General features: G+C 36.4%; 1 long non-coding RNA gene and 1 pseudogene across 1 annotated transcript; both read right to left on the minus strand.

Moving 5' to 3' along the window:
* Nucleotides 1-7,990: 7,990 nt before the first annotated feature.
* LOC141573075 (uncharacterized) lies at nt 7,991-10,674 on the minus strand. Its single transcript, XR_012498643.1, has 3 exons — nt 10,571-10,674; nt 9,550-9,617; nt 7,991-8,176 (listed from the first exon to the last, which is right to left on the minus strand). It is a non-coding gene; the product is annotated as an uncharacterized LOC141573075 (long non-coding RNA).
* A 15,922-nt stretch (nt 10,675-26,596) lies between these two features.
* Nucleotides 26,597-27,376, minus strand: LOC109452313 (ATP synthase peripheral stalk subunit b, mitochondrial; annotated as a pseudogene).
* Between the last annotated feature and the right edge of the window lie 44,713 nt (nt 27,377-72,089).

Genomic DNA, 72,089 nt, shown 5'->3' on the forward strand with positions numbered 1-72,089 from the left:
TTCTGAGAGCTGAAACACATTTCCTGTCTGTATGTGAAAAATAAACAGACAAAGCAAAAAATTATTTAGCTGTTTGTTTCATACAGTACTTGTCCCCAGGAAGATAAACCAATTGAAAGAGATTACTTATCAAAGTAACAGCTTGCACTTCAAGACTATTCCAATACACAGTTTTCAACATCAAGATTTACTTTATGATCCTCTGCTTGCTCTGCTCTCCAGTCCACAGCTATTATATCTGCCCAATCCCAGGTAGCTGCTGCATGAAAATCACCCAGCCCAACTCTAAACCCTGTTTATACCCTTCTCCAACTTTCCCTTTTTGAGACTTTGTCAAGGAGATGTCCTTCCTTGCTGCAATAAATTTAATAAACTCAGCTCTGTTTTATGAGCAGGATTTTTTGGAGATCTTTGGGTAGAAACACAGAATTTCAATATCCCTTTGACTCATGTTAAGGCAGCTGTGTTCTGACTGGTTACCTATTCCTTCCTCAGCCCCTCTTAATCTGGTAAACATTCAGCATCTCACAGCTGAAGGCTTTCAGTCATTTAGGCAACCCTATTTATTGCCTAGAACCTAGGACAATCAATCACACCTGGGCTTTTCTTAGGTGTCGATCACCTTTAATCTATAAGAAACACTTTTTTGTTTTGTTTTGATTGGACAAACCCACAGTGTGCAAAGCAATCTTTAGTATTTGGATGCTTTAGGGGAAAATCCACTATATTTTCCAAAACAATACTGGAGAAGTGTGAAACTCTCTAATCTCCTTAAAGTCCATTTCACGAGGCTTGGGGTCAGTAGCTAGCCCAGAAATACGTATCTTTCCTCTTAGAATTTCACAACTCAGATGTCTTACAATAAATAGTCCTCACAATGTTCAGATGTCTTAAAAGAAATAGTCTTCACAAATCCTTCTTTAATTACTAACACATAAACTCCTATACCTTCAATATGAGTGAGAACTTCAGGAGGCCGCTAAAGAGCTTTGGCTATCTGCAATATGTATATTTTACAGGTCAGCTTGTTTCACAACTCATGGATCATAGATAACAAAGTTATCTATAACTTCAGGGTGTCATGCGGGATGTCATGCAGGGTCTCAGATCCTACTCCCCAGGTTATGAATGCAGGTTATGGTGAGGCCAAAAAGGAACACCCATAGAGCCATAGGTAGGGGAGTCATACCACTATAGTTTCACTGGCGGCTGGTTTGGAGACACAGGAGGCAGGAGCCACACGACCCGCAACCCACTGTCCACTTCTCTGCCAACCAACTTCACTTGCTAGCTGCAATCCACCTCTCTGCAACTCATAATCCATACTCCGCCATGCCAGACACTTTGCTAGCTTAGCCATGGCAGTTATATCAGTGGATAATGGCTAACCAGCAACAGCTGATGGCCAACTAGTCATAGCCGATGACCATCTACTACCTGAGCCAGCACCTTTCTATGTGAGGCCGAGAGCCTGGAAACTGCTCTCTGGGGCTCTGTCCCCACATAGGGTCTTAGCCAAAGTACTCATTTTAATATAAATGCTATGAAAAGTCTGATTTCCCCTGATGGCATACCTCGCCTTCTTCCACGGTAACATAGTTTAGTCATTCATCCTGTAGATTCAGCTAGAGACTGAATTTCCTATCCTCCCTTGTAGCTGGTTGTGACCATATATCTAGGTTCTAACCAATATAATTTGAGCAGAATAATGCGTACAACTTTCTCTTTTCCTCTAAAGAAGACATTGCTTGCTCACTACTATTTTTTTTCCTTCTTTACCAGAACTAGAACATGGACATGGCACAACCCAGTTTAACCCGTACTTTAGCAAATGGAAGAACAATAAGATGAAAGGAAATTTGGTCACTGAAAAATCAGGTCAAACATAACTTCTCAACTCTATATCACTAACCTGTGTGAGGAAAATAAAATATTCAGATAGATAGATAGATAGATAGATAGATAGATAGATAGATAGATAGATAGATATAGGTATAGGTATAGATATAATATAGATATAGATATAGATTTTGTCTAAGTGTTACAACATCCCAACCTGCATGCAAACCAATAAACCTATTATACATATAACAACAGAGTTAATATCTAAGGACAGGGATATCAAAATGAGGGTAATAAATGTAAGGAGAGCACTTAGAAGTGTTCAACATTAGCTAAGCACTTAACAGACATTTATTTAAAATAAAAGTATTTGTTACACAGCTCGTGGAAGAGAGAAAACTGGATTCTGACTTAGGGGATAGAACCACTTTCTGACCCTTATTTTCATAATCTATTACATGAGAAGATTTCAATAATTTATAAAGTTGTTCTAATCCAAAAATCTAGAACTTAATTCCCAATATGATATATGTGTTGGGAATGGCAGCGTGTCAACATCCGTCTTATGCCCTTCAACATAAACCTACCTACTAGGCTACAGGTTGCCTGTAGTTTTATGGGTCGTTTTCCCTGGTTTATTTTATTCAATATTAATTATTAAACAAGACCAAGACCAGAGGATCCGCAGTGTGATTTGTCCTATTTCTAACTCACCTCTATGGCATTGTCAAATAAAAGATGTGGAAATGATTTCCAATTAATCACATGCTAGCAAAGAAAAATAAGAAAAGAAACCCCTCTGACATTAATGTGGCTTTCAATTCTGTGAAATGTAAGCTCTCAAGTTGAACATAAACTCAGATTCAGACATAGCTCATAATATCTGATGAAACAGAGGATGTAGATGTCCAAAGCATCAATTTGCTTGGGAACTTTTTGCTGAAGGAAAAAGAGAAAATGGGATTGATTGGGGAGTCTCTGGTAAGGAGTAAAAGGGAAGGGTGCAGAAGAGTGAAGTGGGTGTTGTGATGTCTGTTCAAGATACTGATTGTCCTGGCTCAAATCGACATTTGAAGTATGACCTTTAAACTCTTTAGTGAAAGTGTGCAGGAGGAGCAGCTTCCTACAGGATGAAAAATCTGGAGGAGCTGCTTTCACAGAGAAGTCATAAAACTTTGGAGCACAGGCAATCTGTTTGAGTGACCAGATGGCAATACACAGAGGAGAAAAACAAAGTCAAATAGCATCAAGGACAGTCAGGAATACAATGCCGTTTTGTCATCTCAAAGACTTCTAAAGATTTGGAATTGTTGAAAACCTAAATTTATCAAGCATTTTTTAAGAATCCCATATGGAAAGTGTATCTAATTTAGCATATGGAAGCAGGAATGTTGGTTTAGACTGTGTGTATGCTAAAGTTCCACAAAGTGGTTGGCATGTTAATTATGATCATGGAATTCAAATATTATTATAATATTAGCTACACTATCAGAAGTACATGGTGAGGACAGTGGAAATGTCAGTCAACGCCACTGCAGCAGATTGAAGTTGGATTAAAAGCACCATCAATTTCTGAACTTGAATGCTGAGCTGCCTAAAGTTACAATCATTATTTGTGTAATTTTCAAATATGTACTTACATGCCAGAATGCCTTGTCGTTTAGCTGTTGGTTTTCCCCTTTGGTTTTGGCATAGGAAAGATATTGATGAATGCTACAGAGCATACCTTCGCCAACAAATGTGAAATAAAACAATGAATTTGAATGGAGCTGGGGACAACGTAGAAAATATATTTCAGAGGCAATGATTGTCAGTTTGCTCCTGAAAAGTTGACAGACAAACAGGCCTTAGATAATAAAAAGATCCCAAGTCCTCCTTGATATCAGTCACACAGCATCAACAAAAAAAGTTCAGGTAGCTTTCTGCTTCCGTTTATGCTTTCTATTTGGTGTAAACATTAAAATGTGTCATCTCACTTTTAGTTTCTAAGGTTATATAGCTAGATCACGTATCTTTAAAGTTACATTTTCTATAACTTCAGTTCAGTTGAATCCACAGCTTTGACATTAATAAACTCAAACTGTGAAATCTGCCTCTTGAACCTATACCTCCAAATTATATTTTTCAGGTAGCTAGATTGCATCAGTATAAATAACACTAAAATGTCATAATTTTATAAATTATTAGTCTTTCTTTTTAACATTACTTTCTCATAATTATTCATTTTCAATACAGGTTTCAGTCACTACCCAAAAGTGAAGAGTTTCTTTGAACTTTTCCTAAGCCTAAATGGTGTAAAGCTAAGAGTATCACCCAATTTCCAAAAGTTTGCCCAACACCACTTCGCTTTTACAAAAGATCTACTTTAATACTGTAAAAGCTTTTTTCATAAACTGAAATATTTGGATTTCTCTCGGTTAGTGAAAACAGGTACTAATGTTTTCGTTTTTTAAAAAGAGTAATGGCCTAACGTGAACTTTCAGAAAGAGGGAGATGCCTGTATTCATTCTAGAAAATTACGGTGAAAAGATAGCCTCTTCAATAAATGGTGCTGGGAGAATTGGAAAGCCATGTGCAAAAGAATGAAACGGGACTGCTATCTGTCATCATGTACCAAAATTAATTCAAAATGGATCAAAGACCTAAGCATAAGACCTGAAACAATAAACTGCATAGAAGAAAACAAAGGTACTAAACTTATGGACCTTGGGTTCAAAGAGCATTTTATGAATTTGACTCCAAAAGCAAGGAAAATAAAAGCTAAAATAAATGAATGGGACTATATCAAACTTGAAAGCTTTTGGACAGCAAAAGAAACCATTGACAAAATAAAGAGGCAACCAACTGAATGGGAGAAGACTTTTTCAAACAGAGCCTCCAATAAGGGGCTAATATCCAAAATATACAAGGAACTCATACAACTCAACAACAAAAAAGCAAACAACCCAATTGAAAAATGGGCAGAAGACCTGAAGAGACATTTCTTTAAAGAGGACATACCAATGGCAAATAGACCTATGAAAAAATGCTCAACAGAGAAATGCAAATAAAAACCACTATGAGATATCACCTCACCCCAGTTAGAGTGGCTATCATCAACAAGACAAATAGTAACAAGTGTTGGAGAGGCTGTGGAGAAAAAGGAACCCTCATGCACTTTTGGTGGGAATGCAGATTGGTGCAGCCGCTATGGAAGGCAAATTTTTGTGGAGGGTCCTCAAAAAATTAAGAATAGAATTACCATATGACCCAGCAACCCCTCTCCTGGGTATCTACCCAAAAAATCTGCAAACATTTATCCATTAAGACACGTGTGCTCCAATGTTCATTGCAGCTTTATTTACGGTGGCCGAGACATGGAAACTACCAAAATGTCCTTTGATAGATGAATAGATAACTAAGTTGTGGTATATATACACAATGGAATACTATTCTGTGGTAAGAAAAGATGAAATAGTACCATTTGTGACAACATGGATGGATCTTGAGATTATCACGCTAAGCGAAGTAAGTCAGATAGAAAAAGTAGAGAACCATATGATTTCACTAATATGTGATATATAGAACTGAAAACAACAAAAGAACAAGACAAACAAATGAAGGAACAAAAACTCATAAACATAGACAATAATTGAGGCATCATGCTTCTAAATGACAAAAAGAAAATAACTTTCTCGTTATCTATACAGAAAAAAAAAAACTAAAGCCTTGAGTAAACACAATGGCTATGAGAAAGCATTTGATTTATTCAATTACGAAACATTTAGAGTGAGTCCTAAAATGGCTAGTGGTTTGTGTGCTACCTTTCTGTTATACGGATACATTCAAATTTCTTTCCCTGTAATTTCAGAATGAACAATTCTGGAACAAATAATAATAAAGGATGAAATTGACATTTATTGCCTCAGGTGATCAGTGATAAGAAAAGTTATCATGGTGGGCATCCCAGGGCCAGCTCAAACAAATCGTATCTAACAATTCCCCTCCTGTTTTAGAAGAGGTCTATTCTATTGGTCACATATATGGCAACTCATTTCAGGTGCATCTGAAAAGCAGCACAGAGCTCCTAACAGCTTCTAAATAAGAGAAAGATCATGGATTATATTTTAGTTATATTTTGGGTCAAATTGCCCTAAACCTTAGTGGTTTAAAACAACAAAGATCTTTTTTTTTTTTTCTTTTCTTTTTTTTTTAAATCTCTCATGGGTTCTGTGAGCCAGGAATTCAGCTGGGAGGTTCTGGCCAATGTGTCTCATGAAATTGAAATCAAATTGGTACTGGCTACAGTTATCTGAGGTAGTCATCTGAGGTAGTGAAACTACAGAATTTGCTTCCTACGTAGGTGGCTCACTCACACAGGCAGCAAGCTGATGCTGGTTGTTGGCCTGGGACCTCAGTTTCTATCCTCTTGGGCTCTTTCACACGGTTGTTTGACAGTCTTGATAGTACGTGATTAGGCACGAAAGGGTTAATAAAAGTGTGCCCGAAGAGGACTGCCCAGACCTGCATCCCCTCCCCAGGAAGTGCCCAGGCTCATCCCCGAGAAATAAATCAAGACGTCCAAACACTCTTAAAAAGGGGACATAAGACACTAACCGGAGTAATCTGGTTTTGACACCTGCGCAAACTGATGCAACCTGTCCATTATTTGAACTCTAGTCTCATTATCATACAATTAAAATAAAATTAACATTAAGGCTTTGCCCCACCCACTGTGGGGTTTTTTATATGCATTCTGGGTAAAAGCATGCACAAAAGAAACTAGTTATAGAACCAACATATGTCAATCAAGTGACCTCAGTCTATACGTCACATCTCCTGCTGTGAGGAAATTTACCTACCCTTTCCTACATAAGAAAAAGTTAGGTGCAGTTGTCTATTCCAAGACTCTGTCCCAGCAACCTCTGTGCCAGTGTTTCTCTCCTTCCTACCCGGGGCACCTGTCTCCCCGAGACACTGCCATTAGCTTCCTACCTCCTGACTTTAATAAAAATTTCTCGTTGTTCTCCTCATTTCAGGCTGTCTATGAATCCCTTCCCCTTTTGGGAACGACCCGGGATTAATTCCAACGACCCAACAGTATGGTTACTGGCTTTTCTCAGAACGTAAGAACAAGAGAACAAGGCAGAAGCTATAATGCCTTTTGTGATCTTGCCTCAGAAGGTACACAGTATAACATTCACTGTGTTCTATTGGTCACACTGGCCACCTCTGGTTCAATATGGGAGAGGACTACACAAGGGTGTACATATCAGCAAGCGAGCTCTTTAGGGACCATAATGGAGGCTGGCTAAAACAGATTAAAGTTTGTTGCACTTTATAATTTTTAACTTTTAGCCACAAAGATGTGGAACTGTCCATAAGCTAAAAATTTCTACCACATGAATTCTCCATAATTAGAAGAAACATTTCTTCTAACGTATAGCCTTTCTATCTTTTGATTGACTAGAGAGAGAAAACAAAAAGAGAGAGAGAGTGAGGAATTGATTTATTTCCCCCCGAAAGGATCACACAATTCAGTGCTCTGCAACAAGCACGTAAATTTTATTTAGAAAGACAATATAACAGTATTATCGAAAGTTTAGTAAATCTAAAGAAAGTCACTAATCAATGCTATGAAATGCAATTCTTCATTTTATGTAGTCTCGGTATTTGTTTATATACATCAATATATATTTTACACAGTCACAGTCATAATGTGAATATAATTTATATCCTGCCCTTATTTACTTAACATGTACTTAATATGGTCATGTTCCACAATTATTTTTATATTAGTTACATGAATTTTAGATAGTACTGGAAATGTCTGGTATAGTCATATACAGTAAGGAGATACTTGCATTGATTTCAATTAATGAATTATGTGACCACCAAACAATCTCACTAGCTTCTCCTCTAATAATAGAATTTCTAATGCACAATTATACAGAAATATTTTTACTGCATTTAAATATGTAATCTAATAGATAATAATAGCCTGACCATGTTGTAATATAATTTTGTAAAATTGCTGCTGTTTAATAAGCTTCCTATTTCCGATTGTTGAAATATTCATTAAATATGGCAATGTTGCTTAATAGTATTCACACATACTTTTATGCAAATTAGCATTTTAAATCCAAGATTTTTTTTTTAATTTGCTGAATGATAAACATAAGGGATTTTCAATTTAATTGGGAAGACAAACAGCACATGCTATAGACAAGTGACAGAGACAAGAGACAATGCCAGCAGGGAAGAAGTAGTGTAATGAGGAAGAAACTTCCAACTTGATGTAATTTAGAGCCCAGAAGAGCTTTAGGAATGTCTGAGAATTAATTTTTCTGTTTATCTGGAGTGAAAGGAGACAAAAAAGAAGTTAAGAAAATGTAAATGAGCAGACATTTATTTTTTCCCAAGCAATTTTCTACCCAGTTTCTTAATAACCGAAGCTGTATAAAGCCAAATTTAGCATTGGAACATTTTATACTTCTTTCTTATGGAAAGAAGAAAGTGATTTGGGACTGCATTTTAAACTTCATATTATAAAATGATGTTTAAATTAAAATACAACTAGATAATCATAAAAAAGTTAGATATTGAAAATGACATGATGTATTATAATTATTGGTTTATATGCCTTTTTTTCTCTATTAACCTTGAAATTCCATTATTGGAAGATTTAGCTTGCATTTTTGTCACCAAAAATGTTGTCTAGCATGCAGACACTGAAGAAATACTTGCTAAATCGATATTTTTTATTGTTTCCTAATTTGAATGGAAGTAGGGAGTCTCAGCTAACTGAATATAAAACTTGACTCTTTTCTAAACTACTACTTTATTTTGTTAATTTTAACATCTTGAATGTTCTGACTTTGGTAATTGACATGTTTAGTTTTCTCTTGTAATTGATGGAAGATGGTTTTTCTAGTATTATTTACCATAATTACTTGAAAAGTATATCACGTATAACATTCAAGAAAACACATGCATGCGTGTGCACACACATACACACACACACACACACACACACACACACACTCACTCACACAGATATACACACACAGCCATGGTCATATTAAGAGCTTAAATAGTACAACAGGACCAAAACTACCCTTTCTCTGACATCTTCAACTTCACTCTAAAATAAATCTCTTAAACATTTATATTTTCAGTTCTTGTAGATGGCTGCCTCCTCTTCTCTAAATAATACATTTTTATTATGTTTTCCAGATTTGTTAACTTGAGACCATATTTATTAATTTTCAGTTATGAAAGACTGGGATTTATTACATTTGATTTCATCCTCCCACTGTTTGAGAGTTACATTATGAATTTTGGTGATTCTATTGTTCCCATTTGGAATTTTAACTGATAGGGTTATACTTTTATTTTCTGTTTTTCTGTTTTGTTTTTTAACTTCAGTTAGTGTCTTGATTCCCTGTTGTGAGAGAGTCTTCCTACATTTCATCCTACATTTCTGTTTGTTCTGCCGAGAAGGCAAGGCCCTGACTGCTCTTTACCAGAGCAACCTTGAGGGATGAGTTAATGTCTCCCTTTGGAGCAAAGAGCAGTTTTGCTTTATGCCTCCTATAAAATATATGGATTCACCAAGCTCAGTGTCCCTCGCCTGTGATGCAAACCCACTGTGTGCCCAGCATCCTGTTAGATCCATCTATGTGGTACTAGGGAGGAAAGGAAAATCGACCCAAACGTCCCACTCACTGCTTGCTGTACTGGGAGTAAAACGTTCTTTGTCTCTGATCCAGGAGTCTTGGGTTTTCTGCCAGCATCTGTGAAATAGTAAGAGGCTAACTTATTTTATAATTAGGGTAAAAATGACTGCAAACTTGACACTCCCATCTGTATAAGATCATGTAAAATGTGATTATTCTTCCTGTCCTTCCTTTAGACTCTTTCAGCTCATATCCAACAGCAGACATGCATCCCACCTTAGTCAGCTATGCTCTAATTTTTACATTATTGAGGTTTTTAACATTTACTTCCCATTCTGAAACTTTAATCAAACTTTCTGTGCTTAGTTTTAAATTGACTGTGCAATCTAAACTCGGATAAACAGTCTACATTATTAATAGCTACTAAACATTCAGTGTACTAGGATTTTATGTCTCTATGAATCCAATGTCCCACTCCCTGAACCACCCTGAAGAGACTTTTTAGAGTATCAAGAGGCCCTTCAAAGTGAATAATGTGCCTTTCTATGAAGAAAATCTTCTGTTATTTTCCTGATTTTTTTTCCATTTTATCTGTTCTCTCTTTCTCTACTCCTTTTAATTATTGTTACAGTGGCTGTTCACCTATTTACCTGTTTTTGGCCTCTTGTTTGTTTCTCTACATCCTTAAACATTTGCTGAACTTGTTTCGTAATTTTTAACTGGATTTTTATATACATTTTCACATTACTTTTTAATATATAACAACTTTTTCTTGTTTTAATGTAGCTTTTACAGCTATCCGATACTAGCTTTATTGATATAATGGTCTTTTGCATCTCTTAGACAATGTTAGAGTTTGGCTTTTTACTCCTTCTATTTCACAAATTCTTTTTCTTCTTCTTCTTCTTCTTCTTCTTCTTCTTCTTCTTCTTCTTCTTCTTCTTCTTCTTCTCCTCCTCCTCCTCCTCCTCCTCCTCCTCTTCCTCCTCCTCGTCCTCCTCCTCCTTCTTCTTCTTAATGCCAGGTTAGTAGTTTTCATTTTATTTAATTTTTTTCTCTTTCATACTGACCTTTTCTCTCACATCTGTGATTTTGGAGTATGCTATGGTGTGCCATTCAGATATCCCTGTCAAGATTGAAGGGTTTATTCTTCCAGCTGCTGGAATGGCTGTCCGCTGACCACTCTCAGCTGACGGTCACTGCTTGACCTGCCTTTGCTGGGTGTTATTCTTAGCCAAAGGTCATGTGCTTTTCCTGGGACAGCTCACATGCAACATCTAATGAACAGTGGAACATAGAGACACGGAGTCCTTGATCCAGAACCTTGGAAGGATTATCCAAGCTTCAAAATTCCCTGCAGGGTCAGCTGTGTCCTTGTTTTAACTGTGTCACAGCCACAGTTCTCCCTTTATCCAATCCTGCTACCTTTTTCTGCCCTACAGATGTTGATCCCAAGAGCACTCCACATGAACTTCTTCATGATACTCTATCTCAGGATCGGCTTCATGGAAAAACCATATTGCAACGTGTTATTGTTGGTTCCCCAATATTTAAGAATAAAAACTGAGAACGTAAGCATCCTCTGCTACTAGGTGAAATGATAGGTGCCCTTCTTATCCTTTATTCTGCATGGTAAACATTTCTGGAAGGTTTGTCTGACATCTCACCAGCAGGCTTCCATTTATCAGATGTGTGGACCTTCAGATGGCAGCACTACTCTGGGTATAATAACCATTCCGTAAGTTTAAGTCTTACCCAAATTATATTTAGATAAAGTGTCATTGTTTGTTGGTGGGATGCCTGGTAAATCCCTGGAATATAGAGGAACCAATATTTCTATATAAAGAACTTCAATTAATTCCTTTATTTTCAACTCATTTTAAAAAAATCTTTCTCTACTACAACCATTTCCTAAAGCTTGCTCCATGCTTCTTCTAACAGCAGGTCAGTCTCATTGCTACTATAGCTTTCCCTAAAATATTCTGGCTGTGATATTCTCTGCTGTGTTTTCTCCATCAATACTCTCCCAAGAACTTTCTAACTTCTAAAACTGTGTTGAAATATCCCATCTCTGGTAGCAGCCTCTTACTATTCTCTTCATTGTGTTTAACACACACACACACACACACACACACACACACACACACAATGGTCAGACAATTATGTTCGTGAACTTTCGACTGTGTAAGTGCACAGTGGAAAGTTTGTGAACTTAATTTCTGACCTTCGTGTATATATAATGTTATTTTAGTGGGCTCTAAAATGGATCAGAAGTGAAAAAGTACTGAATCTGTTATCCTAAACTGAAATGCTCACTCAATTTAAACATTACATTACTTAACTGAGATTTCATCTTTTGTCTGTAAATTAGATGGCATACACAGAATGTGGTAGCAGTAACCCCATCCAGTATATCAGGAGGCTTGAGTTCTGGATCATATTTCAAACAATTAACCACAAGGCATTGAGGAAGTAACTTTATTAGCTCTCATTTTTCCTGCCCCTAATGTTCATTTAAAGATAGCTATTTAAAATTTGAGGAATATTCTTAAATATTTGTGATGATTCCTAATTTAGATGCAAAGCTACAGGGAAAAGAATCAATAACAAAGCCAATCCTTATAGTTTTATAACAGGTGAAGGCTAATATTTTACTTTAATGCTTATTGAGGACACTAGATTTGAATATCATTTAGATTATGACTAGAACTAGCTTTCAACTCTAACAGCCACACTATGTAAATTGGAATTGGCCTAATTTCTAGAGAAATCACTTATATTTATTGGTCCTTTAAATTATCCATTAGTTATCTGTTCTTCTTGTGAGTGTGAGCCAGTTATTGCTATGTCCCTGGAAAACTCAGATTTCTCTAATCATATTTCTGTTTTTCAGTCTTTAGTGAATTTATGCATTCATGTGTGATTTGGTACAGAAGAGGAGCATTCCATGAATTTCACTTGCTCTTGATTTGGGCATCTCAAAAATGTTCTGGCCGGATTCCCTATTACATGCCAGTTAAGCTTATTTTGATGAATATGACTCATCTGCAATTTATTGAACATAACATGGAAACAAATTATTTTTTAAAATGAGCAAAATTGAGTCACAGGTCAAACATGAAAAAGGCCTTTATCATCTTTCTTGGAACATTTTTGTCATTGAATAACTGAAGTGTCTAATACAATTTCAGGCTTCTTAAAAGTTAGTCATCTGTGTTGGATGTGGGGGGAAATAAACCGTAAATTTTCGGGTCCAGTATATTTGTCGCAAATGATTATAACAAAGCTTTAGATTGTTATGTGAATAGATAGGATTGCCACATAACTAGAAATAGTGTTATAAAATTCCATCAAAGGGAACTCCTTTATGAACTGATAGGGACTAATCATGACCTCTAACTCTGTGACAGCATTAAGCATTTTGGGCTTTCATACTTACTTCACAGAATATTCTTTGCACATTCATTTTAATTGAATGTTATCATTATTTTTCTAAAATAGTCATGTAGGAAATATGTAGAAACATTAAATGTCTTAATTTTAAGGAACCTATAAAACATGGGTACTCTTAAAAACGTGGCTGTGAATAAGAATATTCCTGCTCATCTACTTCCAGGCACCTTAGCAAAGGTTACAATGTACCCTAAAAATCATTTCCAGAACCTGACATCTTTGACATTTGAATGTAAACTTATATCTAAATAGAATTTGTATTTTTACAATTTAATTATGCAGTTGACTGTGGAGCAAAATGTAGGTCTGGAAACTCACTCCACTACTTAGTAACTATGTGACTATGGACGATGTATTTAACTTCATCATGCCTCAGTTTTCTCATCTGTAAAATGGAAATAATAATTATACCTACTTCATAGGGGTCATATGAAAATTAAACAAGTTTTTACAAATTGAGTGCTCACAAAATGTCTGACATATAGTCAACATGTAATGTATTTGCTATAACAAAAATAGTTCTTACCATTATTTCAAATAAAGAGCAGATTTTCCTTTATCTCATTATATTTTTCGATGTTTATTAAATCACCTTGATCTTTTTCATTTCAAAATTAATACTCTGACATCTGCAACTTTTCCTAAAATCCTAGTAGTTTTGAAATATTGAATGGTCTGAATTTTATGCCAAATCATGTTTATTTAGTGAGTTATATATGCCAACACTTACATGAAACAATATGGGGAAGGTAATAATTAATATAGAGCTTCTTACCCTCAAGGAGCTTACAAGTTAGCAGACTGCTACCCACATAAATAGAGCTCAACAGAACAAATGGACAGAGCTTTGCCTTTACTATAAAGATGTGATAAGAGCACAGAGAAGGAAGAGTTCAAGTTCTACTAAACTAATGAGAAAAAAACAGGTGACATTTGAGTTGGTCCTTGAAGGATGTGTAGAATTTCAAGAGATAGAAATGAAAGGAAGGCCCACTCAAGTAGAATTAAAAAAAAAAAAAAGCACAAAAACACAGGAAAACACATAAAATAGGAAGCACAGGTGTATTGAGGTGACAACAAGTCATCTGCTGGTCTAATAAAATGATTTTAGAAATATTTAAAAGGAAAAAATTCTCATAGACACAATGTTAATTAATTATTTTTAATTAAACTAGTTTAAGTACCTCTTATTATTAAACTAGTTTGAGTTCTTACCCAAATATAAAACTAAAATATTTACAAATTAAATGAAAACTACCAAACCAGTACAATTGATGTGAAGAACATTAGGGCAATGCAGTGAATGATGTACACGCAAGTAAATTACTTCTTAAAAAAAGTTAAAGCCCATAAAGCCCAGTCTTTTTAAATTTTCATGTCTATATGTCACTGTATGATTTCTGAAGATGCAGTTTCCCATCGTTCTTCTGTGTTCAAACAACAAAGATACCCTTGTTTGTAAAGTACACAAAGACACAATTTAGCAATCATTGATGCTATTAAATTATTTACATATTAAACCAATTTCTCTTTTCTAATTTTCTCTCAACATTTAAAATAGCCCAACTTGATGCCAATATCATTATAAATACCAATAAAAATAAAGCATGACAATAATGTAATAAATAGTCCTAAATATGGTTACAAATACATGTACCTATATTTAGAGAAAGAAAAAAAAAAAAAGAAGTCCTGACAGCTGGGAGCTGGTTTGGCACCCACAGCTAGACCATGGCTTCTCCTAATGAATATAATCCATTTCATAGAACACCAAGATCTGAAAAGACTTCTCTGTGACTATGATGGAGCAAGACAAACACAGGACCACTACATGACAATGTCTGAACACAGATAAAACAGACAAGCGCAGAAAAAACAAACCACAAAAATGATTAACTGTGGCATTCTCCTAGCTAACATCAGTGACTGCTGTTTCCTTACCAAATAGAGTTTTAGTCTCATTCTGTCCCTCGTGCTTCCCAGATTAAATTTATTAAGATAACAAATTAAGAATGTCCCCAGTTTCTGAGAACCCCAATTCAAAGCTTCACTAGACACTCAAAATCCTAACACAAGGTTTAGTCCTGTAACAAGCCCTTCCTAACACCCCTCTACTTGTTCCCCATGTTAGATGGTCTCTCTTATTGTAAGAAGCACCAATAAACACAACCTTAACTACAGATGTGTTCCTGTGGTCTTTCTGCAGTATGCAATACATAATAGATAGATAATAGATATTAATAGATACATACATACATACATACATACATACATAGTTGGATGCATAGATACATGGATACATAGATACATACATGCAAGATTATCCATGTATGCATATATATACATATAGCTATACACACACACACACACACACACACACACACAAGTTCTAACAATTAAGTTCATGAACTCATACTAGAAAAAGTGCTACATACCTCATTGCTGAATATCACTACAGTTACCTTCGAAGTACTCCCCTTGGGAAGCTATGCACCAATGCCACCGCCTAATCCACCCTTCAAAGCAATTTTGGAACTCTTTTTCTGGAATGGCCATCAGAGCTGTCATCATATTACCCTTGATGTCCTGAATGTCATCCAAATATCTTCCTTTCAATATTTTGTTTATCTTTGGGTAAAGAAAGAAGTCATTGGGAGCCAGTTCAGGTGAGTAGGGAGGGTGTTCCAATACAGTTATTTGTTTACTGGCTAAAAATTCCCCCACAGACAGTGCTGTGTGAGCTGATGCATTGTTGTGATGCAAGAGCCATGAATTGTTGGCGGAAAGTTCAGGTCGTCTAACTTTTTCACACAGCCTTTTCAGCACTTCCAAATAGTAAATTTGGTTAACTGTTTGTCCAGTTGGTACAAATTTATAATGAATAATCCCTCTGATATTAAAAAAGGGGTAGCAACATCGTTGCAACAAGTTCTCGAACTTAATTGTCAGAGCTTGTATGTTCCCCCTACTTGGTAGTTAGTGTCCCATCGATAAGGACTTACCTTAGTTACATTTGTGCTTTTGTCCAAGGGAGGGAAATAACAAATGGTAAGCACTTAATAACTATTAAGTAACTTACATACTTGGTAAATGAATAAACAGTCATTGTAGACCATAATGCACCATATAAATATAAGGTGAAACTAAATACAAATGTAAGCCACAGCTGGAAGCCCCTCACCATAATTAATAACACCTTTGTTTTATAAATGAGGAAACAGAGGTACAAAGAGATGGACTGCCCTGGTCAGTTATTGATGTATTTGAAACAAAGAGTCAGGTCTCTTGGCTTTCAATTCAGAACTCTCTCTACCACTTCCATCTCTTTATTTGTGTATATTTAGTTACTATGTAGATTATAATCTCCTTACACCTACTGATCCTGTACTCTGCTTCTGTGGCCATCATTGCAACAAGTTCACAAACTTAACTATCATATATTGTAATAAATATCTTTTAAAAACTGTAAAAAATGATAAAAATTCATAAAATGAAAAAAAACCTTTCCAATTATAAAAAATAATAATAAAAAATAAGCACAGAACTTTGAAAGATGTTTATCCATACAAATTATATTAGATATTTTACCTCTGTTTCCAACAACCTACTAGTTATGAGCAGTAAGTGATTACTGTTCCATACTTCATGATTTAGCAATAGCAATCTTCTAGAAACTCACATTATACTTTAGAACATAATGACCCTGAGCTCTTTTTTAAAATCATTTTGTGCTTTACCAATCATTCATATTATATTATATATTGGGTTAACCATTCTATGTATAGTAATATTTTTTGAAATAATAATTTTGTGATTTACAATCTGCTACTTATATATAATATCTAAGTAAAATTCTGGGCCAACAGAGAGTGATGTTTAAAGTCTTAAGTTACATTAAGATAACGAATCTTAACAATTGGGAAAGTACATAGTACTTGTAAAAACTGAGGAGTTCAAAAAGACGTAGTAAGATGGTCCAAGTCTGAGTATAAGAAAATGTTATATAGGACATGGATAGACATTTAGAAATAGGAGTGTGAAAACACATCCTCAAACTCAAAATATTAATTTGTCAGAAAACAGAAAGACAAGAAAAACAACAATCTATTTACCACAAGTCAGTGCCAAGACCAAGATTCAATAGTCTTACTCCAAATAGGGAATTGGCTGATTGTTACAAAGATTCAAGTGTCAGGCAGTCACAGCAAATCCGCGTAAGCTCTTGGCATCTGGTCTGGTATTAGGCTATGGACACAGAGTTAAGGGTTCAAAGAGAGGAGGCATGTTATCTACCAAGGTTAGCAATGCCAAACCAGCAATTTACTGGCTAGGTCTTTCATTGTCACATAGATCTTTGAGTCAGAATTGGTTCCTAAATCTGAGTTAGAGTTACATCTTTAAGTACAGATAAAAGTGATCTAGACCGCAAGACACAGGAAATATAGGAGCAGAGCTGCACACTCCAGTAAAATATAATTAGGATTTTTTAAAAATTAAAATAATTATTACAATTGTAAATAAATTAAATCTTTGCTATGAAAGCATCCCAGTTCAAGTGAAAACAACAGTGATTATTCTGTATAATTCCGAATTATAAGGGTTTACTCATTTGTCTCCTAATTAAGATTACCAGTTGATTTACCTGGCTTCATTTCAAAATAAGTTGGTATATTATTAACTAAATACCATAGATTTTTCTCTGTATCATGTCTTTTAAGAACAGTGACATAAATTTGGAAAAGACTAATTAGCTGAGGCATCAACATATATCTCAGAAGAATAAACTTACCACTTCATTTTCTCAGCCATATGGCTGAGAGATCATACTAGGCATGGCCTTTCCAGCAGTGAGGTCAGAATTTCATTTATAAATAGATAATTGGAAATTCATCCATCTAAGATTCTATGGTGCTGAACAACTAAGTTTTTCATAGAGAGTTATTTAAAGACCAAAGGGATAAAAATGATCTTCTTTCAATACCATACAAGCAGGTTTAGGGAAATACTTAAGCAAAAATTATATAAAGCTATATGATCATTTGTGTATATGTTGTACAGGTTTCTATTTATGTCTGTGAATATAAAAACTAGTTATAAAAAAACTAATTAAAATGTGTGTTTATAGATACCTTATTACAAATGAATTTCTCAACAACCCAGTGGCTTTTAATGATAATTTTTTCCCTTATTTTGGAAGTTCCAAAAAATAACCTATGTCCTTAGGCTTGTTCTCTATTAATGATTCTCAATCCTGGTTACACAATAGAATCCTAGGGATTCTATTAAAATGCTGATGTTATGCCATAACTTAGAGATTTAGATTTAGTTAGAGAAGGATACGACCCTAGCACTGGTATTTTTCAAAAATTCCCCACATTATCCTAATATATGGACAAGGTTGTAAACTGATCTAAATAGTAGGTATGGTAGACAAAGAGATGTGCCCCACTCCAGATCTTCCTCTAAGAAAGGACTCTCTGTCCAGCTATAAGAATTTATTTCAGCAGACAACCTTTGGCTCTCTTGAGTGTCTGCCTCACCTGCTAAGAGTCACTTTGCCTGAGGTCATATCCTTCTCAGAAAAGCCCACATCAGTGACTGAATGAGGTGAGGGTATTAAGGTCCAGCTACCATGTTTCCCAGAAAATAAGACCGGGTCTTATATTAAGTTTTGCTCCAAAAGACTCATTAGGGCTTATGTTCAGGGTATGTCCTCCTGAAAAGTCATGCTAGGGCTTATTTTCCGGTTACATCTTATTTTCAGGGAAACACGGTATTTCAGGATAATGCAGGACCATCTGATGTGCAGAATTTGCTCCAGATCCTTACTGAGTTGACCAAGGCTTTGTTAAATCTTTATCAGAATTTGACTTCTCCTTCTGCCCAATTCTGCTCCCCTCCCCCTATTTTCACAGATGCTGATCCCTAATCAACATCTTATTTCCCAAATTCCATCTCAGTATCTGTTTCAGGAGAACTCAACCTGTGACAATAGAATGATAGCATGCTCATGGACAGTAGTGGAGATCTTTCCATTTTGCCTGTCCTTCATTTTTACCCTAGCATCACTTCATGGTTAAATATGCAAGTTTCAGAATAAAAACGCCTAGATTCATGTCCCAGTTCTCTGTATCTTTGTTACCAGTTATTTACCTCTCTATTCGTCAGTTTTCTCATCTATAAAATGTAGATAATTATTGTTCCTTACTTGTAAGATAATAATGAGTAATAAATGACATAATACAAGCAAAGTCTTAGTGTAATAGGCACATATTAAATGCTTCATAAATTTTAGCCATTTCCCAAGAAGATTAATTCTATGAGAATGTGAACTGGATGAGACCATCTTCCATCTACCCCTAGATTCAGAGAGAGATTTGTGACTCAAGACATTCAAAGTTCTTCTTGGGATTCGGCTTTTTTATTTGTTTTATTTTGTGTTTTGTTTTGTTTTTGCCTTGGAGTAGAATCGGTTTCTGTAGAAAGCTGAATAATGGCCCCAAAGATATTTAGGTTCTAGTCCTTGGAACCGATGAGTGTTACTTTACAGGAAAGGAACTTTGCAAATATGATTACATTAAGAATCTTGAGATGGGGATATTATCCTGGATTATCCAGTTGGGTTCTAATTGCAATAAGTGTCTTTATGAGAGGGAGGCACAAAGAAAGTCACATGACAAAGGAAACAGAGTTTGGAGTGATGTGCTTTAAGATGGAGAAACGGGCCGCGAGCCAAGGTATACCAGCAATCACTACAAACTAGACAAGTAAAATAAATGAATTATCCCCTCAAAGCTTCCAGAGAAAAACCAGCACTACTAATATCTTGACTTTAGCCCAGTGAAATTGATTTTGGACTTCTGACCACCAAACTGTAAAATAATAAACTTATGTTGTTTTAAGGCAGCAGATTTGTCATAATTGGTCATAGCAGCCATAGGAAACAAATATGGCTTCCAACCATCTGAACACCCTTCCTGTTTTGGAACAATCCCCCATTGTATGGGAATCATTGGAAAGCAAGCACCTGTCTCCCTTCATAGATAACAAGAGAGATATTCTTTTACTTCATTCTGGGAACCAAATGCCCAAGACACTCAGGATTCTTGATAGTAAACCACAGAGACTTACATCAGCTAGCTTAAGCAGATATAAATTAGTTGAACAACTGCCAAGAAGCTCATAGAAATATGTTGGCAGGAGTTGGTTCAACAACATGTAAATCCTGTCACATAAGCTGATCTGTCTACCACCCCAGTGAGAACCTAATACACAGCAGCAGTGACCACACTTGAACCCCCTGTCAAGAACAAACAGTACCTGGAGACAAGCTCATTGCTTTTAATGCCTTCCACCTTAGGGGGAAGCAATTTGTCATTCCTAGAATAGAAACTGATTCTGATTTGGATGTTATCATTCTGCAAGCCATATCAGTGGTAGTCTCATAGTTTGTTTTCTATGCCATCATTTTATGCTAACAGCATTATTTATGACCAGAAAATCATTGCATAGAAACAAATAAATAACTGCACTGATGGTCCAAAAATTCATTGATTTTACATGAAAATCATACATAATTAGCTGGTCTTACAGAATAATGAAATGACATATAAAGGACTTAATAAAAGCTCTAGATTGGGGAGAACACTGCTCACCAGTGGTTGCCTTGAATTAGAAGGTGAGACTGGATCTGTTATTTCACTGAAAAAAAAAGGCAACAAGGAAATTACATTGCTGTTAGGGTTAGGTTTATTGACAATCAGATGGAAAACAAATATGGCAACTTTACAATGGAAGAGGAAAGATGTATGGATGAAATCAAGAGATTCCTTGGGACAACTCCTCATACTTGTGTTGCTTTAAGGAATAACCGTGATAGAAAGCTGTGTCAACTCCATACAAGTAAGTACTCCAAGGACTGACATACACCAGAAACTATGGTCTATGTAACCCCTGTGGGTAAAGAACTTAACTCCAAACCGCTGAGTCATTAGTTGAAGTAAAAGGAGACATGAAGTATATTATAGAAGAGAACTTATAAATAGCAATTTCCAGCCTCTAAAAATAGTTAAGAAACAAGGTCTGTAACTCCTACACATATTTCCTTCCTTCCCTGGTCTGCTATGTATGTATTTAAATACTCAAATCTATTTTCTCTTCCTCTTCACTAAAAGGGTATGCTTTACTGGGTATTTGTCAGCTTTTGCCACACAGCATTTGAAAATATTTTCTATTTTGATGGAATCCTCATTGAATGGACTTTGTTTAAAGTCAGTATCCACTTATGACAATTAAAGGGGAAATAACACCTCCTAAATACTCTTGGGCAGTTAAGACACAGGCGTAGGAGCTAGCTTACTCCAATCTGATGCCACTGTCCAGGAATACTTTGAGACTTTTGTGGGTGTAGTTTGGAGAACTACGGTTACTTTGAACCAGTTCTTTATTTCCCAGTGCTAGCAGTGATCGGCAGTAGTAGGGAGTGACTAGCGGTGGCTTCAGCATCTCATGAGACTTCCTGTGCTGTGATCTGGGATTTTTAGCCTCTGAAATTTATGCTGTTTATCCAGGCCAGTTTCCTAGGCTGCCCGTTCATCTAGCAGACTACTGCATATTCTTTCCATAAATTTATTTTTTCTTCTTTGCATAAGTTATGCATTTACCTTCTGTTTTTTAATCAAGAGTCCTTTTTGGTGCATAAAATTTAGTAAGCTAGTAAGATTTAAATCCTTACTAGCTATGACAATGGCTATGTTTTGCTATTTAAAAAGATTACATCTAAGAAACAGAAAGAGAAAAAGAGAGAGCAGGTCTTGAAAATATTATAAACCTCTATATCTACTAGTGCCTGAAGCCATCTACCAATGCGTTTTTAATTCAGTTACATGAGCCCTCCCATGAACTGTACCTTTTTTCCTTTTTTTTTTTTTTTTGGTTATTTGTTTATTCTACTTAGACTAGTTTCAGTTCCATTTCCGTCACTTAAAGCCGAAAGAATCTTGACTACTACATGTGAGTTTATGGGAAACATAGCATTAATTTTAAAGTTTTAAGGACTTCTAATGTTTTCTGCAGCCTGTAGACCAAGTTTTGAATAACTGTATCTAAAATAGCTCTTTCTCCCAGAAGAAAAAGGAGGAAAAGTTTGTTCCTAGTAACCTCAGTTTCCTAAGTCAGAGTGAAAGAGGAGTATTATTTTCTTCAGAATTATCAGAATTCCTCATATCTGAGGTAAAGGACTGAAAAAACATGTTCAGTTAAATGTTTTGTCAGACCTGGAGCCCAAGGTAAGTATCCAAAGCCAAAAGATATGCAGGGACAGTAAGCGTAAGAAGCTATGGGCTCAAATGAAACAAAGGGAGGTTTAAGTACCAGTTCTGGAGGCAAATTTTCTACTTGTTCCCATATTTTTCTTTTCTTTTTTTTTTTTTTTTGCAGGCTGTTGAGAGTCCCTATGAAGGGGCTGAAATAACTGAACTAGTAGGTGAAACTACCACACCAATGTTGATAGTGACTTCTTACTAATCGTTTTCTGACTATTAAATATTTGACATTATTAGTAATTGTATTGACATTTCCTCTTAAGTCACATTGATTTCTTAAAAATTCAAAATTTCACAATTCTCAGCAGCAATCCCTCCCTCTAAATACCTCCAATCTTTTGCCTCACACCGCCTGGCTCGTTGTGTCTCATCAACCCTCTTCCATGCAGTTCTTTATTATGAATTGTCTCCTATGTACCATTATATCCCTTCTCTTATTTTATCATTTATATTCCCATCCTGCTCAATATAAACAAAATTTCCCTCACAATTCACCCTACCTAAGAGAGAAGAGTTAATAATTTTTGTTCTGTTCACTTTTATTTTGGAGGAAATCTGTTTATGTTGTCATCTAAATATATACCAACCACACACACATCATACAGATATAGATACAGACATACATATACATATGTGTACATCTTTCCTGTAGGTTGGGATATAAATAGCTAAAAGGAGCAGGCAATGTGTTGCCCTTCAGCTTTGGTAAGGTCACCCCTGTGGAGTAGACTGAGATACAGGCTCCAGGGTAAAGGGTTTGGTCTGAGTCTAGGGCTGGAGGAGCCACGGCTGTGGATAGGTGATGTGTGCATTCTTGTACTTCTCCTCACACCTATCATAGCACATTGTGGTTGTAATAAATAATAGTTTTAATGACTGAAATATCTTAGGCTTAATGCCTGTGTATCAATAGACAACTACTTAAAAATCCAGATATAGGTTGTTAGTAAAGAGCACATCTATGTATTAAAATTAAAGTTCTAGTTGTACTTGATGAGTATTCAATATAAGCCCCTTTAACTGGCTGTCATCTGAGTGTATAGTATTCATTAGGTGCTAACATGTAAGCAAGGTGCCTTCTGATCTATACGACACCAGACTGAGATTCCTTCAAGCCTCTTACCAGTTGCCAAGTACAGCTCTGTGCAACATTTTGCATCCTTTTACTAGCTGTAACAGTCAATTTTAACTGACTTTTGAACACCTATGTACATCAGTGCTTTATTTGTCCTGGCTGCTATAGCGAAATTAAGGTTTTAGAGTTGTTACAGCAGCGGTTCTCAACTTGAAACAATTTTGGTCAGTTCCCCAGGGAACATTTGACAATGTCAGAAGACAGTTTTGATGGCCATGACTGGGGTGTAGGGTGCTCCTGGCATCTGAGGCAGGGATATTGCTAAACATTCCACAAGGCATGGGGCAGTGGCCACAATCAGGAATTATCGGGTGCAAAGCGTCAACAGTGCTGAGCTTCAAAAATCTTGGGTTAGAGTAAGGAAGGATGTACAACAAATGCGCTGTTACAGAGAAGAATATTTCTCTTTGTGCAGTAATGAAAATGATTCAGCTATTCACTCTTTTTCTGACTTGCTATACTGATTTCTATTTAGTTCTAAATGGAGTTTGCATGCTAATTCAGATTAACCAGTTCTGACTGCACATAATTGAAAAATTAGGAAGACAAAGGCAGCCCCTAGATAAATATAAGGAAAATCTCCCTTCAGATACAAAGATTAGATTTAATGCTTCAACTGTTACAGAGGAGAGAGGTGGAGAGAGGATACATAGAAGGAACAGCTGTTAGAAAAGAGTGTGCTCTCTTTTTGTCATTAAGAAGTAAAACACCCCCGCCTAACAAAATTAAATGATCCAAAGAATCAAACAAATTACAAAGATCAAGAATTGTGGCACCATGGTACAACTCAATCCATCACCAAAACCAGTAAGATACATTAAGTATTTATATTAAGTTGTATTGTTATATATACCAAGAACGGCAAACCAATTGACATTTCCCCAATGTGTCGTCCCTGTATCCAAATGCATACATGTATGTGCAGCATAAAACATTGTGCTATGGTACAATCAAAATGGAAGGAAATTGAAACCAGATTCTTACACTCTACAGTTTTCCAAGAGCTGGGCCAGGCTGAATAACAACAAAACACAGAAATAAGCATTTTATTAAAATGTTACCAGCAAAGTTATAAGCCTGTCAGATGAACGTGTTGTGCCATAATAGGAATTAAAATGTCCAGACTCATCAAAGAGCCAAACTAGTTTTAGTAGTCATTAACTATGTTGTGCCTAAAAATGTCTGAAGAATTTAAGGGATATTACACATGTTAAAGTTATATGACAGACTGCAGCCTCTCCAATTAAAGACAAGTACAAAAGTTCTTTGGATACAGATATTATGAATGTAGAGCTCCAGTTATACATCAACAGTTTTTTAAAAAATTAGATTCTGTTAAGTGAACACACTTTATATAATAAAGACAAGCACCTCATTTAGAGATCTTTTTAGAATTCCATGTTTTCTAGTTGTCAAATATCTATTAAATAAACCATGTGAACTTGCCCCTCGTGTAGGTCAAACACTGTCCAATATCAGCAAGTTCAATTGGTTCCATCTATATTTCCATATTGCTAGTAATCCTGTTCTGCTCCTTCTTTTATCTTTATATACAATTGATGCTAACAAATAAATTATTGATTAAAAATATAACTATTGCATACTCTCACATTTTAGCCAGATATTTTATTTTGCTATTATTTGGGGAAGGAGGTAAATAGAGTTGAAGATTGTGGTGTGTGAGAAAAAGTAAGCAGAAGCCCTGTTATCTGTCTTGACACTTACATTAGAAAATGCCTCTCTGAGCTACTACAATCTACTTTTTCAGAAGGTTTTATGTTACGGTATTGAAATTGCATACCTTTTCTTAGAGCCTGGTAATATCTTTAATTTCTCCTAAAATGGACTATTTTATTCATTTGTATTATACAGTTTTGAACATATATTCATTTAGTTCTTTCTCTGAAGGCCTTATAACATTTCTTTTCTTCTTTTTTGTGGTAAAATATACATAACTTAAAATTCAACTAGCTTAACCATTTTTAACTGCAAAGCTTAGCTGTGTTAAATTCATTTATAATGTGTAAGTATCACTACCAACCTATTCAGAACATTTTTCATCTTGCAAAACTGAAACTCTATTCCCGCTCAACAATAACTCCCCATTCCTTTCTTCCCCCTGCCCCTGGCACTACTGTTCTACTTTTTGATTTTGAATAAGTACTTCACATAAGTAGAATCATACATGACTAGTCGTTTTGTGCCTGGCTTATTTCACTTCGCCATGCCCTCAAGCTTCATCCATATTGTAGCATATGTCAGAATTTCCTTCATTTTTAAGGCTGAATGACAGTCTATTGTATGTATATGTCATATTTTGTTTATACACTTATCCATTGATGGAACTTGTTTGCTTCTACATTTTAGCTATTGTGAATAATGCTGCTATGAACATGGGTGTACAGATATTTTTTTGAGGAACTTCTTTCAATTTTTGTAAGTATATACTCAGAAATGAAATTGCTGGATCATATGGTAACTCTATTTTTAATTTTTTGAGGAAGTGCCATACTGTTTTCCACAGTGGCTGATCCACTTTACATTCCCACCAATAGTTCACAAGGGTTTCAATTCCTTTACACCATCTCCAACAGTTATTGTCCATTTTTTTGATAGTAGCCATCTTAAAGCGTGTGAGGTAGAATCTCATTGTAGTTTTTTGACTTATATTTCCCTAATGCTAAGCACCTTTTCATGTGCTTGCTAACATATGTGTATCTTTTTTAGAGAAATGTCTTTTAAAGTCCATTGCTCTTTTTGAATTGGTCAGTTATTGTTGAATTTTAGGAGTTCTTTATATATTCTGGATATTAATCTGTTATCAAGTATATAATATGCAAATATTTTCTCTCATTCTGTGGGTTGTCTTTTTAACTCTGTTGATACCTTCTTTTGAAGCATATACAGAGAGTGCCAAAAAAATGTATACACATTTTAAGAAAGGAAAAAACTGTATTAAAATTGTAATAATATATATCAATAACTAAACATAAATACAAGCCATGTGTATACAGTTTTTGGCACCCCCGTTATTTTTTTCCAGTGGCCAATAGCTTACTTTAATTCTCTCACTGTATGAAACTCAATTTTTGTGTTTTTAGGTGGGATAAACTGTAACTTCAATAGACAACAATACAAAAAAGATAAACTAGTTTTGTCACATAAACTAGTTTTCATTTAGTCAGTCAACTGTTTCTAGCTGTCTCAATTGACATAGATGCATTTACAGGCTGTGCTTGAGCTTTCTTTGCAAGCAGCTTTAGATCTACAAGGCACCTGGCAACTGTCTCCTTTTCCTTCTCTGTACCATGTGCTTATCCATCCAGTTTATCCTGTGCTCTTGTTCCTTTCAACGCATCATATTCTGCACAGACATATGAAAGTCCAGGCAATTCTTTACCTCCTGTATATTTTATGCAGCCATTCCTGGTAAGTAACCTCCAAGTCCATATCAATCTTATTCCTCCAGACATCAAAAAGGTAATGGCGCTTTTGGATCAGTGCCTACTGTGACTTCTTCAGATCAATTGGATCCTGGATGTATTTGATGGCAGCCCATTCCACCTCTTCTAACTGGGTAATTTTTTGATCATTGAATTTGTCAGCAAATTCCCCAATACAGGCACCATAATTTTTAATTACATAGACAATCAGCTTTATTGTTGATATGTCAGAGATGGTCTCACATATATGGCTTTGGATAGAAAATATAAGATAAGCCCAGTTCTAAGCACATAGGATCCCATTACATCAGTTTTAGGAGAAAGGAACTGGAGGGATTCCTCAGAAATCAGCACATGACAACCTTTCCCATCATATTCAGAAAGAGGTGGTATAAGGCCAAGACATGGCTACCCAGCGTGAAAGAACTTTGTTGTCTGCAATACCCTTGGACCAAGGAGGGCTGCATTCTTCAGAGAGGGGGCCACTGTGGTAGTAGCAGAAAATGTCACCTGGGATAGCATGGTAAGTGATGATCTGCTCAGGGTTCTTGGCAAACTAGTGACTTGGATGTGAGAGTCTGTTTGGGGCAGAAGCAAGATGGACTCTCACCTGACACGTATTTTTTTTTTTTAATTAAAGTTTATTGGGGTGACAATTGTTAGTAAAGTTACATAGATTTCAGATGTACAATTCTGTATTACATCATCTATAAATCCCATTGTGTGTTCACCACCCAGAGTCAGTTCTCCTTCCATCACCATATATTTGTTCCCCTTTACCCTCATCTACTACCCCCACCCCCCTTACCCTCTGGTAACCACTAAACTATTGTCTGTGTCTATGAGTTTCTGTTTCTCATTTGTTTGTCTTGTTCTTTTGTTGCTTTTGGTTTATATACCACATATCAGTGAAATCATATGGTTCTCTGCTTTTTCTGTCTGACTTACTTCACTTAGCATTATAATCTCGAGATCCATCTATGTTGTCACAAATGTTCCTATATCATCTTTTCTTACCGCCGAATAGTATTCCATTGTGTATACATACCACAACTTCTTTATCCATTCATCTATCGAAGGACATTTTGGTTATTTCCATGTCTTGGCAACCATAAATAAAGCTGCAATGAACATTGGAGCACACGTGTCTTTATGTATAAATGTTTTCAGATTTTCGGGGTAGATACCCAGGAGAGGGATTGCTGGGTCATACGGTAATTCTACTCATAATTTTTTGAGGAACCTCCACACTGCCTTCCATAGCAGCTGCACCAATCTGCATTCCCACCAACAGTGTATGAAGGTTCCTTTTTCTCCACAGCCTCTCCAACACTTGTTACTATTTGTCTTATTGATGATAGCCATTCTAACTGGGGTGACGTGATAGCTCATTGTGGTTTTCATTTGCATTTCTCTGATGATTAGTGATGTTGAGCATTTTTTTCATATGTCTATTTGCCATTTCTATGTCCTCTTTGGAGAAATGTCTCTTCAGGTCCTCTGCCCATTTTTCTTTTTTTTTTTTTTTATTAATTAGTTTCAGGTGCACAAGACAAAGCAAAACTTAGACATTTATCATTTATATCCCTCACACTGTGTGAACCCCCCTCCCCCCATCCACTATCCCTCTGTACGTTCCCAAAACCTCTCACCTTCCCCTTATCCCCACCCCCCTGCCCATCTAGCAACCCTCAGTTTTTCCTCCATTTTTCCAAAACTGTTTCTGATTAGTTCATTCACTTATTCTTTTCTTTAGATTCCACATATAAGTGAGATCATATGGTATTTGTCTTTCTCTTTCTGACTTATTTCACTTAACATAATGTTCTCTAGGTCCATCCATGTTGTTGCAAATGGTAAGATTTCTTTCTTCTTTATGGCTGCGTAATACTCCATTGTATAAATGTACCACAGTTTCTTAATCCAGTCATCTACTGATGGGCATTTCGGTTGTTTCCAGGTCTTGGCTATTGTATATAGTGCTGCAATAAACATAGGAGTGCATAAAGATTTTTGAATTGGAGTTTTGGATTTCTCCGGATAGATACCTAGGAGTGGGATTGCTGGATCATAAGGTAGTTCCATTTTCAGATTTTTGAGATATCTCCAAACTGTTTTCCATAGTGGCTGCACCAATCTGCATTCCCACCAACAGTGCACCAGCGTTCCCTTTTCTCCGCATCCACGCCAGCACTTGTTGTTTGTTGATTTATTGATGATAGCCATCCTGACTGGGGTGAGGTGGTATCTCATTGTGGTTTTTATTTGCATTTCTCTAATGGTTAGTGAGGTTGAACATTTCTTCATATGTCTGTTTGCCATCTGTGTGTCCTTTTTAGAAAAATGTCTCTTCATGTCCTCTGCCCATTTTTTAATTGGGTTGTTTGTTTTTTTGGAGTTGAGTTGAGTGAGTTTTTATAAATTTGTGATATTAACCCCTTATCAGATATATCATTGGCAAATATCTTTTCCCAATCAGTAGGATCCCTTTTTGTTTTATTGATGGTTTCCTTTGCTGTGAAAAAGCTTTTTAGTTTGATGTAATCCCACATGTTTATTTTTCCTCTTACTTCCCTCGAGATATATCAGTAAAAATCTTACTCCGGGTAATGTCTGTGAAGTTTCTTCCTATATTTTCTTCTAGGAATTTTATGGTTTCAGATCTTACATTTAAATCTTTAAGCCATTTTGAATTTATTTTTGTATGTGGTGTAAGGAGGTGATCCAGCTTCATCTTTTTGCATGTGTCTGTCCAAGTTTCCCAGCACCATTTATTGAATAGACTGTCTTTACCCCACCGTACATTCTTGCTTCCATTGTCATAGATTAAGTGGCCATATAGGCATGGATTTATTTCTGGACTCTCTATTCTGTTCCATTGATCTATGGGTCTGTTTTTATGCCAGTACCATGCTGTTTTGATTACTGTAGCCTTGTAGTATAATTTGAAGTCAGGTATTGTTATACCTCCCACTTTGTTCTTATTTCTCAAGATTGTTGAAGATATCCGGGGTCTTTTGTTATCCCATATAAATTTTAGGATTATATGTTCTATTTCTGTGAAAAATGTCGTTGGTAGTTTGATAGGAATTGCGTTGAATATATATATTGCCTTAGGCAGTATGGACATTTTAACTATATTAATTCTTCCTATCCATGAACATGGTATGTGTTTCCATCTATTTGTATCTTCTTTCATTTCTTTCTTCAGTGTCTTATAATTTTCTGAGTACAGATCTTTTACTTCTTTGGTTAAATTTATTCCCAGGTATTTTATAGTCTTTGGAGCAATTGTAAATGGAATTGCTTTTTAATTTCTCCTTCTGATGTTTTATTATTGGTATATACAAATGCAACTGATTTCTGAATATTAATTTTGTATCCTGCTACTTTACTAAATTCATCTATCAGCTCTAATAGTTTCTTGGTGGAGTCTTTAGGGTTCTCTAAATATAGTATCATATCATCTGCATATAATGACAGTTTTACTTCCTCCTTACCGATTTGGATGCCTTTTATTTCTTTTTCTTGTCTGATTGCTGTGGCTAGAACTTCCAGCACTATGTTGAATAGAAGTGGAGAAAGTGGGCAGCCTTGCCTTGTTCCTGATTTTAAGGGAATGGTTTTAGTTTTTCCCCATTGAGTATGATGTTAGCTGTGGGTCTATCATATATGGCCTTTATTATGTTGAGATATGATCCCTCTATTCCCACTTTCTTAAGGGTTTTTATCATGAATGGCTGCTGAATTTTATCAAATGCTTTTTCTGCGTCAATTGATATGATCATATGATTTTTATTTTTCATTTTGTTAATGTGGTGTATCACATTAATTGATTTGCGGATGTTGAACCACCCTTGCATACCAGGGATGAATCCCACTTGATCATGGTGTATAATCTTTTTAATATATTGCTGAATTCTGTTTGCTAGTATTTTGTTGAGGATTTTTGCATCTATGTTCATTAGCGATATCGGCCTGTAGTTTTCTTTTTTTGTGGTGTCTTTGTCTGATTTTGGGATCAGGGTGATAGTGGCTTCGTAAAAAGTGTTTGGGAGTCTTGCCTCCCTCTGGATTTTTTGGAAGAGTTTGAGGAGAATAGGTGACAATTCTTTTTGGAACGCTCTGTAAAATTCACCTGTAAAGCCATCTGGTCCAGGGCTTTTGTTTGTTGGGAGATTGTTGATTACTGATTCAATTTCCTTGGTGGTAATCAGTCTATTCAGGTTTTCTGTCTCCTCTTGAGTTAGCCTTGGGAGGTTGTATGCATCTAGGAAATTGTCCATTTCTTCCAGGTTGTCAAATTTGTTGGCATACAGTTGCTCATAGAAATTTCTTAGGATTTTTTGTATCTCTGCAGTGTCTGTTGTCACTTCTCCTCTTTCATTACTGATTTTATTAATTTGGGTCCTCTCTCTCTTTTTTTTAATGAGTCTGGCTAAAGGTTTGTCAATTTTGTTTATCTTCTCTAAGAACCAACTCTTGGATTCATTGATCTTTTGTATTGTTTTTCTGGTTTCTATTTCATTTATTTCTAATCTGATCTTTATTATCTCCTTCCTTGTACTCCCTTTGGGCTTATTTTGTTGTTCTTTTTCCAGATCCCTTAAGTGTGAAGATAAACTGTTGATTAGTGATGTTTCTTGTTTCTTTAGGTAGGCCTGCAGTGCTATGAACTTCCCTCTTAGGACTGCTTTCGCTGCATCCCATAGATTTTGGGTCGTTGTATTTTCATTTTCGTTTGTCTCGAGATATCTTTTGATTTCTTCCTTGATCTCCTGTTTGACCCATTCATTGTTTAGTAACATATTATTCAGCCTCCATGAATTTGTGTGTCTTCCAGTCTTTTTCCTGTAGTTCATTTCTAATTTCATAGCACTGTGGTCAGAGAAGACAATTGGTATGATTTCAATTTTCTTAAATTTATCCAGACTTGCTTTGTGGCCTAACATATGGTCTATCTTGGAGAATGTTCCATGTGCGCTTGAGAAGAACGTGTATTCTGCAGCATTGGGGTGGAATGCTCTGAAAATATCGGTTAAATCCAAGTGGTCCAATGTGTCATTTAAGGCTGTTGTTTCCGTATTGATTTTCTGTCTGGAAGACCTGTCCCTTGTTGTCAGAGGTGTGTTGAAGTCCCCTACTATGATAGTGTTACTGTTGATCTCCATCTTTATGTCAGTCAATATCTGTTTTATATATTTAGGTGCTCCTATGTTGGGTGCATAGATGTTTACTAGGGTTATATCCTCTTGTCGAATTGATCCCTTTATTATTATATAGTGTCCATCTTTGTCTTTTAATATTTTCTTCATTTTAAAGTCTATTTTGTCAGAGATAAGTATTGCAACTCCAGCTTTTTCTCATTTCCATTTGCATGGAATATCTTACTCCAACCCTTCACTTTTAGCCTGTGTGTGTCTTTTGATCTGAGGTGAGTCTCTTGTATACAGCATATACAAGGGTCTTGCTTTCTTATCCATTCAGCCACCCTATGTCTCTTGATTGGAGCATTTAAACCATTTACATTTAAAGTGATTATTGATAAGTACATAGTTATTGCCATTTTTAAATTTGTGGATATTGTTTTCGTCTTTCTTCTATTTACAGAAGTCCTTTTAGTATTTCTTGCAATGCTGGCTTGGTGGTAATGAATTCCTTTAGCTTATTCTTTTCTGGGAAGCTCTTTATCTCTCCGTCAATTTTTAATGATAGCCTTGCTGGATAAAGCAACCTAGGTTGTAGGCCTTTGTTTTCCATCACTTTGAGTATCTCCTGCCACTCCCTCCTGGCCTTCAATGTTTCTGCAGAAAAGTCATTTGATAGTCTTATGGGAGTTCCCTTGTATGTAACCCTCTGTCTTTCTCTTGCTGCTTTTAGGATTCTCTCTTTGTCTTTAATCTTTGCCATTTTAGCTATAATGTGTCTTGGAGTGGACCTGTTTGGGTTTATCCTGGTTGGAACTCTCTGCACTTCCTGGACTTGTATGTTGGTTTCCTTCATCAGGTTAGGGAAATTTTCAGACATTATTACTTCAAATATGTTCTCAATCCCTTGTTTCTTCTCTTCACCTTCTGGTATTCCTATGATGCGCATGTTGTTGCGCTTGATGTTATTCCATAGGTCTCTTAAACCAATTTCATTGTTTTTTTAGCCTTTTTCTTTCTGTTGTTCTGTTTGGGTGATCTCTGCTAACTTGTCTTCTAAGTCGCTGATTCGATCCTCTGCTTCATCTAACCTGCTGTTAATTCCTTCAAGTGAGTTCTTTATTTCGGTAACTGTGTTCTTTAGTTCTAACTGGTTGTTCGTTATGATTTCTACATCCTTCTTGATGTCCTCTCTAAGTTCCTTAAACATTCTTATCATCAGTATTCTGAACTCTGTCTCTGACAGTTTGGTTACCTCTGCTTCATTTAGTTCCATTTCTGAAGGTTTCTTCTGTTCTTTTATTTGGGATATGTTTCTTTGTTTCCTCATTCTGGCTGACTCTCTGTGTTTGCTTTGATGTATTAGATAGGTGCCCTGGAGTTCTTAGTTCTTGCTGGATTAGTATATAATAAATGTCCTTTATATTTGACTTGCACTACTTCGTTCTTCTCCCCTGCGTGTGCTCTAAAAGTGACTCTTGTGTTGTGTATATTGTCCTGTTAAAGAAGATCCTTAATTGCTTTTCGCTTGTGAGTAGGTGGAGTTAACTCCTAGGCTGACTAGTTGTGAGACTTGGCTTTGCCCACGCAGGGTATTCTGCTGCGTGAGGATTGACCGCTTAGATGTGGTTTGCCCTTTGGCCTCTATGTGCCTGTAAAGAATCCCCTCTGAGTGTGTCACTTGTAGGTCAAACCCGGTAGTACTCTGGCTTGGTCTGGAGTTGGCCGCTGGGTATGTTGAATCTTGTGCCTCTTAAGCTGGGCACTGGTAGGGCAATTACAGAACAAAGCAAATCCCCAAGCACAACAATAACAGCAAGGAAAAAGTCAAATACATTCACATGTAAATATAAAGACAAATCAAAACAGAACAAAAAGTTGTGGCTTAAGCCCACCAAGTAATCTCCAGGTTGTTCTCAGCTATAGCACAGAGTCCCCACTCGACACAGGCAAAGATGTCAAAAATATAAAGACAAATCAAAACAGAACAAAAACACAGGCAAAGATGTCAAAAGCGCCAGTTGTGCAGAATCCCCGACACAGGCAAAGATGTCAAAAAAGACAGCGCCAGTTGTGGCTTAAGCCCACCAGGTAATCTCCAAGTTGTTCTCTGCTGTAGCACAGAATCCCCACTCGACACAGGCAAAGATGTCAAAAATATAAAGACAAATCAACACAGAACAAAAACAAACAAACAAACAAAAAACACAGCGCCAGTTGTGGCTTAAGCCCACCAAATAATCTCCAAGTTGTTCTCTGCTGTAGCACAGAATCCCCACTCGACACAGGCAAAGATGTCAAAAATATAAAGACAAATCAAAACAGAACAAAAAAAAAAAAAAAAAAAAAAAACAGCGCCAGTTGTGGCTTAAGCCCACCAAGTAATCTCCAGGTTGTTCTCTGCTGTAGCACAGAGTCCTCACTCGACACAGGCAAAGATGTCAAAAATATAAAGACAAATCAACACAGAACAAAAACAAACAAACAAACAAAAAACACAGCGCCAGTTGTGGCTTAAGCCCACCAAATAATCTCCAAGTTGTTCTCTGCTGTAGCACAGAATCCCCACTCGACACAGGCAAAGATGTCAAAAATATAAAGACAAATCAAAACAGAAAGAAAAGGAAAAAAAGAAAAAAAAAAAAAAAAAAAAAACAGCGCCAGTTGTGGCTTAAGCCCACCAAGTAATCCCCTGCGTATTGTGCAGGTAGAGCCGGTCACCTGATGCCCAGAGTGACTCTGAGGCTGCAGCTTTAGATGCGTGGGGCTGAGGGGTCTGGACAGTAGGTTTTACAAAGTCAGTGCAGTTTCTGCCCTTGCCGGCACATATGCACACCGAGAATAGCACCACCAGCCCTGTGTCCAGCTCTCCTGAGTCTTAGGGCACCTCTTCCCTGTGTGTGTGTGAGCCAGTCAGGGAATTCCTCAGCTGCTGAAAGCTGAGTGCTGTATATACCACTTACTGCTGATCCCTGGGAGTGCCAGCCAGAAAGGGTGGGGGCTGGGGATGGAAAGAGGGTCTTCTAGCCCAGCTGTGTCACACCCCACCCACAGGCCAGAAACGGTGGTATCTGGGGTGGATGAGTCTTCTGTCTCCTAGTCCAGGGCAAACCACACTCTTCTCAGCCTCTTCCCTGGACCAAAGCCAGCGGCCAGTCTTCCCTTAGCCCAAACCCCAAGGCTCCTCTGTAATCTGACACTGCTCTTCAGATCAGGAGCCAGTTTAAGTCTCTGGAAGGGTGGGGTAGGATTGGAAGAGCGGGGAGGGGCCCAGGTATGGAGTTTAATAGTCTCAAATGCTAGATATCCTCCCTCTGCGGGAGGGAGAGGTCTGCTGTGGGACGCAAAGTAGAGTCCGCACTTGGCTTTTGTGTTCTCTCTTTTCCTGGGAACCCCTGCGTCTCTGCAGCTGGGGATGTGTTTGCCCGCTCTAGGCTGGCTAGAAAGGGTGGGGGCTGGGGATGGAAGGAGGGTCTTTTCCCAGCCCCGCTGTCTTAACACTCTTCCCAGGCCAGAAAAGGTGGTGGCTGGGGCGGAAGATTCCCAGCTCCTAGCCTCCTCCCTGGGCCCGCCTGTCTTCCCGGAGCCGGGCTCCAAGGCGCCTCTGTAATCTGCCGCTGCTCCTTAGTGCAGGGGCTAGATCAAGTCTCTAGAAAGGCGGGGTAGGGTCAGAAGAGCGGGGAAGGTGCCCAGGCACGGAGTCTGTGTTCCTTGTCCGCCCAAGGACCAACTGAGGTTATTAGCTGAAGTTAATGCTGGATATGCTGCCCCTGCAGCGGGAGAGGTCCGCTGTGGGACGCCCACCTCGTGGCTTCCGGGCTCTCCTCCGTCCTGGGATATCCTGCGTATCTGTAGCCGTGGGTGTGGGCTGGAATTTCACAGGCACAGGTGCGGAGCAGATTTCCACAACCCGAGGGTGGGGGCCGAATTTCTACCGCCACAGGTGTGGACCGCGATCCCAACCCGCGTCCCCACCGCCGCCGCAGGTGCGGCGTGTCTCCGCTCCGCTCCCTTCCTTCTTCCCCTGCTCGCCCAATTTTTCCCCACCTGCAAGAAATCCCTGCGCGAGTCTCTTCGCTGTTCTGCGTGATGAGCAGAGAGTCCTTTGATGGGTTATAAGCTTCCCGTTTCTGATAAGATCCGACGGAGAACTCAAAAAGTGCGCCCCGCTGCCGCCATTGCTATGACGTCACTCCCCTCTGCCCATTTTTCAATTGGGTTGTTTGTTTTGTTGTTGTTGAGTTGCATGAGCTCCTTGTATATTTTGGATATTAGCACCTTATCAGAGGCACTGTTTGCAAAAATCTTCTCCCATTCAGTTGGTTACCTCATTATTTTGTCGATGGTTTCTTTTGCTGTGCAGAAGCTTTTAAGTTTGATGTAGTCGCATTCATTTATTTTAGCTTTTACTTCCTTTGTCTTTGGAGATACATAATTATTTTAATGTTCATGAAATCAAATCTATTTTTCTCTTTTGTTGCCTGTGCCTTTAGTGTCCTATCCAAGAAATCATTGTAAATCTAATGTCTTGAAGCTTTTGCCCTGTATTTTCTTCTAAGAGTTTTAGAGTTTTAAGTCTTACATTTATACTTTGATCCATTTTGAGTTAATTTTTATATATGGTGTAAGGGGCCTTGTAGCATTTTATTATTCCTCTTCTGCTACGTATTTCATTGTTTAATTGTATTCTGGTTACTTATTAGCATACGAGGTCTGACAATTAAGTTTGCGAAATTATTGCAATGATGTTGCTAACTCTTTTGATATAAAAGAGATTTATTCATTATGAATTTGTGCCAACTGGACAAACAGTTAACCAAGTGCTGAAAAGGCTGCATGAAAAAGTTAGATGACCTGAACTTTTCCTCAACAATTAATGGTTCTTGCATCACGACAATGCATCAGTTCACATGGCACTGTCTGTGAGTGAAATTTTAGCCAATAAACAAATAACTGTACTGGAACACCCTCCCTACTCACCTGATCTGGCTCCCAATGATGTCTTTCTTTTTCTGAAAATAAAGGAAATATTGAGAGAAAGATATTTGATAACATTCAGGATACAACAACAGCTCCAATGGCCATTCCAGAAAAAGAGTTCCAAAATTGCTTTGAAAAATAGTCTAGGTGCTGGTGTCGGTGCATAGCTTCCCAAGGGGAGTACTTCAAAGGTGACCATAGTGATATTCAGCAATGAGGTATGTAACACTTTTTCTAGGATGAGTTCGCGAACTTAATTGTGTAACCTTGTATCTTTCTCTAGTTCTAGAGTATACATATACTACAATAGGAGAACATATTTGTTTTATCTTTATATTATCCTCCACCGTCACATAAAGAAATTCAAGTTAAAAAACATAGTTTAATGAATGAATGAATGAATGAATGAATGAATGAATCCCTTCCAAAGACTTCAGGTCTAAGGTTTTTAAATCCTATCCATTGAAAGTTAGGTTTTAACTCCCTTTCTATGGACCTATTCATGGAAATTATCTGGGGGGAAAGTAATGAGCAAGACTGTGAATTAACACTTTAGTATGTGTGATTCTGAAGAGTGAGTCTATTATGGAGGATATTGGAATATTTTTAAAACTTGATTGAGAGAAAGTTATATCAAGAAGAAGTTTTTCTCACTCCCCTCCCTTTGACCTTAAAACTGGAGAGAAGAGAGATGTTGAATTAAGAGAAAAATTCTAAGGTAACAGAGTACGAAGTTAAGAACTTGTTCTTTGTGAATAAAGATGATTATAAATATATAGAGACATACAAATGGACTGTATATTTGTTAATGGCTAACAAGCTACATTTTGGCATATGTGTAGATTCTCTTTTTAAGTCATGATTCTCATTTAATTTAACATTATTGTCCTACGTCTGTTCATTACATGAAATTAAAACAAAAATTATAAGAAAGAAAAATTATGTGTAACCCCAACGATAAACACTGCTAACACACGGCTGTAATTATTTCTTCTCTTTTTTCTACGTAGATAGATGCATAGGTACCTATGAAAAATATGTAGAGAAATAGATAGAGAGAGAGAGTTTGAAAATAATCTCACATTAGAACAAAAGTTAGAGCAAAAGTGCCAAAAAAATTTAAAGCAAATCAGAACATTTTCCTACCAGAGGTCTATGTTCTGTTTTTTTTCATTTAACATCATACTTTAGGTATTCCCTTTGTTGCCGTATTTTTTGGATGGTTTCAAGATATTCCTTTACATGCATATCTCATATTTCATTTAACAAATTTTCTATTGCTGAATATTTAGAGTTCTAATTTTTAATATTGAAAATCTTATTACAGTGAATTCTTTATACATAAAACCTTTTACACAGTGATTATTTCTACATGAGAGTTTCCTAAAAGCAGAATAAATGAACTCAAGCATATAAACTCCTTCAAAATTTTGATTATATATTACCAAGTTGTTGTTTTTTTAAATGATGCCAGTTTAAACTTCTAAAAGTAATATGACAATCTTACTGTATACTTCCCAATGTTGACTATTTTTAGACTCTCAAAAATATGTATGCTATCTTGATCAATGTAAAGCTGTATCTCAAGGGTTTGATAAAGTTATGTTAATGCCTCTGATTAGAGCTAAGTGCATTTAGACACAACCCATCCTCAAAATGGAAAAGGCAAACAGTAAGCCTTCCTCCAGAAACCAGCATCATCACTTCACTTGCTGTCCCATTGCTTTCTGGAAGTTGTCATTTTTCACTGGATGTAGGAGTTTTGTGTCTGTGTGATTCTGGGTAGGAGAGAGCAGACACAGAGAGAGCTCTGGCCATCACAAGAGTATCCACACTCTAAAATTATAGTTGTCCAGTTTTGTAAATTACTTAGATTACTTGGTACACGGAAAGACAGACAAATGAGGACAAAATATCTTTCCTTATTGTTCCTGTGAAATGGTGCTGCTATTTTTAAGCGGAAAATGCCTGCATTTGTTTAATGCAATTCTTTGGAAAACTTGCCTTTAATTTTCTGTGCTGGGAATTTCAACATTCTTTTTTTATCTTCACAAGAACTCTAGTGAGAAATTTAAATATACTTCATATAGGCTTTGGATCAGTCATGTGTGCTGCTACAAGTAAGAAACCCAACTACAATGAATTAAGTAAATCCACCTTACGTTTTTCCATAACAAGGATTCTAGACTTACACTGCTGCTGACATTGGTTCACTGCTGGATGACAGAAATGATAGGCAAACTGCATCCACTGGCCAAATTTGACTCATCATCTATTTTAGTAAGTCAAGTTTCACTGGACCAGAGCCGCTCTAATTCACTCAAGCATTCTGTATGGATGCTTTCACAACAGTACAGCAGAACTGAGCATTTGTGACAGAGATGGCATAGCCTGCAAAACCTAAAATATTCATTAGCTGGGACTTTACAGGCAAAAAAAAAAAAAAAAAAACTTGCCAATTGTTGATATAAGGTATGAACTCTCTGTAATCTATTGACCTTTCCTTGAGGTTTCAAGATGGCATCTTCAGCCATCCCATCCTATCAGAGAGAAAAAGAAAAGGGAAAACAGGTAGAACAGGCTATATCTGGCCTCTATTATTGAGAAAAACTAAAGCCTTTCTAGAAGATCCCATCAATACTTATGTCACATTAGCCAGAACTTAGCAATAAAAGTATCTACATTTCTAACCAGTAAGAAGGGGTTGGGAATTCCTATTGGCTCGATCCATAAAAAAAATACCTGTTATAGGCTGTTAATAATTTTAAACAAAAATGTTGAATATTTCAGTTTGGCTTCTGCTCACTTATGTTGCCTTCTCTTTGTAATTATATGGGCAACAGTGGTAGCAAACAGTGAAATAACGTTTCAATTTTAAGGACAGAGACGACTATTGTTTTCCTGTTATGTTTTGCATTGTTAATAATTCAAATAAATCTTGTAAGACTTCTGCTTTCTTCTAAATACAGTTAAAATCCTTGGACATTATATATCAAATAGACATGAGAAGACTGAAAAGTGAAGGAAAAAAGGCAGACCAGCTAAGAACTTGTGGACTCAAAGAACAGCATAGCAGTGAGTGCTCTCAGTTCTTTTTGCCTCATGTGTCCAAGATTCGGTGCCGGAGAAATGGACAACTGGGAACAAATGCTAACAAGCAAAGACAAAAGAGTCCAAAGAAAGCTCTCTCTTTCTATTTGAAGGACCAGGAATGGGGCAGCTTAATATGACAGAAAACTATTAGATAATAACTGCTCTATTTCAATCAAATACCATAGAAAAACTTTTCCATCCCACCTAAACCAGACTAGACTAGACCTCTACTTCAACAGGTTATAATTAAGCACCATATCTCCTCTGCCAGGGCGGTGTCAGCCAAGTCCAAGTACAGAGCTGGGACCTTCATTACCCCCAGGCAGCAGTGAAGTACCAACCCCCAGATGTCAGTGGGGACCACATGGATAACCTGGACTTCTACTCTCCTCTGTTGATCACGAGGTGCCCATTCCCCCTGCATGCTGGAGTGGAATCAGAGAACTAATGGAGAGTCTGGATTTTTATTACCACCCAGCTAAAGAGGCCACTGTCCCCTCCAACCCCACCAGGATAATGGAAGGCTACACGGAAAGCAAAAACAAGGCCTCCATACACCTGTCAACCAGTGTGATATCAGCAGGGACCTAGTGAAGACATTGAAAAACCACATGTTCTCAGCAATAGTGAGCAGATTTGCTTCTCCGGGTTACAAATGGAGGCTAAGTGAGGAACATGGACCTCCACATCCTTGTGGTAGTAAGGAGATGATATCACTGTTTCCCTTTGGAGCAATGCCAGAAAGTCTGCTATCATAGAGCCAGTCACACAGTATAACTCTCCAAATGTCCAGGTTTCAGTCCAAAATTGCTTCCAGTACTAAGAACCAGGAAAATCACAATCTGGATGAGAAAAACCAGTCAACATATAGCACATGCAGATTACCTAGTAAGGTTTGTAAAGCTGCCATCGTAAAATGCTTTGACAATCAATTACAAATATGTTTGAAACACATGGAAAATAGAAATTCTCAGTAAAGAAATAAAAGACATAAAGAAGAATCCAATAGAATTTTAATATTTTTCGTTTTCAAAAAGGTTTTGACAGATTTATTGAGTATAATTGATGAATAAAATTGTATATGTTTAAAGTGTATAACATGATGATTTATTAAGCATGTACATTGTGAAATGATTACCATGATCAAGTATTAGCACATGTATCAACTCACATACTTACTATATTTTGGGGTAGTGAGAATATTTAAACTATCACAGCAAATTTCAAGTATAAAATACACTATTGTTAATTATAGTCACCGTGCTGTATATTAGATCTCCAGAACTTATTTATCTCATAAGTGAACATCTGCTCTGATGTATGTAATGTTCTTCCTTCTGTTAATTTTGGGCTTACTTTGCTTTTCTTTCTATAGTTTCCTGAGGTGTAAAGTTAGGTTGTTTATGGGAGATTTTTCTTTTTTTCTTAATGTTGGTGTTTATTCCATAAACTTTCCTCTTAGATCTCCTTTTGATGCATCACATGGATTTTATTTTGTTAAGGTTTTTATTAAAATATAGCTAACATACAATAGTATGTTAGTGTCAGGTGTGCACCATAGTGATTCCTCATTTATATACCTAAAGAAGTAATCACCATAAGTCCAGCAACTGTCTGACACAGTACCACACTATCACAATATTATTGACTATATTTCCTATACTGTATATTATATCCCATGACTTATTTGTTTCATACCCTGGAAATTTGAACCTCTTATTTCTCTTTAAATTTTACACCCTGTTTTTAAATTTTTAAATTACAGTTGACATTCAATATTATTTTATATTAATTTTAGGTGTACAGCATAGTGGTTAGGCATTTATATAATTTAAGAAGTGATTCCCTGACTAGTCCAGTACCCACCTAACACTATACATATTTATTATTGTATTATTGACTATATTCCCTATGCTTGAATTTACATCCCTATGACTGTCTTGTAACTACCAATTTGTACTTCTTAATCTCTTAATCTCTTAAACACCTTTTTCACTCTGCCCCACAATGCCCCTCCCATCTGGAAATCCTCAAAATGTCTTTTGTATCTGAGTCTGTTTCTGTTCTGTTTGTTTATTTTCTTCTTTAGATTCCACATATAAGTGAAATTACATTGCATCTGTCTTTCACTGTCTGACATACTCCATTCAGCACAATACCCTCCAGGTCTATCCAAGCGGCCACAGATGGCAAGAACCCATTCCCTTCCATGGCCGAGCAATATTCCCTTGTATATATGTACCTCCTACTCTTTATCCATTCTGCCAGCGATGGACACCCAGGCTGCTTCCACACCCTGGCCATTATAAACAATGCTGCGATGAACATATGGATGCACATATCTCCTTGAAATAATGTTTGGGGTTTCTTTGAATAAATATCCAGGAGCGATATTACTGGGTCCTTCTTTGTCTCTTGTTATAGCCTTTGTTTAAAAGCATGTTTTGTCTGGTTTCCATATTGCTATCCTAGCTTTTTGGCTTGTTTCAATTTTTGTCAAATACCTTTTTTGATCCCTTTACTTTCAATCTGTGTGTCTTTTGATCTGAAGTGCATCTCTTGTAGGCAGTATATATAAGGGTCTTCCTTTCTTATGTATTTAGCCACTTTGTTTTTTGATTAGAGTGTTTAATCCATTTATATTTAAAGTATTAATAATTGTTGACAAATATGTAGTTATTGTCATTTTGTTATTCTTATTTTTGATCTTTTATTTTTTTAGTTTTAAAGACATCCTTCTAACATTCCTCGTAATAGTAGTTTGGTGGTGATGAACTTTAGCTTTTTCTTGTCTGGGAAGCTTTTATCTGTCCTTTGATTCTAAATGATAGCTTTGCTGGGTATGGTAACCTTGTTTATAGGTCCTTGATTTTCATCACTTTGAATATTTCTAGCCAATCCCTTCTGGCCTGCAAAGTTTCTGTTGAGAAATCAGCCGACAGTCTTATGGGTGGTCCCTTAAAGTAACTAACTGCTTTTCTCTTGCTTCATTTAGGATTCTTTCTTTGTCTTTAACCTTCGGCAGTTTAATTATGATGTGTCTTGGTATGGACCTCTTTAGATTTCTCTTGTCTGCGCTTCCTGGTATTACATATGTATTTCCTTTGCTAGGTTAGGAAAGTTTTTCATCACTATTTCTTCAAATAGGTTTTCATTCTTTGCTCTCTGTCTTCTCCTTCTGGTAATCTTATGATGCGAATGTTGATACACTTGATGTTGTCCCAGAGGCCCCTTAAACTCTCATTATTTGCTTTTTTTTTTTTTTCTCTTTGGGTGTTTTCTGCTACCTTATCTTGGACCCTATTCAGTCCTCTGCTTCATCTAATCTACTGTTTATTCCCTCTGATGTATTCTTCATTTCACTTATTGTGTCCTTTATTTATCATTGGTTCATTTTTGTTTTCTATCTCCATTTTATGTTTCCTATCTCTTTGTTGGAGTACTTCCTGAGGTCCCTGAGGATCTTTATAACCAGTGTTTTGAACTCTGTGTCTGGTAGATTGCTTGTCTCCATTTTTAGTTCTTTTTCTGGATCTTTCTTCTCTTTTATTTGGGACATGTTTCTTTGTCTCCCCATTTGCACTGCCTTCCTGTGTGTGTTTCTATGTATTAGGCAGGGCTGCTATTTCTTCTGGACTTAGTAGAATAGCCTTATGTAGTAGGTCTCCTGTGGGGACCAGTGGCGAAGTCTCCCTGATACTCCACCAGCACCATGTGTTAGGCAGGGCTGCTGTTTCTTCTAGACTTAGTAGAATGGCCTTATGTAGTAGGTCTCCTGTGGGGACCAGTGGGGCAGTCTCCCTGGTGCTCCACCAGCACCACCTGAGCTGGGTGCTCCAGGTGTGGTTTCTTATGAGTTGTGTGTGCCCTCCTGTTGTAGTTGAGTTTTGGCTGTGTTTGTACATCAATTTGAGGGATTGACCCTCGGATTTATTGGTAGTGAAGACTGACTGTGACTATAGTGGCAAAGTTGTGGTGCAGGGGCTGACCCTACAGAGCAATATTCAATTTAGCAGGGCTCTTGTGCCTGCCCAGTCTGCCTTTTGCATATGTAGTCCTTGGAGGTGGCCAGGTGATGCTCGGGCTTGGTTTGAAGCTGGCCACCAGGCATGCCATTCCTGAGGCCTTGTAGGAGGGAGCCCACCACAGGCCAAGTTCAGCCACAGCCAGTGCCCTGCGTAGCATCACTTGGCATGAGCCACAAAGCAACCCACAGATGGTCATCACCCGTGTTGTGCTTGGCGGTGCCTCCAGAGGCCAACCTATGAACTGAGGCCAGCTGCCACTAGTGCTGGGCTTGGGGCTGCTCAGCATGAGATACAGGGCATGCTGCAGCCAAATACTGCTTGTTTGAGTTTCGTGAACCTTTGAGAGATTTTAGGAAAGTTCACATCATAAACCAAGACAGACTATTTGTGTGGAAAAGCCACTCGAAGCAGCTTGAGTGGGCCTGCAAATTTTGGGGGCAGGGTCTGAGGGAATCATCAGGGCAGACAAAATGAGTTAGCCTGAATGATGGATACTCATTTATGGCACCCACATGCATTTGCATGGCTCAAAAACAAACAAACAAACAAACAAACAAATAAAACAATGGATTCTGCCAGCACTTCTGTCTGACAGAATGCTGCTCCTCCAACTCTTGCCCTAAAGCCAGACAACTCAGTTTCTCCTCATGTGTTCCTGGCACCTGTCGAGCTGCTGCCCCAGCACTGAAGCGTAGAGCAAGTGAGTCTGTCAGCAAGTAAGTCCATGTACCAGCCCTTTGAGAGAAGCTCCTAGGACTCTGACTACCCTCTGTCTCATCCAGCCACTATCTCCTTTGGGTTTCACAGCCAGAAGTTATGGGGACTTCTTTCCCTAAATCTGGAACCCTGGGCTGGAGGGCCTGGTGTGGGGCTGGACATATCATTCCTCCTGGGAGTGAGAGCTCCTAAGCCAAGACATCCCTCCCAATTTTTAATGGTCACATGCGGTTGTAGGTGCACCATGTTCCACATTTCTGCACCTCCTACCAGTCTCAAGGTAGTTTCTTCTGTATGTCCTCAGTTGTAGGCCTTTTGTTCAACTAGAATTCTGGTGATTTGTCATGATGGTTGTCCTGTAGTTTAGTTGTAATTTTGATGTGGTTATGAGAGGAGGCAAGCACAGCGTTTACCTACTCTGCCTTCTTGACTGGAAATTTCCCTAGGTTTTAATATGCTGTGTTTTCACTTTAATTTGTTTCAAGATAATTTTTTTATAATGTCTTAATTCTTGGTTTAATGCATAAAAAATGTGGGTCAGCTTTTCAATGCCCCCTCTTGTATCTTTGTTTTTTTCCCATATATATATATATATATATATATATATATATATATATATATAAGTTTCAGGTTTGTAAACAACATATGATCTATCCTGGAGAACATTCCACATGGGCTTGAGAAGAATTTGTATTCTGCTGCTGTTGAATGAAATGTTCTGTATACAATGTTTCCCTGAAAATAAGGCCTAGCCGGACCATCAGCTCTAACGTGTCTTTTGGAACAAAAATTAACATAAGACCAGGTATTATATCATATTATATTGTATTATATTATAATATATTATATTACTTTATATTATAAAAACCCGGTCTTATATTATATTAAAATAAGACCAGGTCTTATATTAATTTTGCTCCAAAAGACGCATTAGAGCTGATGGTCCGGCTAGGTCTTATTTTCAGGGAAACACAGTATGTCTATTAAGTTCATTTATCTAAAGTATAATTGAAGCCTAATGTTTCCTTATTGATTTTCTATCTGGATGATCTATTTATTACTGAAAGTTGATACTGAAGTCCCTTTTTAGTATTGTATTACTATCTATTTCTCACTTCAGATGTGTTAATATTTGCTTAATATATTTAGATGCTCCAATGCTGTGTGCATATATATTTAAAATTGTTATGTCCTCTTGATAAATTGACCCTGTTACCATTATGTAATAACCATCTTGGTCTCTTGTTGCAGTTTTAAACTTAAAGTCTATTTTGTCTAATATAAGTATGGTTATCCCTGCCAGTGTTTTTTATTTCTATTTTTATATCATGGGATATCTTTTTCTATCCCTCACTTTTAGCTTATGTGTGTCGTTAAGGCTGAAATCAGTATCTTGTAAGCAGCATATAATTGGGACTTGTTTTTATCCATTCATCTACTCTATGTCTTTTAATTGGGGATTTTAATACATTTAAATTTAAAGTAATTAATCATTGAAAAAACTAACTATTGTCATCTTCTTAATGGTTTACTCGTTATGTCTTTACTTTTCTCTTTTTCCCCTTTTTTTCCTCTTCATTTGTGATTTGATGATTGTTAATGGTGATATGTTTGATTCTTCATCTTTCATGTATCCACTTTAAGTTTTTGTTTTGTGGTTACCATGAGACTTACACAAAACTTAACTAACAAGTAAAATTAGAAATATCACGTGTTAATTTACAACATAAACATACAAATATCAATTGTGTCTATTTACAAGCAATGAACACATGGAAACCAAAAAAGTACCATTTACAATAGCTCAAAAGAGAGAGAGAGAGAGAGAGAGAGAGAGAAATCTAACAAAACATGTACATGACTTATATGCTGAAAACTATAAAATTTTAATGAATGAAATCACAGAAGATTCAAATAAATGGAAAGAATATTGAATGTCAACTCTAACTGAAAAATTAAAATGGAGAGAAAGAAAAAAAGAATAACAGGTTCAAAATTCTAGATATAAAACAAATAAGTCATGGGAATGTATTATATACAGTATAGAAATATAATCAATAATATTATGATAGCATGGGACAGTGTCAGATAGTTGCTGGGCTTATCATGGTGATCACGTCTTTAGCACAGGGAACATAATCAATAATGTGCTAATAGCTCAGTATAGTGCCAGGTGGGTACTGTTGAATAACTATGATGTACACCTAATATAATATAATATAATATAATATAATATAATATAATATAATATAATATGTTGTGTGTTAGCTATATTTTGGTAAAAATCTTTAGAAAAACAAAAAAAATGAAATGTTTGATATAAAAAATAAATAAAAGGAAAGACATAGAATATTTGTAGACTTGAAGACTCAACATAGTCAATATGTCAATTCTCCCCAAATAGATATACACGTTTACCATATCAAAATCTCAGCAATATTTCATTTTAGATATGTGCAAGATCACTCTAAAATTTATATTAAAAAGCAAAGAACTAAAATAGCTAAAAAAAAATTGAAAAAGAAAACTAAAGTGGTTAGAATTGGTCCACCCAATTTCTAGACTTATTACTTAAGTATATTAATTATGACTGTGTAGTATTAGCAGAGGAATAGACATATGATTAATGGAACATGATAGAAAACCCAGAAATAATCCAATATGTGCAATCAACCAATTTTTTTAATAAAGTACAAAACAATTCAATGGAGGAAGGATATTCTTTTTAACAAATGGGAATAGAGGAGTTTAATAGTCATAGCCAAAAATATAAGTTTCAATCAAAAACTCACACCTTATATAAAAATTAACCCAAATGGATCATAGATTTAAATATTAAATGTAAAACTATAAAGGTTTGCAGGAAAAAAGTATAGGAGAAAATTTTCAGGATATAGGACTTGGTGAAGAATTCTTAGACTTTACACCAAAAGTGTGATCCATAGAAGGAAATATTAGTAAATTGGACAATATCAAAATTAACATCTTTTGCTTTGTAAAGACTGTTAAAAGAAAGGTGTAGTTTGTGACAAATGACAAACTGAGAGAAAATACTTATAAACTACATATCTGATGAAGGATTCATATCTAGAATTGATAAGGGACTCTCAAATCTCAACAATAAAAACAAACAAACAAACAATCCAATTAGAAAATGCACTAAAGATATAAAAGACATTTCCCAGAAGAGTATCCATGAGCACATGAAAAAATGTTCAACAGCACTAGCCATCAGGGAAATGCAAATTAACTATGATATATGACTACAAGGAGATATGACTACACGCTTATAAGAACAGCTAAAATAAAAAATAGTGATAATACCAAATGCTGGCAAGGATTCTGGGAAACAGCATTTCTCATATATTGCTTGTAGAAATGGAAAATAGGAAGTCCCTTTTAAAATAATAAACATATACTTACCATATAACACAGTAATCTCACTCCTGGGCGTTTATCCCAGACAAATGAAAACTTACACTCATATAAAATGTGCTCATGACTGGTCATAGTAGCTTTATTTGCAATAGCCAAAACTTGAAAACCAAAATGTCCTTCAATGGGTGGATGGGTAAGCAAATGGTGATACAGCCATACCGTGAAATAAAAATACGAATCATACGAAGCAACAAAAAATAAATAAAAAGAACTACAGATATATGCAATAACTTGGATGGCTCTCAAGTGCATTATGTTGCATTTAAAAGCCAGTATCAAAAGATCACATCTTGTATGATTTCATTTAAACAACATTTTAAAAATGATAAAATTATGGCTATGGATAACAAATAAGTGGATGCCAGGATTAGAGATGGGTAAGGGAAGATGGCAGGGGGAAGAAAATGTTGAGTGTAAAAGAGTAACACAAAGGAGATCTTTGTGGTGAGGAAATAGTTCTCTACCTTGATTGCAGAAGTTATTACACAGATCGGCACTGCTGATAAAATGACATAGAACCATAAATACACAATGTGTTAATGTCATTTTTCTGGTTTTGATATTGTACTATAGTTATGTAAGAAGTAGTCAGTGGAGGAAACTGGATAAAGGGTACGGAGGACTCCTCTGTACTATTCTTGCAACTTCTTTTGAATCCATAATTATTTCAAAATTAATTTTTAAAAAATCATGTAGCCTAAATTGTTCTATGCCTTTCCCTATTTAGTTAAATGTCACTCGCTTGACACTAAAAATCATCTATTAATGGATAAAGCAAAAAAATAACATTTTCTGATTGATCTTTCTGAATTAGAAAATGAGGATTTAGAATTGGCCTACAAGTAAGATCTTGAGAAAATCTTTTGCTCTCAAGACCACAATGTTGACACATTTTTATTTTTTATTTTTATTTATTTATTTATTTTTTTTAATTAAATTTATTGGGGTGACAATTGTTAGTAAAATTACATAGATTTCAGGTGTACAATTCTGTATTACATCATCTATAAATCCCATTGTGTGTTCATCACCCAGAGTCAGTTCTCCTTCCATCACCATATATTCGATCCCCCTTACCCTCATCTCCCACCCCCCACCCCCCTTACCCTCTGGCAACCACTAAACTATTGTCTGTGTCTATGAGTTTCTGTTTCTCATTTGTTTGTCTTCTTTTGTTGTTTTTGGTGACACATTTTAAATGAGGGTTTTTGGGTATTAGGAACATATATTTAACGGTGAGCCATTTGAACAGGTATCTGTGTAAAGGTAGTCCATATTAACTTATATAATTATAAGTCTACAGTATGTATCCTTAGAATAGACATGATACATACAATTAAAACATCAGCAAATGCATATGGAGATTTTTGCATGCTTACTTAGTTTTTCATAAATTCATTATAAAATTCCAGTAAATTAAATTAAACCACATAATATGTAATACTTACTATTTAATTCATTTCTCAATAGACAATTTTAAATGGTCAATATAGGTAGATGGTTAGAAACTGCTTGCCTCGTAGCACGTGAATGCTACTTCATGTAATTTTTAAAAATGGAAAGACTCTCAGGGACGTCACAGCAAACTGGTCACAGGCTAACTGGTCAGTGAGCCATATACTGGATGTCCAGGGACTCAGAGTTCTCACAGGACCTTCAAGCTCTGAAATGCTGAGATAAAGACAGTGCAACATCAGGTGACATTTGTGTCTCAACTGGACAACTGAGAATAGCTTAATTAATGAATAAATATCGTCATAGTTTGATGCAATTCTACTTGTCAGATACTCTCAAATTAGACCTTTTAATACAGCTTGATGGTGTTAACAAGAGATACAACTAATGAAAAACTGAGAATATTGTGTGTGACTAAATGCATGCATTTATTTCCACTGTCCACCTAAAATCTAATCGCAATGAAAGATACACAAAAGAAAATAAACCTGTAAAAAACACTGCAAATAAGAAGGGAACTTTAGCAGACATAGTATTCAGACAAATATTTGGATGATAGAACAAATGAAATCACATTGACAGAGAGGCTGAACAATACAGAGGAGAAAGTAGAAATGGAAGAGAGAACCTCCACTTTCATAGTATTTTCGACTACTTCTTTTTGTGGGGGTGGGGGTAGATATCGTTACATTTAACTTTTTAACTTTATGGAATTTGTTTACATGTAGAGCTTTGTCTTTATTCCTTTTTCTATTGCAGGTTCTCAACACCATTTATTACAAAGTCCATCTGATTTAGTATGAGTTTTTCCCAAAAGCAGAGCCTGGGACAGAGTTATCTATTTTATGAGAGTGCGTTCAGAAGGAGCAGGAGTGAGGGATGGGGTATCAACAGTCGTGGACTGAAAGTCAATTCAAGTATTATTTAGTATGCCGCAGCTTCAGGTGACTAGGTACTCAATGGAGAATACTCGGCGGTGCCTTGCAACAGGTACCTCAATCATTCATTCCAGTCTTGAAAGAGAGAAGCATTTATTCATTAGCTTTCATCCCTCTTTGGTATGAATCAGAGTCAAGTGCACTCACATGAGATTATCAGATTACCAGAGAAGCCCCAGGGCAGAAGCAAGAGATGCTCAGCACAAAATTGCAATAAGGAGCTGATAGCAAGCAGCTGAAAACCTGTGCAGAACCATACACCAGGGCAGGGCTGGAATGGGAGGTCAGGCCCAGAAGATGCAAGGCAGTGCTCCAGTGGTGTCGGTTACCCCTTCCTTTCAGCACTGATTTGAAGTACTCACTTAATCATCCATTACCTTTTCATAGATACATCAAGTATCTTCACAGAACTTTGATTATTTTCCACTGGTCAATTTTATTATTCCGGTGCAAATAAACCCTATTTGCTATTACAGTGGCTTTGTAGTATAAGTTGGTATCTTGTGGTGGCATGTCCCTCATGATTGTATGTTTCAACTATGTGATGGCTATTTTCCATATTTTATATTCCAGATGTATTTCACAATCACTTCATTAGAAAAAGAAAAAAAGTCCTGTTAGGAGTTGGAGTTAGATTTCTTTGAACTCAGATTAATTGGAAGAGACTTGAGCACTTTATGACATTATGCTTTCCCATCCAAGAATATGATATGTGTCCCATTTGTTCTAATCATCTTTTTATGGCCCTTGGTCAAGTTTTATATATCTCTTTACACATGTATTGTATATTTCTTGCTATGTTTATATCTATGTGTTACATAGTTGTTAATAGTTCTTTTAAATTGTATTTCTTAAATTAGCACTGTTTGCATGACAAAGCTGGGAATTTTGTATGTTGATTTTCTATGTGACTATCTTATTAGATAAATAAGAGTTGTCTGTTTTCATTATTTTCCAATTTGTTAATTAATTCATTGGCAATTCTAGGTATCCAACCATAGCCTACAATTTGTTTATACTTAAACTCATTTTAACTTCCAATATTTTCATGAAACGTCTCTTCCTAAAGTCACCAATTGCCTCTGTGTTGGCAAATTCATGGTTACTTTTTTAACAGTTCTATTTGATTTTTTGGCTACATCTCACAGGATGATCACTTCTATATTCTTGAAATATACTATGTTCTTGGTTTCAGTGATATCACTTTCTTTGATATTTCTTTTATTTCCCCAGTCATTCTTTTATGGTCTCCTTCTCTATCTTACTACTAAACTAGGAGATCCTCATGATTTTGTTCTCACTAAAAACTTTTTTGTTCTTACTAAAAACTTTCCCTTGAAAAATTTCTATCACACCCAAGAGTTTAAATATCGTCTGTAGTTTGTCAACTCCTAAATTTGTATTAGCAACACAATGACACACCAAAAGAGGGACAGCAGAGGAGCTCACCCCAATGTAGGCAATAAAAAGATGCATTGCCTACAGATAATTTAAAATAATAACATAGCAGACTAAAAGACAGTCTGGTTTTTATCATCCCCATTTGCTGAAAATTGTAAATAATATCATAGGATAATATGTGGTAAAATATTCCTCCCTCAAAAAAAATAAAAAATAAAAAAAGCAAAAAAAGCTTGTTGAATTAAGTTTCAAAAAGGTTAAAAATAGTCTGACCGTGCCTTGTGCATCCTCTTCAAATTCAATGGTACTACATGTTTCTGCTTTTGATTAGTAGATTGCAAATAACCAGTGATAGCACAGTAATTATAAAGATAAAGAAATATGATTTGAGTTATTTCCGTTCTATCATTCTGTTTGACTACCTGCCATTTTTATTGGTGCTTGAAGTTTTTCAACTGCAGAAATGATTCAAAACCACTAGATTCAAACTGAAGAAAGACATGAACCTATTGTAATTTCTGGAATTCACTGTGAAATGGGATTTTATGATCTACTCCAAAATTACTATTATATTTAAGGTTTTCTTTGTATATCTTTTGCTTCATGTGAAAGAAACTTGTGAAATTGAGATAAATTTTTAAAAAAGTATTCTTCAGTTATCTAGGAAGGAAGGGATAGTGGCAAATTTTCTATTTATTGAACAGAAAATACATGACAAAACTACATATTTTCATAAAATCATTGACAAATTTATAGAACAGAAAATGCAATGATGCCATTATCCATTACGGTAAAAAAACAATAGGTAGGTATAATGTATTCCTTTTTTTTCAAAAGATACACTAATGTAAGTAAAAAGAATTTTTCCATTACTTTTCATTTTTGTGTGCTGGAATATTTAACTATTTTTATTGAATACACAGACATTCTCAATAAAAAATAAGTTTCTCTGTATTTTTTCTGTATTTTTTATCTGTCTTATATCAGAATTAATACTGAAAAATAATTTGGTCATATGAAAAAGGGGGATGTTAAAAAAATCCCTCCAGCTAGATATGCCACTGTAGTGATAAGAAGTCATGTCTAGGCTCCAGACCTTAGTATCTAATCTCCCTTTTGGACATTTCCATTTGAATGATTGTGAATTATTTTGAAGTCTAACATATCTTAAACTGGACATTAGATATTCTCTCCAAAACCCACCCCTCTTGTGTTTTTTTCTAATCTCAGTAAATGATATTTCCATCCCTCCATTTGTCTATTTTAGAAAATGAGGAGGTATCACCAATCTCCGTGGCTTCTTTCTACAAAATAGACCTAAGCTCTTGACTCCTGTGTCCTCTGTCTCTATCTCCTCTAGTTCTAGTCTAAAGAAATGGTGATGGTAAGCTAAAATATAGGTAAAAGAGAAAAGTACATGGTAAAAATTTGTAACCACTCATTTAAAAAAAGTATTGTTTGAAATTCGTAGTAATGAGAGGTCTATAAGGGCGCACATGACAAACAATGTGAGTGAGTAGAGGGGAAGATGAATTTTCCTTCCCAAGATGCCTTGCTGTTCCCTTTCCCTGGTCCTCCTCCACCTACCCACATATATCTAAAGTTTAGATATTGACATAATGCTCATTGGAAAAATATCACTTAAGTGATGTGGAAAACTATAGAGGAAAGAAGAAATTTATAGAAACAAGGATACAAAGAAAGGATGTGACAAGTGGGAATCCATGATATTGTTGTGGGGAAATAAAAGTTTTTAGAACTAATGATATGTGCAAGTGATTACACAGCAGACCTGATAATTTTATATAATTTCAGAGCACTTCACCTGTATGTGCTGGATTTACTGATACATGCCTGTGCTTTACCAAAAAAGACTGAGTGGTTTTGAAAGCCTTTGTGGTTTGGTAAATCAAAGAAATAAAACAATGTTAAATGCTCTTACAAAGGCCTTATTTATAACCAGTTGTAAGCATCAATTCTCCAGGCTGAGTTTTAAATTCTCGTGCATTTTGATTCTACTTAGAATTTAGCCTCCACTGGACTGAAACTAGGTTGTGAGTGTTGATAATGAGTCTCTCTGAAAACTCATGAACAATTACCAAGACTAACTTTGTTATACTTTTGACCCAGACATTAAGCTGATGGCTGATTTTGAGGGATGTTGGATGGCTTCCAGAAGCTTTATGCGTTTATCTGTCTTTCCCCATGGACCTTCACTCAAAGAGAACAGCTGCATCAACTTCAAGAAAACAAACTTCTAAACCATAAAATCACTAGACACTGGGTGAGTTGGGCCAACACTGTATTTAAAAGAGAATTACAAATTCAGGCAGCATTGCTTTCTCACTATTCAGATTTGATGTGCATTTTATTGTTCATAATTAAGAGCATGAATACATTTTTGCCACCAAAGATCACACATTCATTTTTTAGTAAATGTTGGCTCCTAGAGATTGGATGCACTAGGCAATACGTTATATTAAAGCTGTAACAATATAGCAAATAAAATGTTACTTTTTTAGAGTATAAATTGCTTGAGGAGAGAGCTGCAGAACAATATTGGGTTCCTTTTCTATATCTGCTTAAAATTTGCTAGACCTTTGTGGTAGTTTGCCCCAGTAGGGCTCTCCTACTCTTTGAGTTTAGCCATGTAACTTGGTTTGACCAGTGGGTTTCAGCAAATGTAACACAAGCAGAGGGTCGATAAGTGTTTGCATGACTGTGCTTTTCTGCTCCTCTAAGATTTCCATTAGGACCTTTCCAGTCTAGTCTGCTGGGTATAATGAGAGTCGCTGCAGTCATTCCAGATGAGACAATCTAGATCTGCCAGCAGCCAGTCCATCTCCAGACACATGAGCTAGTCCAGCCAGGATGAGCAGAGCTGCTGGATGACCCACAGCTGACTGCAGACAAGTGAACCAGCACAGCCAGGTCAGCTAAACCCCTCAGACTCATGAGCCAAATAAACATTTATTGTGTGTGTCACTGAAGATTTGTGGGTGAGTGTTACCTAGCATTATTGTAGGAGCAGACAACTGGCACAATCTTCTCATAGTTTAAACAAATTTCAAAGTGCCTTAGTATTTTCTACAAGATTAGTATGCTGTAATAAAGACAGAGATATTATAGAAGAATCCAAAGATCTTAAGTCAGAAGATTGACTTTGAGTGTCAAATCTGCTACTGACTGGTATTGTGACACATGGAAAATTATTTAAATTCACTCACCAGCCAACGGGTAATTGTGAGGATTAAAGGATATGTTATGTAAAACTTGCTGTGTGACCTTGGGCAAGATATTTAATTGCCTTAATCTCAGTTTTCATTAGTAAAATGAGGTTTAGAATGGTTGTTATCTCTCTAGAGTAATTGTGAAGGACTTTTTTTGTTTTGTTTTTTTTTGTTTTTTAAGGATGTAAAGCATTTAGCAGAGAGCTTGGCAGTTAGAAAGTGCTCAGTATATACTAAAAATTATTACTTTTACTATTAGCTACACTTTTAATTTTAACAACAAAAGTGAGGCATTGTGACTAAAAGATTTCTGGTAAAATGCATACCATGTTTCCCTGAAAATAAGACCTAACCAGACAATCAGCTCTAATGTATCTTTTGGAGCAAAAATTAATATAAGACTCAGTCTTATTTTAATATAAGACCCAGTCTTATATTAATATAAGACTGGATTTTATATGAATAAAACCAGGTATAATATAATATAATATAATATACCCGGTTTTATATTAATTTTTGCTCAAAATACGCATTAGAACTGATTGTTGGGCTAGGTCTTATTTTCGGGGGAAACATGTATGTTACTCAAGGAGGTCTTCAGGGCCTTGGGTGCAAGAATCTATCTCCCAGTGGCTTCCTTTTATTAGCACAAATCAGCTAATTGTCACCTTTGCAGGTGAAAATGTTTTCATAGTGGAATGAATTTAAAAACCTAATAGTTTAAACGGAAAAAAAATGAAGGAAGCAGACAGGTAGAGTATGTCTGTTAGCCAGAGGTACCATATGACATACTTAGCAGGAAGTCCCTGGGGGTGTTGGGAACTCTATGGCTAAGACCCAGGGTGGAAAAGGCTGTCCTAAGCATTAGGATGCTGAAGGGAGGTGTGGGGTGGAATTAAATAATCCTGGTGAATTACTTTAATGAAAGATTATGTGACTTTATTTTATCCTGCATAAAATAAATGAAGCTGTACAATGTGGAGGGCTCCCATGAGACAGTCGGCTGGTGCTACAAGGAATAGGATTTGGGCTTCCAGTAAGTCTACACTGGTAGCAATTTAGGTAGCAAAGATGAGTGTCCTAAATCAAATGTAACAAAGAAGGAAGAATGAGAAAGCGTATAGAGCTCAGCAGAAGCAGAGATAAGACAGGAACCTTTTTTAGCATAAAAACAGAAAAGTATTATAGTATTCAGTGCTAGCTCTAAGAGCTGCGGGGAGACAGAATAAAAACAGGTGGGAATCAAATGACAGCAGCTAACCGAGCACTGAAAGACTAAAGGATTTCTCCATTTTTCTAGTCTGGAGATAAGGAATCTAAATATTTCAGGATTTTTTTTTTTTTTTTTTGAGTGTGGGGCAATATGAGGAATAAAGCCATTTGGAAGACATAAATACCCAAGAGAGCATCTTTTATACCTCTGAAAGCGAGCTGGAGATGTGTTAAGCCCTCCAGCAAACGGTGCCCCAGGCACCAAGACCTTCCAAGATGAAAAATAGAAAAGAGACAGCTTTAGCGTGACAGGCTGATTCAGAGCTAATGTGCACAAACACGACCAGTCCAGAAGTGAGGATGAGGATAACAGCAGGGACAATGAAGAAAATTCTGTGAACAAAAGGAGAGCAAATTGTAAGGAAAGTGTCACAGCGAGACAGATGATGTAAGGAAAAGTTTTCACTCTTTTCATAGGTTCTGTTTAGTTTGTATAATAAAAAGTCTTGGTCTGTTACTGCTGACCAGGATTTGATGTATCAGAATCATGTTATCTCCACCCCACATCCAGATAGGAATGTAACACCATCACCCAATCACTTCCCCAAAAAATGGATATCTGTGTCTGCCTTCAGTTTCCGCTGAATAGATCTATATTTTCCTTAAATTTAATGGAGAAAACATTACAATCAGAGCAGCTAAAAAATAAATAGGAAGAGGTTCTGAATCCTAGTCCCAGAGCTGCCTCCAGCTTGAACTGGGGCATTTAATTCCTCCTTGGTGAAGGGAAGAAAGTCCAATTAAAGAGATATTGGTTAGTAGGTTTCTGACGAGAAACATTGTTCTATAAAAATGCTGCAGAACAAGAACAAAAACAGCACAGACATTAAATAGAGTACAGGAGTTTCTTTTTCCAAAGATATAGACAACACAGAAGTTATTCTTTGCCATCAACAAGGTGGCCCTAAACATTTAACATGAATCTCCACATTTGGATGACACAGACCTAGAATGATACAGTCAAACACACTTTATTCCAAAAGAGCTATAATATATACAGTATCATTTTTCCTAAAATTATATGCAAACTAACATTAGCATTGAACTAATGAATTAATTCAATAAATATATATTATTGAACACCTTATTATATAGTAGGTATTGCCCTAGGTGCTGGCAATAGAGCAGTAGAAACAAACCCATATACAAAAAAAAATAAAATCCCCAGTCCTCATGGAACTTGCATTCTAAGGGGGAAGCTGAAAAAATATATAAATAAACAAACAAACAAATATATAAATAAAACATATGTGTCTGTGTTTGTGTGTGTACATACATGTATATTAGAAAGTGTAGGTGTTTGGGAGAAAATAGGAAGAATAAAAGTCAGGAAGTATATTGAAGGCTCCAAATTGCTCAGAGTGAGCTTCACTGATCTTTGAGGAAAGATGTACGAGAAGTGAGGGAATGAACTTTCTAGGCAGAAGGAATCTCAAGAGGCTGTAATAACCCTGAGGCAGTCACATGCCTGTGTATTACAGGAGCAGTAAGGACGCTGATATGACTGGAGCAGAATGGATGATGGGGAGAGTGGAGGGAGAAAATGGGAGGCACATTAAATCGAGGTTATTGGCCATCGTAACAAATTTGGGTTTTTGTTTGAGTGAGTTAGGAAGCCATTCCAGGGTTTTAAAAAGTTTGTGTGTTTTTTTAAATATATATTTTACATGTATTCTCTGGTTGCTATGGTGAGTATAGACTGAAAGTGGGGAAAGGGTTGGCAAAGGCAAAAGCAGAAGGTTATTGAAATAATACAGGCATCATGAGAGCAGAGTGGACCAGGGTCAAAGCAATGGTACTAGGAATAAGTGATTACTGTTTGGATATGTTTTGAAGGTAGAACTGGCAATCATTTTGCTGACAGATTGGATCTGGGATGTGTCAGCAAAAGAAGACTCAAAAATGACTACAAAGATTTTGACATAAAAGATTGAATGGATAGGTTTGCCATTACTAAAATGGGGAACATGGGGGGCAAGAGCATGCTTGTATGTTGGGCAGGGGAGCTGAGGTCAAATGTTTAGTTTTGAACATGGCATACCTATCTATAGTCAAAGGAAAAATCAATGTAAGCAAGCAGATACAGATCCTGAAGTTCTGGAAATATCCAGATTACAACAATAAACATAGGAGTTGGTGTTTATAGCCATGAGATTGGAAGACATTAACAAAGGAATGAATGAAAGAAGAAAAGAAAAGAGGTACATGGAATGAGCCCTAGATATTCCAATGTTAAGAGACTGGGAGGTGGGTAACCTCCCTTGGTGGGTAACTGAAGAGAAGATGCCAGTGAGACCCACAGAAAAACAGGGGAGTGCACTTTCTTGGAAGTCAAGTGAAGAAAGCGTTTCAGGGAGCATGAAGTTATCAGGTAGTCCAACTGAGAAGTGACAATCAAATGGGAAGGAGGTAAAGTGTTGATGGAGCACTATTCTCTCAGTGAAGTCGGAAAGGTTATCAGTTGAGAAGGAGAAAAGGGAAGAAAGTGTTTGGGGTTTGAGGAGATGAGAATTGTGCACCAGTTGCCTTGGAAAGAGGAAGGAGGAATGGACAAGGAGCTGATAATGTGCTTCCTGATTCCATAATTCCACCTGTGCCAGCGATCAAGAATTTCAAGTGAGATTAGTCAGCCAAGGCATGTCTTTTCCTTCAGACACATTGAGACATGGCGGAAACTGCCCCAAAATACTCGTAAGCAGAGAATGGGATTTAGCCAGGATTGGGGTGAATATGAGGAAATGAGAGAAGGCCAAGGAAGTCGAACATATACAAAAAGTAGTGATTATGACTGACCACAGTATTTAATCTGGGAAGACAGGAATGAGGACATGAAGAGAGTGAAGACAAGTGAAAAAAATCAATGTATTTTAAGTCCCAATGAGGAAAAAAAAAGAAAGATTATTGAAGTAAGTGCACTAGAGGAAGTGAGCTAGAAAAATAGGATGTGATAGTTTGAATGTGGGACATTCAAAAGTAGAATTACAGAGTCACATTTACTGGGAATGCTAAAACCTAGGGGATGATGATGAGTGTGAGGGGCTGAAGGAAGTTGTTGAACAGAATATAAGAGGAGAAGAGGCTCAAAGTATTGGGCATTCGCGGTACTAGAGGAATAATCTATACGGATATTGAAATCATGACGAATTATGTCAAAAGCAGTGTTGGAAAGTACCAACAATGTTTCGGGGAAGAAAAACACATCAAGTTCTTGAAATTTATGTTTTCTGTGTGCCTTAGACTTTGTAAAATGGCTTAAGGGACTAGATCAAGGAGTACACACTCTATTTGAATTTATTTATGGGAGGGACTTTAAATTGTGCCCAGATTACTCAGCATTTGAATCTCTCTTGTGCTTTCCTTTGTGTGCACTGGGCAGCATGTTTTACTTTATTGACCAAAATCTCATTTATAGTTCAGTTAATACAGTGGAGAAAACATGGTACATGGCAAGCCCTTCCATTCTTTATGATGTGCACTGTGATTCTGGCAAGCCAAAAACAATTAATTCAAAATAAAGAAAAAAAGAGGGAAGAAATTCATTCTTATTAAGAGCCAGTAATTCCTCTGCTTATACAAAATCTGGGAAAATGTTGATACTAAAGTAACTGCATCTTATAGTTCAGGACCCTTTTGAAACGTTGTCTTTTAACTTACTTTGAGGTTTATTTAAAATGCCATTAACAACATTTAAACTCACATACATACATGCAAACACATACAGAAAGCAGTCTTACCAAGGATATGTAATAGTTTGTTCTCATAACTGAATAAAAGTTTTCATCCATACTCTTTCCACTTGCTAGTATTTGCTTTCAGAATCAGTTGGGCAATTTGCTGTCCCAGCCTGTTGCTAACAGGTACATATACCTAAATAAATCATATTCCTAAAGTAGAGTGCTGAAAATGTGGATGCAGAATAGGGCACTTGATATCATCTGCAATGTAACATCCTTTGAATATTATTCAATTTTATTCATGCTTCCATCACTGGAGATTATAATCTACTATATACAAGGTGCTATCAATTTGTGGTGCAAAATTTCTTGTCAAGAGACTTCTTACAAACTGATACTGTAATATGATTGATCTGTTTTCCCTCTACTAACAACTATATAAAGTAATAGATTGCTTTGCCTCTCTTCTGTATAAAGGAAAAAGATAAGATTTGGCATTAACAATAGATATCCTTTATTAATGCATCTCCACTTAATATAAAACCAACCTAAATTGTGAAAAAATAACTATGCTAAGGCTATATGTCCTTGAACTTTAAGAACTGGTTTGACAGCCTATAATAAAGCCTTATTTTCAAATGATTTTTTGTGATATAGACAGTGTCACATAATTTTTTTTAGAGTGACTTAAAAATAAATGGTAGTGTATCAGGTCCAGGGTCAAGTTGTTGTAATATCTTTTCTTAATTTATTTTTGTTTGTCAGCAATAAGGGCCATTAATATCCAGATGTAGTTGTTGATATGAAAAAGCTGTGAAATCATTAAAAAAAATTGAGTTGGTGAGGAATACAAAAAAATATTCAGTATTGAATTTTACCATATAATATATAATAGTGAAAACTTGAACAAACTTTAGAGAAAAATAAATTTTCTTTAATACACAAAAAGATTTATAATATTGTAGCAGGTTTTAAAATGGCATCAGGGAATGAATTGAAATATTAATTTCAAAATAAGGACAGTGTTCATTTTTGCTTTTTTTCCCCTATACTCAGAACTAATTTATATACATTTTTTACTCTTATGATTTCAATCAGACTATGATCCAATTCTTAATTAAGTGTAAAATCTTCAGCTTTAGATGTTCCTTTCTGTTTTGCCATCATTATTCTATCTTCAAGTACAAAACAACAACAGAAGGGGAACCCTAAATTCTCAGGAAGCTCAGTCAACACAGTTTACTAACCACCCTCTTACATCCCCTGACTAAGAGTTCCATCAAGCCCTGAGCTACTAGAGGTTTAATTCATGCATCTTTGGCTGTTGTCATGCAGCAGCCTATCCGTCTGTCCCCTCGTACCTGCCCCTAAAGAAAGGAGAGTCAGTGAAACTGATCCTTTCAGGGACTTTGCTTCACCTTTGTGCTGACACCTTATGTCTCCCTGTTTGGCCCCAAAGAATGGCTGGTTAGTCAATGACAGGTAAGATTCCTCAAGGGAGGAACAACCTAAGATAGGCACAGTCACATAGGGGCCATCAGCAGAACTCACAGGGTTGATAGAGGTGGGCATAGACCCCCACCTTCTCCAGCTAAGGAGACCTTCTGCCTCTGTGGCTATATTCCTTCCCACAACCTGCTTGGGAAGAAATTCAATGATGTGATAACATCAGTTCTCCATCTATTCATATCAGTAAGTTTCAGCATAAAGGTTTTGTCCCTTGGGGAGGTACATACAACAATTACTAAGATATCCTTGGACTTTCGGTTCTGGCTGCTTGCAGGCAAGGGTGATTGGTTTGAATCAGTTTCCTAGTATAATGTATGAAATTCACAGACCTTAGAGAAAACAGTGTTACTTCCTTGTGTGAACATCAATGAAAGCCACAAGGTAGCCCTATTCGGGGCTCTCAGTCCTTTGAGGCTGTGAGACCCTTGGCCCCTAGTGCATAAATCTCTTGACTTCTCTTTCTTTCTTATCTCTTCACCACTCCTTCTCATTCTCTCACTGCTCGTGTTGTGCTGGATGCAACATTTGGCAAGGATTAGCTCATTTGCTTCTTGAATAATACATTCTCCTACAATTTAAATTTGTGTTACTACTACCAACACAATAATAATGTAAATTCAATACCTGGTGTATGAAGTGGAAAGGATCTAACAAAGAATAAATGAAAACCGAAAGCATAAAGTAAAAGATCTCTACTGTTTTCTGAAATCTGTGTTAGATCCAATTCTGGGTCAAGTGCACAGACCAATCTCTCTTTCTATTGAAGTTCCACAGCATTTAATCTCTTCTCCTTTTTAGCAGTGAATTCTGTTCCATCTTATAGCTCCCATAATGTGACTAAAGCAAAAATAATGAATCTCTACCACTATGTAGAACTCACTTTCTTTGAAGTTCTGTAACAGGAACTCCACGTAGGGACCAGTTCTGTTCAGGGAACTGTTAAACTCATAACTAACTGAAAATATTGACCAAAACTTTCCAAGCCTGCTATCACATCCCACCATGAGCTGTGAATTAGGTGAGATAGTAAGTGGGCATAAAACACACCAAAACCAATGCTTCTGCTCATGTTTTCTCAAAGTGCTATTCCACTCTGAATAGAGAAGACATTCTAGCTCCAAAATACATGCATTCTGAGTGACTCATTACTTTTCTGATGTGGAGCATGGAGTTTCTAATTCCTGTCCATGCTAAGAATTGCTAAAAACAGGAGGAAATGCCAAATCAAAAAGGAGGACCCTCCCAACAGGCATGGTGAAATATGTAAAATGGATATTCAAATGATACCAGTTCTCCTCTTCTTTTTCAGAAATGGAACCCTCAAATGTTAATGGAGCAAAAAGGCACCCAAAGTTAAAGTCCATATCAACCAGACTTACTTGTGAGTATCTCAATTCTGGCTCAGGCAATATATCCAGAAGTGGTGGTAAAATTTGTAGGAGTGCCCTGCTACTGGTATTCCAAGGCAATGGCTCCAGCTGGAACAGTCACCATGGACCACAAAATAGAAGTCAAGCATTGAAGGTGATGAGGAAAATTAGGTAGAAAAAACCTAAGAGAAGGCTAACTGCTTCATTTTAGGAGAAGTATTCAGAAACAATTATGAAGAACTCCCTTTCACCAGTGTTCCTATAAGATAATTTCAATAGTATATACATTTTAAGCCTAACAGCATTGGATAATGTAAATAATTCAACCCATTTTGCTCCTTCATCCATTCCCTTTAAATCTCACAGTTCCCTTTTAAGCCATTAGTGTAGTATTGTAATCATTACAAATGTTCACAAAAGTTCTGGTTCCACTTCCAAACGCCTTGCAGGGTTACCCTTCCCTGACCACTCGAAGTCAGCTTGGCTAAGGGACTGTGAGCAGGAGTAACATACATCACTTCTGTGAGGAAGTTGCAAGAGCCCATGTGTGATGTTCGATGTCCCCTTTCCCCCACAGTGGTGATTAGGAATATTTCTCATGAAGGGGGTACTTTGTCACTCTGGGTCCATGAATAAATGCTATGAATGCCTCTGCCAACCCACAAAACATATGAAGGAGAACAAGAAATAAAGTTTATTTTATTAAAACAATGATTTGTGGAGAGGGAGTATGTTTCTGTAGCAGTAACTAACCTATCCTGTGTGATACAGGCAGCATTCTGAGCAGTTATTATACTCAAATCATCCTGTGCATGACTCTATGGGGAGTGTTGAGAGAGAGAGAGAGAGAGAGAGAGAGAGAGAGAGAGAGAGAGAGAGAGAGAACAATTTCTTAAAGATTGAACCAACTGAAATATCAAAGTTCTCCTTTGCCTAAGGGTTTTCTCTCTCCACTGAACTCCCCAGTATACTGCTCGCAGGTCCCTCTTCCTTTCCAGTAACATCTTTCCATCAACCTGTGCTGTTTCTATTTTTCTTCTTTTTTCCATTTACATATGTTTATTCATTTTTTATTAAGTTCTAATTGACATACAACATTATATTAGTTTCAGGTAAACAACAAAATGATTCAATATTTGTATATATTGCAAAATGATCACCACAATAAGTCTAATTAACATATATCATCATAGAGAATTTTTTCTTGTTATGAGAACTTTTAAGATTAACTCTCTTAGCAACTTTCAAATATGTAATATCGTACCCACCCAATCAGTTCCTTCAATCTATTTCTTTCTCTGCATCATCATTGGCAATTCCTTTGTTCATATTTATATCTTCTCTACTTGCTCTGTGAAATAGCCTTCTTACTGATCTGCCTGCTTTCAAAGTCTCCTCATGGCAAGCCTTCATGAGATCTCCTAAATTATCTCTCTCAGTTCTTGATTTGATTGTCATCTCAGACCTACAAAATGGAGGGCAAATTATTATTGCATTACAAAGCCCTCTAAATCTGAGTTTATAACATTTTAGTTTTATTTCACATACTGCCCAGCCAGCTCTGTATTTCAAATGCTCAGATGACTCTGTATGCCTCGAATCTTATTCTTTCCCAGGTTTCTTTTTCCCTGTGACATTTCTCTGCTGTACTGTGTTTCTATCTCAACTCAACTATGAACTACTCTCTGTCTTATCAATCTTGGTATTTCCAGCATCTAATTTATACATAAATAGATAATAGAGACTATATAAACATATTCTGAATATATATATATATATATATATATATATATATATATATACACACACACACACACATATATATACATATATGTTCTGAATTTTATATATATATGTTTATATATATTATATATATTTATATATATTATATATATTTATATATATATATAAATATAAATATATATATATTTATATATATATATTTATATATATATATATATATATTCTAAGCAATAATAATTTCTAAGCTTGTATCATTTTTGTGGTGCAAAAACCAATAGGCCTTCTATAGTTTCTTTTAACTTTACTACTATTTTCCTTTCAGTCAAGCTCAGTGTAGAAACTAGCTTTCACTCTTTATAAAAGTTCATGTTATCAAAAAGCAAATCTTTCATTTAGGCAGAAAGTATTTTACAATCTTTTATAGAAGAAGAAACTCAGTGCTAAATTACTTAGAAACAGTTTCAGAATGCTGTATAGTAAAAGCTGTAATGAATAACTTGTCCATACTTTGTATGCCGAGACATTTTTGGGCAAATCTTAAAAGCAATGCATAGGGATTTAGTCATGAGACTTCTAGCAAGATTAATGGAAGTAATGTTCCTTAAATCCCCTGGCACATCTTTGAAAATTTCCCACATGCTATCAGTGATGTCTTTGTGACTTAAAATTCTCGCTTTGGTTTCCGACTGCAGATTTAAGGAAGCAATGAATGTGTTTGATATTGACAACCTTGTGGCCTCAATCATACGCTAACAGGATATCAGGTTTTGATGATAACCTAGAGACTATCAATTCTATCCAATACTTGAATTCTTTCTACAGTGCTGGTCAAGTAATCACACTACATCCATTTGAGCAGAAAAATCATTGCCTATCAAATGTCAATTTCATTTAAACAAACCTGAGATGAAGATTAAAGTAATTTATGATGGTGAAAGTTATGAATTTTTAAACTTTTTAAAAAGAAACTTTAATCATTGTATACTTTCCAAATACTCCAGTAAAGATTGAAGTTTCTAATGATAATTGAAGATTATTCATGGAAAAGAGACTTCATATGTATTTACTTTGGGCTCATTAATGCTAGAACATTCTTGAAAATGGTCTCTCTACAGTTAGGTAGTCATGGAATAGTTCTTGTTCACAGATATCCTTAAAAAGGACATTTGTGGAAATCTCTCTCCACAAGGGAAATTTTCATCCATTTAAAGTAGGGAGAGGAATATTCAGGAGGTGTAAGAATAAACTTAATAAACAAAATAATCTTTATTTTGAAGAGTCAAAAATGCTCTGGAAGTTTCTAACACTATTGATTTCCATTCAAGGATCTTCCACATCACCAAAACAATCCTTAGATTTGATAGGACATTCTGCAAACTCTGTGCCAGACCCATCCTGATTTAAATCTGCAGAGTGGTCTAGCCGTTGTTAGAGGAATAACAACTATCATTCTAAAATCCCAAATTTCTTCTACCTCTCTAGTCAACAATTAAAATACATTAATATTTGAAAAAATTTCTTTGTTATAATATTTATGGTACCATTTTTCCCTTGTCCAACTTATTTTAAGCAACCTCTGTAACACTAAACTTCCACTAAATGTGGCACCACTTTAAGCCAAAAGAATGTCAACAGCAAACATATTTTTAAATGAACTGTAATCTATATCTCCATAGAGATCACTGTTTCTAATGCAAGATTCTGCCAAAATGCCAACCTAAGAAAAAGGAAACCAAATCTGTTTTAAATGAAAAAGGCTAGAGTTCAAAGAATAATAAGGTACAAACTACGCATTTTGCACTTTGATCCATAAAGTAACTACAGAGTATGCTTTTACAGTACTATAGTTTCCCCTGGCATTAGGTACAATCTTCATATCTTGAAGGCAATCATACTCTCTGGTCTAAATTATTTTAACCTGAAGTAATCCTTTACACAAAGACTGTAAACATTTAAATATCCAAAATGTTTAATACAATATTTTGGGGAATGATACAAGAGACTCTCAGGTTAAAAGTCTGTATGCTCTTGTGGGGAAAATTCAACATAACAATGTAGATTGAGAACGTGTATTAAAAATATATGTTCTTTTATTTTAAAAAGACAGCAAAATACATCCAAGAATAACAACCTCTGACTACTGTTGACCTGATTGGTCATACAGAATCTCAAATAATACCACTGGAAAGACAGAGATGGGAAGGTGATAGAGGATGCTTTCTGGAATTTCTGGAGTATTTAGAGCAGGAGTGTCCAAACTGCGGCCCGCGGGCCAACTGCGGCCCACAATCCATTTTTTGTTGGCCCCCAGCAAATTCCAAAAATATATTTGGTTTACTTAAATAGACCAGGTGAGGCAATACGTACTTCACCTCGAGTGAGTGGCCCGGCTGTTTGTGTATTTTACCGTATATGGCCCTTGGTGAAAAACATTGAAAAAAGTTTGGACACGCCTGCTTTAAAGTATGAAATGCAAAGAAGGGGAGTGAAGGTAGGACACAATAACCTGTGCAAGACATTCCTCCTAAAGAATGGATGCAGAAAGAGAAAATATGTAGATATAAGATGTCAAAATAGACCTACAATTGGACTTCAGTTGCCTGTGAGGAAAAGTTTGCATCTAACATTGAGAAAGTAGATAGTTTGAGATACAAAGGATGCTACATCTTTAGGAACCAAAGTAATTTTTTAACCACATTCTCTTAAAGCTGATTTGACCCAGAGTCATAGGAATCAAATACATTACAAAAGCTTTAACCCAAATACCTTTTGCTCTGATAATAAAAGCATAGACAGGCATTGTTGGAGAAATTGACAGAAAGGTTGGATGAAAAAGGATGAAATGGAATTAAATTTAAAAATTTATGCCTACCCTTGTTAAAGAGAGAGAGAGAGAGTGAGAGAGAGAGAGAGAGAGAACTTCTAATATGTTTGTTTCTCATTGACATATATATTGTTGTTGTTGTTACATAAGTCTTCTTACATGTTTTAGTGTTCAGTAGAATGAAAAATTGGTTTCTCTTGGTGAAGAGCTAAGTGAATATGGAGAAAGTATTTTAGGCAGACCCTCCAAAGAGAGTAGGTGGGTCTTATCTCAGTACTAGTGACTTGAATGGAAGCTGGACACTTGTCCCCTAGATTTATGTGGGAAACAACTGGCTTTCTTTCAGACATAATTTTATCCTCTATTCTATACAAATGATTAACCTTCAAAGTTGGAATATGGGTTTATATTATTATGTGCTCTTATACTTACTTGTATGTCTGTTTTGCCAAGTGACCACACTCTGAAGAAAAATGTAGATTAAAGCATAGGCAAGTTATTATTTGTCCATAACCTCAGTACACTTAAGTGGCCTTTACATGTTACCCAATTTTAGTAAAACCAAAGTACAGAAGTTCAAAGAAAACTTGTAATGCATATAATTATCTTTGTCCAAGATTATACTCATAATTTTATCATTGAGATCACAATGCTCTACATGGCTATGATGGACAGGCATTCCATCTAAACTTACCTAAGAGAGATTCCAGATGGTGAAGTAGATAAACACTGTGCCTGCATACTTCATGAACACATTGAAATTACAACTAAATTATAGAGCAATCAACCTGGAAAACCATGTGAAGTCTAGCCAAAAGAAGTCCCATGACTAAAAATAGAAAGAAGGAGCCACATGGAGACTGGTAGGAGGAACAATGATGTAGAATGGGGCCCAAACCTCCCTGTGGCAGTTGAGAATCAGGAGGGATATCTCGGTCACAAAGGTTCCTTCCAGAAGAACAAGGGACCCAAGCTCCCCACACCAGGCTCACCAGCCTGGAGTACTGGTGCTGAAAAAAGGAGCCCCTACATCTGCCTGTGAAAAACAGTGGAGATTCCAACCATCTGGGTGGGACTGAAGGCTGCGGGAAACCCAAACATCCTCTTAAACGGCCTGAGCACAGATTTACTCGTTCCCAGGTACTCACCTTGGGCTCCAGTGGATGGACAGTGTCTCAGGAGGTGTTAAAATATGGGGTTGGGAAGGCAGACTGAGGTGTGTGGCTGCGAAGGGAGGACTGGAGGATAGTCGGCATTTTCCCTGTATGAGGTCCTTCTCTCGTGTAGCTGGTAGTCAGACGCCATCTTTCCTGTGTTGAGCCCACCCCCACAGGCCAAATCTGAATCTGATTGGCCTGGTGAGTTCTGCTGTTCCTTCCTGCTGACTCATTGAGACTCTGTCTCACCCAACTTGTGTACCACCCCAGGCTTTATCAGTGGCTGAACATTAAGGGAGCCAACAGGTGACAGCAGGCCTCCATGTACTCTGGCTTTTTGCACAGCTATCCCAGGCCCCGTACTGGTGGCAGCTAACCTCAGTTCACGGCATGGCCTCTCTCATGTGCCTTCAGGTTTAGCAGGATGGACCTGGAGGGTATTGTGCTGAGTTGAGTATGTCAGACAGAGAAAGACAGATGCAATGTAATTTTGCTTATTTGTGGAATCCAAGAACAAAATTAACAAACAAAACAGAAACAAATTCATAGATACAGAGAACATTTTGATGGTTGCCAGATGGGAGGGGTGTTGAGTGTGTGGGTCTGAAAACGGGAAGGGATTAAGTACAAATTTGTTATTACAAAGTAATCATGGAGATGTAGGCATAAGGAATATAGCCAATAATATTGTAATAACTATGTATGGTGCAGATGGGTACTAGATTTGTTGGGGTGATAGATGGGAGAAAGTTGGGGGCAGGTGAAAAAGGTAAACAGATTAAGAAGTACAAATTGGGGAGGCCAGTTGGCTCAGTGGTTGGAGCACAGTGTTCATAACACCAAGGTTGCTGGTTCAATTCCCACATGGGCCAGTGAGCTTTGCTAGTTGTGGTGTTTCAATCCACAACTAGATTGAAAAACAATGATTTGACCTGGAGCTGGTGAGTCCTGGAAAAACACACTGTTCCCTAATATTCCCCAATAAAATTTTTTTAAGAAAAGTACAAATTGTTAGTTATAAAATAATCATGAGGATGTGAAGTAAAGCATAGGGAATATAATCAATGATATGGAAATAACTATGAATAGTGCCAGGTCAGTCCTAGAGTAATCAGGGGGATCATTTCTTAGATTATATGTCTAACCACTGTGATATACCCCTGAAATTAATATGAAATACTATTGAATGTCAACTGTAATTGAAAAATTTAAAAAGTCAGGAAAAGGTGAAGGGGAATAAGAGGTACAAAATTTCAGGTATAAAACAAATAAGTCATGGGGATGTAATGTACAGCATGGGGAATACAGTCAATAATATTGTGATAGCGTGGTACAGTGTCAGATGGTTGCTGGATTCATCATGGTGATCACTTCTTAAGGTATATAAGTGTTGAATCAATATGGCATACACCTGAAACTAATATAATATTGTATGGTAGCTGTATTTTTAATAAAAATATTTTTTTAAAAAACAACAAAAACTTACCCGAAATCACTTCTCTGTGTAAAAACTTTCTCTAGCCACTCTCACAATAAAACCAAAAAGCTGTCTAATTTAGTCTAGATTATAGCATTCCCAAATAAAAATAAACTTTTCTATGCCATAGTTCTGAAAGCGAGCATCTTTCCTGGATTTACACAGATGGCTCCAGACTCTTGAACTTTATAGTCAGTCTGATTCAGATAGTTTAGGTATAAATCTGTAGTAGTACCTAAAGTGGGTTCTTAAAATGGTCACATTGTGACTATTGCAAAATAAAATCTCGGGAAGAGTTTAACCCACAATCTTCTGAGAACCATATACACTTTATATGCCTACTGTACAAATATAAGGAATACAGTGAAGGAATTTATAACAACTTCCAGTTCCTCTTGCCCAAAATACAGAGTAAAATGTTTAATCATGTGGCTAATTTCTAAATTACTGGATACTGCTCTGTGTTTATAAATACTGGTCTTCTTTGGGGACCATTCATCGCTGAAATACAAACTTTGCTTATCACTAACTGTAGGCATGATAGAGTTGTTTCTACAGGTCGGTACAAAAGTAATTGTAGTTTTTGCAATTATTTTCAACCTTTTAAACCAAAATTACTTTTGCGCCACCTGATAAGTGCAGGAATGAATAGATATGGCTTGCATCTTTTTGTTGTCTTAATATGTGTTTCTTTGGTTGCTCTGTTTGCTGCAATTGCTCTCCATTGTTAGCTCCTATATTCAGTCAAATGGAAACATTTTCTTTCCAGAGATGTAGTCACTCTAAACATGATGGAGAAAGTGAAAATTAATTCCCATGAAAGGTTATTATACTCTTTATATAACCTGTCCCTGGTTGGGGCAGCTATTACTTTTCATAAAAAGAAGAAAGAAAGAAAGAAGGAAGGAAGGAAGGAAGGAAGGAAGGAAGGAAGGAAGGAAGGAAGGAAGGAAGGAAAGAAAAATGCGGTGACTTGTCTTTAAAGAACATGGTGAGAACATGTCTTTAAAGAGCAAGTTTCGGTGGATACCAATTGTTTTGTCTCCTTCACACTCACCTCTTGGAATTCAATTCAGGCACTTACATATGCATGTTATGATCTCTACAATATCTTGCCTACATTTTGTGACCCTACACTCAGTTCATTAATTCAGACATAGGCACTTGAATCTGGAATGGCCAATATGAGAAATTGGTTAAAAATTTTGCAAATGGAACTGAAGAACTCAATGCTTCCTTGGGTCCCTCTTTTAAGTGATGAAAAGTAAGGGAACTATTGAACACTGATGTCACTGGCTAAATAAGAAGAGGAAAGAGATTTCTGATGAGAGGGAAGAATGAATCAAACAGCACAGCAAGACAAGGATATTAGAATAATATTTGATAGCTTCAAATATCTAGCCCCATTCCTCTTCCCAGGTTTGGAGACACTTGAATAATCTTACCAAACCAGTTGGAATTGGTTTAATGTCACTAGCAAACAACAACAACAACAAAAAACAAATAAAACATTAGAATAGCTTATAGAGACTTAAAAAGTGAGATGGCTTGCCTCCAAGCAAATGGTCCCCACTAGTGTACTGGACTCTAACCACTTTTAGGGACCACCTTTTTCCTAACTCGGGAGATGCACCAGACTTCCAATGAGCAGGGTGACAACAGATATGCTGTCAGCCTTGGGCCAAGTGTCATCTTCATGGGCTGAATTGTACTGTCCACCAAGAGGCTGTGAAAGATGTTTAACAGTCCCGTCAGTTTCAGTGCTTCACTCTTAGGTTCACA

Source organism: Rhinolophus sinicus, linkage group LG09 (assembly GCF_036562045.2).
Source record: "Rhinolophus sinicus isolate RSC01 linkage group LG09, ASM3656204v1, whole genome shotgun sequence".
Classification (NCBI taxonomy): domain Eukaryota; kingdom Metazoa; phylum Chordata; class Mammalia; order Chiroptera; family Rhinolophidae; genus Rhinolophus; species Rhinolophus sinicus.